The following is a 72,089-nucleotide window of genomic DNA, read 5'->3' as shown; positions in this document are numbered from 1 at the left end:
ATACTAACTGAAAAAATACCCCTACGAAATATTATTTAGAATATCATTTAGATAAAAATGTGTTTTACCATATGTACATTGTTCATCGCTCTAGGTAGGATTTATCTATCATAATGGTATCTGGTAGCTAGTTCGATCACATTTCAAGAGAAGTTTCTTACTGTTGTAAATTGAAAGGTCCCATTTGATACAGAAAAATGGAATGAACCGGAATGAAATGCTTATTTTTTCATTTCACTCCATTTTTTTATTAGGGTATTTTATGTGAGTATAAAAGGGCATTCACTCATTATCATCTTTATCCTTCATTCTGATGGAATGGGCATTCCCTCAAAAAAGAAAGGGAATGGTTATTCTCTCATTCATGCTACATGTTTTAAACTAACATATATGTTCTTTTAATTTATATAACTAAGAATGTATATAACATGATATCTTGGTAAATAAACCCAATATTATAATTATATTCTTTCAATTTGTAATGGTTATTAAAAAAATCATATTTTTTTCACTTAATTCCACTACATTTCCCATTATAAAATCAATTCATTTTCATTCCATTTTATTCGCGTGTACCAAACGGAATGAAATGGAGACGAATTTCTCGAATCTGTAGTACCAAGCTATAGAGATAAACAGATCAGTTCGGTGCAGTGAAAATGTATTCTTATTTTTCTATTTATACAAGTAAATTTGGATTGGCTTCAAGCAAATAAATAAATTTGGAAAGGCAATGTTGTCAATTTTAAGATACTGTCTCACTCTTTCCATGCTTATCAGTAATCCTTAAGGCTTCCAAACTAGGCAAAACGCTACCAATTACATGTCTTTTTAGGTGAAATTATTTTGGCAGATGATATTTCTTTAGATCTGTAATTTGCTCATACATACATACATATATATATATATATGCTTGGAAGCTATTTACATGATCGATGTGTCACCAGCTGGGTGCTTCCAAATTGAGCAATATTTTTCCTTTTTCTTTCTTTCTTTCTAGGGTAAATGAGCAAATGCCTTTTAATATTCACCATTTAAATATTAATGAATTAATGGCTATTATAAAATTTCCATTAGGCCTATAAGCCATTAGGTCTGGAGGGTGCGATGAGGCTCGCTACCAATTTGATGGGTTTGATTTCTTCGAGGAGGGGGTAACTAAATAGTATCTGAATACTCCTTCGATGGGCATAGTCTCGGATCCCTTCAATTTCTCATATTGAAGTGAATTTGACATTGGGTAAATTGCACTTGTGGTCCAAAATATTTTACAAATGTTTCATTATGGTCCAAAAAGTTTTTTTCGTTACATGATGGTAAAAAATGTTTCAAAGTTGTTTCATGATGGCACAAACCGTCAATTGGCCCTGACGCCGTTAACATTTTGCTGATGTGGCGCGTCCTATGTGTCACTTTTGTTACGTGGAACCAATCATAGTGCACCAAGTCATTTAAGAGAAAATAAAATTTTAAAAAGTCCAAAAAAATACAAAAAATAATTAAAAAAATACAAAAAAAGAGTAAAAATTTTCAAAAAAATTTAAAAAATATTTTAAAATATTGAAAATTATTTTTTAAAAATATAAAAAAAAATTAAGTTTTTTTAAAATATAAAAAATAATAAAAATACAAAAAAGAGTAAAAATTTAGAAAAAAATAAAAAAAAAATTATTTTAAAATTTTGAAAATTATTTTTAAAAAATTTAAATTATTTTTAAAATTTTCTTAAAATTTTTTAAAAATTTTTTATTTTTAAAAATAATTTTATAAAAAAATTAATATTTAATATTAAAATTATTTTAAATTTTAATTTTAAATTAAAAGTTTAAAATTATTTTTTAAAATTTTTTAAAATTTAAAATTATTTTTAAAAGTTTTTGAAATTTTTCGGCCACGTCAGTAAGGAGGTGACACGTAGTAGCCACGTCAGCGTCAGCTTGACGGTGTTAAGCTCGAGTTGACGGTTTGTACCATCATGAAACAATTTTGAAACATTTTGTACCATCATGTAACGAAAAAAACTTTTTGGACCATAATGAAACATTTGTAAAACATTTTGGACTACCAGTGCAATTTACCCATTTGACATTATAGGTGAACAAAACTGCTTGATTATTTCATCAACGGTATATAATACGATATAAAGATTATTTCAATAAATACTGAGTTACAAATTTTTACCAAGTGAGATTCATGTTTGAATGTAAAATATGTTTGGGGTTTTTATCCTAAATGGCCCATGATTTACCCATTTTGTCAAATTTATCCTATGCTTTTTTTTTGTTAGATATATCTCATGGTTTATTTTTTGCATCAAATCTATCACGGCGTTATCTTTTCTGTCGACATCTAACGGTTGTGCTGACGTGGCACGTGGAGAGATAGTGGGCCCCCACTTGCCACGTGGGCGCCACGTCAGTATGGCCGTTAGATGTCAACGGAAAAGATAACGGCAGGATAGATTTGAAGCAAAATGTAAACCATGAGATATAGCTGACAAAAAAAACATATGATAGATTTGACAAAACGCGTAAACCATTGGTCATTTTAGGTAAAATCCCAAATATGTTTCAAATAGTTGTATTTGGATAACATGATTTTCAACTTGTCTGACAATCCTGTTTGATACTGCCTGTTCACCTACACATATCGCATTGACAAAACTCCTTTGTATATGATATATAAAATAAAATATAGTAATAATTTTATTTAATTTTAATCAGAATTTGAAAATGCAAGTCCATGAATCTTCCTATTAAAAAATTAAATCTAACTCAAAAGTTCAAGCTAATATATTGTGATATCTAATATATTGTGGCTACCATTTCATAATCCAATTAGTTTTCACGTTATTGGCTTTAGAAGGAATGCTACATAATGTGGTAAATATAGCTTGTTTAGATTGATTCCTTATGATGTACATCGATAGTCTCTTTATCGAATGAATTGTCTGTATTTGTTCAATTCTGACGGAAGAAATAAAATAGATTAGGGTTCACATTTTATATCGTTAAATTTTCACTGAACCTCCAAATTATTGATCCACCCATTTATCCTATAACTTGAGGCTAATGATGTCCAACTGCTAATTTACTCAAGATGGATATCAATTTTCTATTGTTGGATTGACAACTCTCGGCACCCTTGCCCTTGTGTTATAATATGTGATTTTGACACTTGTCTATACGTTTCATGTGCACTTGAGCACATGCCCTCAAAAGCTAACTTCATGCTGAGCTTTCATTTCTTTCTCTTACTTATAACGATGATGGACATTCTCTCCCATACTTGAGCAAAGGATAATTGACAATGAGGCGAACTTTCCTTTCCTCACACTTGGGATAAAGTTGACGAGAGGGTGGGTAGATCGACACGGTGAAAGCTCCAGCGTCGACCCCCACCTCCATAAACGAGGTCGCCGGTGACCTTTGGATTTGGCATCACTGGTGACCCTGTCTGGGATGGTGGGCCCATCATTGGAGCCCAACATTGCTCTGATTTCGTCCCTCTCTCTTTGATTTCAAAGAGAGAAAGAAATGATTGAGGTAGGTGGTCGCCCCGATTTCTGACGTCGCTTGTGACCTCACTTGTCGATGGTGGCTAGTATCGAGCCACCACCGCCCCCTTTCATTCAGTCGGGCATCCTCCCTCTCTCATCTCTCTGTAACCTTATAAGCCAAAAATAGAAATTGGACCAAATTGCAATTACAAGAACCTTCAGGGCATCAATGCAAATATAAGATAATGCTGGGGTAGTTGAGTAATTCAGCCAAAAGCCACTGAATAATTAACTTATTTAGCGCCTAGTTAATGATTATGTGCTCTTTTTTTTTTTTTAAGTCTGTTAAGTTCAGTCATTTTGTGTTTATCAAACAATCTGAACTCAATAAGTGCTGAAAAGTTGATTTAGAAACTTGATTTGAGTAATCAAACTCCACCTTAGGCTCATTAAACAAGAGCTTAAGCCCACCTTATATGTTTAGGTCCATTTGCATATCACAAGCCCAATGGGACCCATAAGCCTTCTTAAGCCCAATAAGGGCCCACATGGACCTTTTAAGCCCAATAGAGGCCCATTGTTTCAGTTTTGCCCAATGTGTGCCCCCTCCTATCTCCTGAGGTCAATTTTTTTGGCCAGTAAACCAAAAGACTATAGTCAATCAGTGCGATAATTGAAGGTAAGAATCTGAAGTCAACCATCCCTCAACCTTTGGAGTCAAGATCCTCCATGGTGACTTTTGGGCGAAAGAGTGTAGGTTGGACCATGTTTATTATCGTCGGGCCGAGGAAAAGCCCATTTGTTTTGCGTGGGGGGGTCATCCTCCGGGGTCACCCAGGAGCTTGGCGGCCTCACGAAAGCTTGATAGGCTTTAGAATGCTCGAACAGGAACATGGCTCACAAGCCCTTGGTTGGCCCAACCCAAGAGCTCGCAGGCTGACGCTTGGCTTGCGGAGAACTAGTGGACATTCGCAACCGAACATCTTTCGAGCCCTATAATAGAGAGTGTGTGTACTTTCTCTAGCTGAGGGCTAGGAAGACTGGTTCCATCCAAGTCAGGGCTCCCACCACACGTTTGGTTTCATCCAGGCTGACAGACCCAACTAGGAAAGACCCGGAGAATTGCTGATAGGTCTAGTTTTTTTTTTTTTTTGCTTACTTTTTTAAGTTTATAATATATGATTTTTTTCTGATTATATATATAAGAGGGATAATTTACTGTCAGTATATAAATGAATTTCATGTTTACTCCGTGTCCAATCAAGCAAAAGTTTCAATCGAAATCACAATTGCATTTTCATTAATATAATTTTAATTAAAGAGAGAGTTTTAATGCAATAACATAAAGCGTGAAGCACTTAGAAAAAAGACAAAAAGCGTGAGGTCCAAATAAAGAGATCCACTGATGTGTGTCTTTTTAATTCCAAAGGGCTTCTTCGATGACCAAAAGGGAAAAAAAAAATTATCTTTCAAATATAGCCTTATTTTTTAGTCATCTATCTTGACCACGATGATAACGATGACGATGACGATAATGATAACTGTAAAATATCCACTTGATACCATATTAAAAGTTCAAACTTATAAGTGGTGGTACCCAAGTCTCATATAAACCCATGAATATTCTTTTTCTTTTCCGATGTGGGATTTATCCCATTTTTACTCCTCAACAATAACCCTCAAGGGTTGGCGCAAGTGGTTAACATATTTATAAGCCTTGTAAGTAGTTCAATTTCCATCAGCCGGCTGGTGAGATGGGTAGTCTGGGAACAGCAACGGGAGAGGGCTCGTAAGCGTCCCGTCGGCCGGGAAGGTCTTTTTTCTATTGATTTTTTAGCAAAGAAAACTCTGTCTGCTGGTCAACATTTGGACCACACCACAGGCTGAAGTCCTTCCACAGCGGGAGAAGGGCCTCTCTGAACTAAGAGAATGAAATTGGGCGCACTACAACATAACGTGAACCAGATAAAGAAGAAGAAGGTCAACAAGCTTCCATCGCCAGAATCAGCGCTGCTCGTAACTGGTCCCTTCCTAGCGAAAGGTGTGCTCCATTTGCGGATTCTCTCCATCTAGGAAAGAAAGCCAACATGCTGGATTGTTGGTCCGCGGCCCCGCCCTAACATCGGTGGAATGCTACCTCCAATTCCCTGTATGTTTGACATCAAGGCAACTCCAACTTCCGGAAAGATCCGTATCAATGCAGAAGTTCTTTTCTTCGCTTAGTTTCACCTGTCGATCGTTTCCACCCAAAAAAGGGGGTCCTTCTTTTGAAGCTGGGGTAGTCTCTAGCAATCTTTCGCAAACAGGGGCGATCACACCATATTTTAGGTCGTCAGCTTGTATCCTCCATGTGCGCATAATCCTTGGTGAGGTCACCCACAGATGTGCTTGCACATAGACTTAATTGGATTCATGAGCTTGTGAGAATAAACTCCTTGTTATAAAAATAAATTAAATAATAATAATAATAATAATAATGACGGTGACAATAATAGTACTAACTAATTTTCTATCGCGTGTGCTGCACGGATCCGTTTTTATATATTCCTATACCATATCTAGTTGTAATCACTTACATTTTTGAAACAGACTTTTGGATTAAAAATAATAGACATTTTCAATTATTAATTAGAATTTCAAATATTTACCTCAAATTTTTTTTGTTAAAAATTAGAGTAAGTTAATTATTGTAATTATATTTTGAAGCTATTTATTTAGATTGACCAGCATCATTATATTTTTGTTAATTATCAATATAGATTGATAAATATTATGCTTAGTAATTAGAATAAAACTTCATTTGCACTAATTTTTTAAACAATATTTATAAAATTCTTATTCCAATTTTTTTATGAGTTTAAGCTTATAATGCTATATTAAATTATTTTTATTTAAAAGATCATAACTTTTTTGAAAATTATATTCTTATTTATGAGTTTCAAACATTTATATATCATTTTTATAACAAATATTCTAAATTTTGGAAAGCATATTAGCTTCTTAACACAATTGATTTTTTAAATAATTAGTTCCTATTTTCATGCAATAATTTTGTTATTATTTTTTTGGAAAATTTGTATGAATAAACGATTTTTTGATACTGTTCTATCATTTTATTATATGTGATTTCATCTTTTGATACATTTATTTCATATATATAATAATTATATGTATATGTTGAAGATAATTTCTCAAGAATCATGAATATATCAAGAAATATTTAAAACTGACAGTAGTGTTTAAATAATAAGCTTCAATGAATGAGTTGGACTAATTAGCTTATTCTGTATTTTTTTTCTCAAATTTCTCTTACATATTTGATTTAAACATTTTTACTCAATTTCATATATTTTTAATTTCTTTCACATGCCAATAGTTTATAATTTAGTCCTATATATTATTAATTCATTATTTTTCAATATAAGTTATGTAATAATAACCAATTAATAACCAATTAAATATTATTTTGTTATATAATTTTAAATTGACCAATTTAACCCTTCTAATTATAACCCTATCTATATCTATTATATATATATATATATATATATATATAAAAGCTGAAAAGTACTGTTGAGACGCTTCCATTCTATATCCCTTTGTACGCGCACATAATCACTCCAAACTTTCGTTGCTGTGGATGTCTTAGCGGAAGATTTCTTGTGCAACAAAGGGACATCTTTTATCAAGAGGTGCTGCCGGGTATCATACCGATCAAAGAAGACTAAGAGGGGTGAGTCGAAGCAGTAAGAAGAGGGACGAACTGACATCTCGGTATGCTTCTATCGAAATCAAAACTTCGACAAGATTTCCACTACTAAAATTGGATAAAATATATCATGAAAAGCCATTTAATATAATAAATTTGCACAAGTTATGTAGATCAGTTTTCAACTTGCCAATTATATGAGTCGAGCATAAAAGGTTTGCCCAGGTAAACAAATTCTCAACATATCTTAAATTTTCATAAACTATGTGATTATACTTCTACTAATATCAATTTATCAATTTAATATAACGATCAAGTGTGACATACATAAATGGATGTCTAAAAGTTCAACTTAATATGTTTCTGATTTTATTTAAAATTAATTTAAAAAACTAATAATCTCATAAATAAAAATTCAATCTTAGTTGTCATAGGAAAAAAAGGTCTTGGCAGACCGTCTCTTATGGGCTCCCATGTACATTGACTTAATAGAAAATCTTCTTTAAAAAAGGTATCAATCAATTACTTTGGTTAAAACTATTTTTATTAATGTGATTTTAGTAATCTTATTTATAAAATAGAATATATAAATTAAAATATCTTCTATAGTTTTTATGTAATTAAAGTATTTAATAGAGCAAAACTAATTTGGTGAATTTAACACTTTTTGTTCATCGTTATATTGACGATTATCAAAGAGTTAATTCTATAACTATAAACTAATCAATATTTTTAATGACTCGTATAATAAATTATAAACATTCCTGTGAAGATTAACACTTCCGCATAAGGTACGGGCTTAACGGCTAGCTTAATGAAAAGTGGAGTGAATTTTACTATATATATACAGATGGATGGATATGGACTAGCTTTTTGCCCGTGCACAGATTTTCTTCTTATCCTGTCATCAATAACCTTCTTATGTAACATACGCATGCTACAAAAAATGAATCTATATATGAAGCGATTTTATTTAAATAAAATTTTAAGCATCTAATATTAAATTAAAAATTCTGAAATTAAGTTTTAAATTTATTTATATGTATAGAATATCTTTTTTTAGATTTTTTGATTTACTTTTATCACATATTTTTTTTAACATTATATTTCTAAATATTAGATTGCAGTACTAAAATTCTTAAAATAATCAGCTTGGATGTTGTAAATTTTTATAAGAAAAAATATTAAAATTCTTCTATGCATTTCAGATAAAAATACCATAATCATTTTCATGAAGAAATTGTAATGTCCTATATACCTATGTACTAATATTACAAATAGAATTAATAACAATATATACGTAAATTTATCGTCAACACTCAAAATGTAAAAAGATATTACATGTCACTGAAAAACAAAAGTACACAGACTATAATTGTCTTAAAGTAGTCAAAATAAGTATTCTTTGTGTACTGCAAGGTTAATTTTCTCGTGGCAATGATCTTCAAAATTTAGACTTGGTGAATTCCTGTAAAATAATAATAATAATAATAATAATAATATAATTTTACGATATATCTTTTAAAAATGTAAAACATTATAAGATTTAGCTTGTCACTTGGACTTCCATAAACTATCTTGCCACTTGGACAGACCAAGATTTAGCTTCTCATGCATCTTTTTTTCTTTTTTCTTTTTTTTGCTTGGAGCTTCTCATGCATCTAATAGAGCATGATGTAAAGTTAGTGATTAACCCTGTGTACCAAATGGAAGAAGAAAATTGAACAATTTATACTATATATCAAATCTATATATCTTAAATAAAAATTCAACGAATAGTCTAACCTCTAACTCACACACTAAAGATCCAAATCCGTGGAGATTTGATCCATTTGTATTGGTTTGGATCCAAGAATTTTTCCCTAATCTGGTGGCTCCAATTAAATGTTGATCACTCCAGCTGTCGCGAACTTCCAACCTGAAAAATAAATAAATTAGAACTTGAAAATTTTACAGACAAAATCACCGAGCACATGCAAGTTTTCAACGAAAGTTTTCCAGCAAAAGGCCTGAACTACCCCCTAACTAAGTGAAGAGCTCTCTTGTCCATCTCAATGCACAACTCGATTTGCTTCCTGCTGAATAACAGACTCTGAGGTAAAGCACATGGATCGATCAATATAAATAGTCTACGCACTAATTGCGCTATAAGTGAGATTTCAATGCCAAATGAAGGGAAATGTTTTTCTTTTTCGGTAACGGCCCTTTTTGGGTAAGAGAGAGGAATAAAATTCGTTATCTTTAAATTCCATTAATCTATATTATCTATATATTATGTAAAACTAACTTGTCTATTTATATCTATATCTATATATTATGAAAAACTAACTTGAAAGTAATAAATACCTCACAATAAATGATAGATTATTAATGGAACAAAAAAGTACTAAAATAATTTATTGAAATAAATATTTTAAATAACATAATAAATATTAGAATGAATATTATAGTTAATGTAATTATAGTTAATGACTAACGAAAAAAAAATGGCCATAATTATAATTAATTCCAAAATTTTGATAATGGAAACAGTAATATTTGCTATGGGAAATTGATGAAAAAAATTTAATGACTTATTGATGTTTTTGAGAAACAATTAAAAGAATTTTCCTCTTATATATAGATACATATAAAAAGATTACCTACACTTTACGGTAAATAGGTTCATATCATATAGGATTAAAATTGTCAATTAATATTTGGATAATAATATTAAATACACTTAATAACAAATATTGTTTATATTGCAATAAAAATTTGTATACTATGTAAAAGTAACTTGAAAATAATAAATGCTTCATAATAAATGATGGATTGTTGATGGAACAAAAAAGTATTAAAATAATTTATTGAAATAAATATTTTAGCTAACATAATAAATATTAGAATGAATATTATAGTTAATCTAATTATAGTTAATGACTAACGAAAAAACAAAAAAGACCCTAATATAATTAATTCAAAAATTTTGATAATGGAAACGATAATATTTGCTATGGGAATTGGTGAAAAAAATCTAAAGACTTATTGATGTTTTCAAGAAACAATTAAAAGAACTTTCCTCTTATATATAGATACATATAGAAAGATTACCTACACTTTACAGTAAATAGAGTCATATCATATAGGATTAAATTAGTCACTTCATATTTAGATAATAATATTAATCTATATATTATTATGTAAAACTAACTTGAAAGTAATAAATATTAGAATGTTTTAAAACAAATGATGGATTATTAATGGCACAAAAAGTAGTAAAATAATTTATTGGAATAAATATTTTAGCTAACATAATAAATATTAGAATGGATATTATAGTTAATCCAATTATAGTTAATGCCTAACGAAAAAAAAAAGACCTAGTTATAATTAATTCCAAAATTTTGATAATGGAAACAATAATATTTGCTATGGGGAATTGGTGAAAAAAATTTAAAGACTTATTGATGTTCTTAAGAAACAATTAAAAGAATTTTGCTCTTATATATAGATACATATAGAAAGATTACATGGTAAATGGGGTCATATCATATAGGATTAAAATAGTCAAATTATATTTAGATAATAATATTAACTACACTAAATAATAAATATCGTTTATATTGCAATAAAAATTATATTTTAAAATTCACAAAAAAGTTATATTATAAATGATAGATTCATATTGATACAATAAATATGTATTCAAATGGTCATTAAAACAATTGCTATAAGAAGCATATTAAATTTCAAATCAAAACATTGAAATTATTCGTAGTTGATATTGCATAAAACATCAAATTAAACTTTGGAAATATTTTTTGCGGTGAGAGACAAATATGTGGCAGAAAAATTAGAACAATTATTATAAGAATTGATATATAAATGATAACATAAAATAATTAGTACAATTAATAAAATAAATAATACAAACAACAAAATATCAATAGAAGTGATAAAAATAATAATACAATGCATAATAATCGAGATCACTGCAATATCTTTATTGAATCAAGCAGAATAAACTAATTTTATTAATTAATATTGTATGACACTTCAAAATAAAAATTGAAAATCTTAATACGTGCTAAAAAATTAGACCAGTTGTTATAAGAAATTATATATAGACATGTTAGATGAACATATACAATGCAAAGGACATATACCATAAAAAATCTAATTGATCATATAGATAACTTACAGAAAATTATGCTTTTACAATGATGCACTATGAACTTTAACTCATAAATAAAATAACAGATGAAACTTAAATATATTATGCACATATTAATTGAAAGAGGCAAAAAAAAAAATTTAGTCCAATTACTAAACTTGGTATATTTCACATATCTATTTAAAAATTATTTCATATAAATGATTCAAGTTAATGGAAACAAATTAGTTTCGAATTTTTATTATAATAATTAACTTACTCGTATATCTAAAGTGATTATTGAAAATATTTATTCGACAAATGAAAATTAAGAAATGGAAATATTATTATTTTTATAAGAAAATTAATGCTGCAAAATGTGAATTTGTAAAATAAATATGATATTTAGATTTATGAAAAACAAATATGTGTAACGTACGGGACAAAAAAGACTATAAATAATTAGTAGACAAATAAAAATAAAAATATTATAATTATTTATACTTGAAAATGATTAAGCACATCTATAAATTATCGCAACACACTAACTATATAAAATTACAAGAATGTTAAAAAAATTTAACGTGTGAAAATAAGGATTTTGAATAGAACTATCTCAAACAATGTCTATAATGTATGTCCAAACGATATATTTTAATATATATTAGAATTATATTGACTAGCCAAATATATAAACAAGGCATACTGAACAAAAAAATTAGTCACTTATATAAAATATTTCCAAAAAAATTAACAGAAGACACTGTATCTATGAAATTGGGGTCACATAAAAAGTTAAAAAAAGATAATTGAAAGTAAGGATAAAACAAAATATTATTTCAGATAAAAGAATTTACAAGATCAAGTTTGTATACCTGCATTTAATGAATTTGCATAATGCTAACAATTAAATAAATATTAAATGCACTTTAAATTAGAGAATTAGCTGCAAAATTGTCACTAAACTATTAATAATTGAACTAATATATTAGAATTATTATTTGATTTTTTTGTTGCCATTGAAAATTCTAGAAAATGATAATTATTACAATTACAATAAACCCGTGCATCACGGGTTAGAATACTAGTTTGTAATAGTAAGTAGGTATGGCAGCATTGACCGAAAATTGCACCTATCCAAAGGAAATAATCGATCCTATTGCAATTAGTTTTGGAACAGAAATCGGCAAATTCATAAGAAAGTAATGAAGAGGAAAGTTTTCAATTACAATTAATTTTGGGAAGGAAAGTAATTAAGAGGAGAGGAAAGAATTCGATAGCAATTAATTTTGGAAAGATTCGATTGTACTTATAGAAATTGGCAAACCAAGGGGAATTAATGTGTTGATTTTTATTCGAAAATTAATGTGTTGATTTCTTTCTTTTATCCCTTTTAGTCACCTATTGAAAGTATTGATTTCTTTCTTTAATCCCTTTTGATCACCTATGGTAAGAATTGCTTAAGGCAATCGGCAGACAATTTAATTCCATATTTTTAGAAAACTACTTTTCTATTCGAAAAGTAATGTGCTGATTTCTTTCTTTAATCCCTTTTAGTCACCTATGTTAAGTATTGATTTCTTAATTTAATCCCCTTTGATCACCTATGGTAAGAATTGCTTAAGGCAATTGGCAGACGATTTAATTCCGTATATTTAGAAAATTACTTTTTTATCCTTATCTGTTAGTCAGGATACAACTTTATATATATATATATATATATATAATATAGATAGATGCTAATTATAGTGCTCTATATATGTGTATTTGAATTATATATATTATATTTATAGTGCTATATATATATATATATATGCAAGTTATATATACAATAGTGACCTAATTGTAATATACAATTAATTCACATTAACAAACTATTAATCAAATAAATAATTAATTGATAAAGTAAATATCTATGAAAATTTATTGTGGTAATTGTTTTAAATAATTATTGGTGGACAAGTGATCGTATATTTGTTTAGATCAACAAATAAGTCTATGTTAGTTTATTTAAATCTTTTATATTTATATTACTGAAATGTAATGCAATTTTTCACTTCATATAATTCTACACATTACTATAGTTACAACAAATAGATCTTAAAAAAAATTCACTTTTAGTTAATTATTTTTTCATTTTAATATATAATTTATATAACCATCATAGGATTAAAAGAATTCATATGATATATCTTTAAGATAAAAAATATTCTCACATGCATACAAAGTATATATAATATATTAATTTTAATATTATGGTTTTGTAAAAATAGTGAATAATCTTAAATAAATTAAGTATTTTCATACTATTAAAATTTATATGATACCAAAAAATTTGTATGTTATGCATATATTTGTAACTATAAAATCCACGTTAACAAATATTATTAAATTTAATTTCTTATATCATATAAATTATGAATAAATGGATTTTATATCTTAAATCTTTGTTTATGGAATCCGGGCAATGCACCTTTTTAAAGTTTAGTAATAATTATATAGAAAGATATACCGACTAAGTGCAGGTTTTTATTTAATAGGAAGTGGGACAACAAAATAAATCAACTATAACTATAGGTTTACTGTAATTCCTAAAACTGGAGCCAACCGAAGTACGAGGAAAAGATGTTAGGACAACATTCTCGTGATTTTTCTGACATATCGTAGAATAAGAGGTAAAAGCTTACAACTGAATTAAGTACACTCACACTCAATAGATCGACTCGACTTGACTCAATGCTTCTCTCCACAGCTATATTCAATAGCTACTTCAAACAAGAGACTACCGGTACTGTGTCGCTGCTTTTTCCATAGGCGTTATTGCAAATAGCAAACACTTCCTCTCTACCATTGGTCGGGGCAGTTATTTTGATGTTGTTCAAGTTGATGTTCGTGCATGGGACGGTATTGCTACAATTCAACGTGATGGCAGAACGATCAACTGTCGTCCCTTGGAAGTTTGAGAACCACACATCGCTTATCCCCACTGCCTTTCCCTTCAATCATACAACAAAAAGAAAAGCAAAATGTATATGTGCTCAGAATCGTTTCTACAAACACACTGTTAATCAATTGAAATTCGAAATAAAAAAAATTTTGGTATGTTATTTCATTTTTAAGTAAATGAAGAAAAATAAAATTAGAGCTTTACAGTATCCTACCTTGTTTGCGCAAGTTTGATGAGGACAGTAGTACTGGTCGATCAAGATTGGATTCCTCACGTTGTCCAATTGGATGTCTTCATATGTTATCTTCCTCGCAAAGCCGGAACCCCCCTGAGATTTGAAGACGACAAGAAGTTTTAAAAGATGTTTAACACACTAAATTTGTGAAGAGATGAATAAATCAATTAATTTTAAAGACTGTTTCGAATTAATTGGATAAACAGATTACCTGCCAGGTCTTTATCCTAGCACCATTGTCAGTATTTGCGAAGGTGCAATTCTTAACATATATGTTCTCAACCACCGCTTCATCGCCTTCTTTTCCCAAGCTCCCAACGCTGCCAAGGAGTAAATAAATTATTGTCACGTTTTGACTTCAAAGAAAAAGTTACCCTTAGGTGAACATGTCCAAGGTCTCAATGCTCCAGGGATAATCATTTTCGGGATATAAAATGCAATAGCCAGACGAACACAAGTAGCTGATCGACGTAACATTATGTATTACTGTCATATTTATGGGGCCTAACCTTATGCCATGTCCAGGACCACACGTGAGGCCAGTTATTTTGACATGGGACGTTCCATCGTTGATGGCAATACAATCATCACCTTCATAGGGGAAAAGAATACATCACAGGTTTAATAATAAATTCACTGCAAGTTTATCATCCACAAGTTGTCACTTGATCAATCAATAATTTAATCTAACATAATTTTAAATTGTACTAAATATTATGGATTCACTTAACCTTAACAGAAAACTAAGTAACTACATCATATTAATTATTATATGTGGGATTTGAATATAGTTATATATTTACTGTGTGCACCGGGGTGTTCAGAAATCCAATGATCCCGACTAATTTCATTCGAGACAGGTGTCCCAATTCGGATTTTCTCCATTCGCAAGACTCAAAACCGAGGCCTTACTCTTTAGATATAGAATTCATTTTCAAAGAGTCTTGACTCGACAAGAAAATAAACATATTTACGAACAATATTTGCTTGATTTCCTGGGTATATCGTAAAACATAACTATGAATCGAGTTGATTGTCATGGGCGACCGAAGCAATATTAAAACAAAAGAGGCCGATCGAAAGGGAAAACTTGTACCAGTGGCCATCAAGGAGTTGGAGATTTGGATGTTGATGGAATTTGCAATGTCAATACCGTCCGTGTTTGGGCTGTCTTCGGGGGCAGTGAGTTTAAGGTTAGAAAAAGTTGCATTTATGCAATTTGTTATGGATATGTGATTTCTTGGGCTGTCAGCTGACTTGAGCCCCAAAACTCTGAGACGATTACAACTGCGGAATCTCAATGCCTGTCCACAGAAAGGTAACAAAAACACAAGTGATAGATCAGCTGCATATGATAGTGAATCAGACAGGATAGGTGTTGGATATCATATTAGGGAGAAGCAGAACATATTGTATTTCCATCGTGGAAGGTCATTGAAAAATGCTTGAGAAGAGAGAAATGATATGCTTACGCTGGGTCTGCTGCAACTATTTGGGTCCGACAGCTGCAGATGAGGAATCAGCAAGAATTCGATTCAGATGCAAATCGAGGGATGTAGAAACCAAGATAAAGAAATATATAGGGAAAGAGGGTAAAGTGAAAACAAAAGAATAATGTTTTTGTACAAACCCCAGAGCAAGTTTTCCACCAGATTGCACCTTGACCGTAAATTTTGCCATTTCCAGAAATGGAGAGCCCATCAACGTTAGCAAACTCGAGCCAACTATCGCCATCTCCACCTTTCCATGTCTTCTGAGGTCCTATAACCGTCCCCGCCCACTAAGACAAAAGTAATGTCAGATGAATTCGCAATCTAATATCTCTTATATTAAAGGAGTACGTGCGTTCCAAATTTCTAGTCTTCTTACAGCTTTCATACAACTACGTTCATTTACTGCAGCTAAATTATCAACCATGTAACGAATCGAACATTACATATGATTAAGGCGGAGCGTGAGCATATATATGCCCTGCCAAAGCCAATTTACCTTGACACTAACAGAAGGTGACTTGCATGGGCCCTCGAATGAGACAGGACTACCGACTAAGAACGTCTTGCCTCGTGGTATTTGGAGTGTAGGCTGGCTTGATGACGATTGACACAGAGCAGCCCATGCATCTTGGAACGCCTTTCTCATTTGCATAAAGAACACACATAATTAAGATCGACTGTAACGAATTTTATTTGATATATATACGTACTGATTAGTGAAAATTGAAAATGAACCAGTAAGCTGTTCTGTTTGAAGAATTACTTTTGAATCATCGGTCTTCCCGTCACCAACGGCTCCATAGCTCGTCACATCAAATGATCCAGACCCCAGCATCGCCAATGACAAGATAACAAATAATATTGCTGCTAGAATACCCTGCAAACAAACACGAAACACTGGACATCATAAAAAAAATTTGTTGGCCTCTCATGTATCTTAGGAGCAAGAGACCGATGTGCATTTCTCACCATATATTGTATCGCTCGCTCTAAAATTGTATGGTATGCTGTAACGAGAGAAATGTACCGGACTTCAACTTTAGCTGGATAGCTTACGAAAAGTCTCGACAACTTCCTATACAAATGTGGATGTATACATATATATAAATGTAGCTTATTGTGTAAATCACGTTCCTGAATCTCCACGACTTCATTATTGATCTTTTCACAATAAGAAATCGAAAACATCTTTGGAAATGTTATGCAATATCGACAAGGATTTTTCCAGAGGAAATAGAATGCAATCCTTGGAGCAATTAAGAATTAATCTTTTTTCGTTTGTTTCCATGTTTTTAATGACTAGATATAGAAGATCGAAGAAATGATGATATATTAATAACAGTAAAAATTGCTTTATACTGATATGGTGATCCATAAATGCAAAGAAAGTAAAGCCAAGATAAAAATAGGGCAATAAAAAATTGGAAAATGGTAACAGAACATGCAATATATAGTAATAGGATATTCCTTTTGGGAGAACTGGAAGAGATTTCTGGACCTGCATTCAGACAAGAATTTGCGTATTTACTAGTGTTTAATTGGCGTATATTCTATGGCTTCATATTCAAGTGTTTATATCATTTCTTAAAATAACTATAAATCATACATTTAGAAAATAATTTTGCTCAATAATACCAGTGATTGCAGGACTTATTAGCTTTTGCAAACTAATATCTAATCAACTTTGACTAATTTTGAATATGTCAATAATAAAGTTATAGTCGACAATCGACGATGAACAATCTATTCTAGTACGCCTTGCACATTTATTTAATTTATCGTACAAACTTTAGCACATTTTTATAAATATAATATTTATAACATCGCAATATTCAAATGTTTAATTTTTGTATGTATTGTTACTGGCTTGTCATATTTTAGGGTGAAAATCTTATGCCTGTAATCAATTATCAATAGACATTATAATACCATATATACAATTTACTATTAGTTTGTTATATCTTAAAATAATATAGCGCGATAAATGTAATTAACATTTTTTCTATTTTAGTTAAATTTACAATAACAGTAGATTATACTACCTTATATACAATTCACTATTAATATAGTTCGATAATTGTAATTAACATTTGTTGTATTTTAGTTAAACTAGTTAATGACTCGCGCGTTGCGTGGGTGCAATTGAATAATTTTTTGTTGTAACTAATCTAAATAATTTTACATGTTATGCATAAATATAATTTAGTAAAAATTTAATGAATTATGTTAAAGATATATCAACTAATTACAAATAATCATTCATATTGACTAAGCAAAAATGATATATTTATTTGAATAGCAATTGGACGATACTTCGATGAGAGTGTAATTATTTTGAAATTATTAATTGTATATAAGCTTGTTCTAAAAGTAGGGCCTGGAATACATCAATCTGAGACTTTCTTATACTTACATGCATCAATGAATCCTAATTTCTAGAAACAATAAACTAGTAAAAAATTAATTTTGATTAATAAAATAATATACCTAGTCAAACACTCAAAGTATAGGTCTTTATCAAGGAAAATAATATCAAATTTGATAATTTCGTTACTTCTTTCGGTCCCAATTTTTCTATTATACAATAAACTATTGTACCACCTCAAAATTCATTAAGGTGTAGATCAAAAAAGAAAAACTTTCATGCAAAGATAGTAGCTCTAAGCAAATAACAAACGCAACCAAACAAACTAACATCCAAATAACATCATAAAAAAATTTACTTTTATAGGAAAAATAATTTCAAGATCATGGATTTTCAGAAAATCAAACGAAACCTAGTCAAATGCTGGTGAAGTCTTGTGAATAGACCAAATTGATGTAAGATATCAATGGTAGTATATCAAATAAATATACAGTATACATAGTGCAAATATCATATAGATTAGTATGAAAATTTCCTATTGAATATAAAAATTCCAATATAATGAAAATTTTATCTCATGAGATAATAGTCTAAGTTCTACTATATGATATATAAGCATATATATAATCAGTAATAGTAGTCTAAATCTCAATATATGATACATACTGCAAATATATACATTTCTAAAATGAACAAAATATAATCTATATATTCTACTATATATATTAGATAAGAAAATATTACGAATATCTTTCACGGTGAATAAATATTTATTGATAAAAGAATATAAAAAATTTCTTACTATATAAATGATGACATGGTATCGCGAGAGAGTTTCGTTTTGTATTTTTTAAGACGTGGTTGCGTAAGAATCCAATTTGGGTTTTTGTTTTCATAAATATAGATTTACTATAACAATCGGAGATTCTACAACCTTATTTGTTAAAAAATTTCAATTTTATGAGAATCCAACATTTCTGGAGGTAGGCTCCTCACAACTTTGCATTGGATAGTGGTTGCAGGTGTGGTGCCCCATTGCCCCTTCTCTCTAGCTCCATTATATTTGTTAAAAAATTTCAATTTTTAATTATAATTTTTTATCTTTGCACAAAGAGAGGGGAACATAATGGAAGGTTGCTAGTGACCTCGTGTGTATGATGCTATTTGTGACTGGGCCAACAGCCCTCGCTACTTCTCCAGCTTTCATCATCTTTTCTTTCCCCCCTTAAATACTAGTTCAATTTTTTTGTAAAAACTCCGGTATTCAATAAAATATCATTTTAGCATTTGTAACTGAAAAATAAACAAGAAAACTAACACAAAAATAACGTGTAATCTGAACAATATAACTGAGCAAAAAAGAGAATTAGGGTGAAATCGAAAATTCAATAATTAAAGCTGAGGACCAGAACTTGACTTTTCTATAATAGGAAATTGAGCAAAAGGATGAAAATAGAAATGCAATTAAAGGTACAAGATGAAAACGGGATGGAAAAGAATGATTACGAGATAGACAGTGAGACAAAGCCAAGAGGGTTCCGGGTAGTTTTCAATACGCAGTCGAAGAATGGGCACATCTTTTTATTTCGAACAAAGAAAAACGAAATGGACTGGAAAAGAAAATAATGCATAGCCACTATATGAAAAAAAGAAAAGAAAGTGGACTAAAATAGAAAAATATCCAAAAATTATTTGCTAAAAATTATTAGTTTTTTCAAAATTGAAAATAAGAATTTTATATAAGGTGCACTTTATTCAGTAAAATATATATATATATATATATATATATTGTTTTAGAAAGGAAGGAATCCAAAAGTTTTCACTCCAGTTGATATTTTCCCCTAAAAAAATGTATTCAACAAATAAGTCAAACGGGCTAAATGCCTATTTTTTAAATATAAGGGTTGAGTGTTATTTCTTCAATCTCAAAGGAGGTGATTGCATTTTACCTAAAACTTTATTATATACATGTAAGCTATTAAAATTCCTACTATTTTCAAGGATTATATTAAAATAAAGGTTGAAAGTTTCACTACATTATTGTCTCAGAATCTTCTCTATTATCTCCTCTACAATTCTATTTTCAAATGTCAGCAAATTTTGTAAAGGTTAAAAATTGACAATTTTTGAAAATAAAATTCTTGAGTATGCGCAAAAACACGACAGAAATCTTGCGTGTGCGAGTTATTATTAATGGAAAACTACAGTTTGCAACCGTCATTATTTGTTTAAAGTTGAACTTTATTATATATAAATTATAATAAAAATATCTCCTATTTCCAAGGAAAAGATTAAAAATGGAAAATAAAACATCTGTTACTCTATTACCTAAAAAGACTTCCTTTATTATCTCCTCCATTATTTATTTTTAAGAAATAACAATTGAAATTTTGAATAATTTTTTAAGGTTGCTTCATCTGTGCATATCTTTTATTTTTTCACATTATACATAAGTAATTTGGGCCCTTAGATCCCCTTCAATCTAGTCTAGACCATCTATTTTTATAACTTTTAAAATTTCAAAAATACCCCTAAAAAATCACAATTTGATCTCTTTCTTACATAAAATGTTATTTTTGTCAATAATTTTTTTCCATCAATCTTCAATCCCATCACAAATGCAGATTGATGACGTAAATTCCTATTATTGCGCAACATGTAATATTAAACCAGACCGGTTAAGCAAATCGATTTGCGAGAAGCATAATCAAACAGTTTAATAAAACGGTTTTCTACACTCTTAACCATACAGTTTAATAGCAACAAGAGAAGAGCGAGCGAGTGACCACTAGGTGATAGTTTTGTTCCGTAAGATCAGCCTCGCACGTAATTGTTCATGAGTCTATTTGCTCTTAGTCCAGCCCATTCCAAATTGTCTTATTGAAGTCATCAGTTCAAATTAAGGGCACCATCACTCACTCACTCACTCACTCAGCTTTTGCCAACATTCAAATAAGTATATGTACAGCTCAAGCTTAGGGAACAGGCAAATTTCAAATCTAGAGATTTAGCCCTAATCTATACAAAGCACGGAAGAATAAAAATGACCTAAGGAAACTTCATGTTCGGCCAGCATATGACGATGACAAGCATGCATGATGAAACACACTATTCGGAGGAAATGAAATTATTAATTGATACTGAAGTCGACCCTAATGATAAGCGATTTATTATGAGCCGCCACCAACAGTGGTGGTGTTTCAGGTGAAACTTGGAATTAGGATGGACAATGACGGGATGGGGAGCATCATTGACAGCCTGTGCGGACATGGCTACCTTGACAGCCTGAGGGAGAGGGAAGGGAAGGAAAGAATCTCGATGGCCATCGACATAGCCAAGTTATGCCAACCCTTCAAGGGGTCTGTCATTGTGGATCCGTCCAGCCCTATATGGGTCACATGCTTCACATCCATCGGAAGCCCTATCTCCATCTCTATCTCCACTTCCTCCATTTCCTCTCTGTACACTACAACCAACAATTTAACAAACACAGATAGCATGGCCAAGAGATGATCAGTACGTGTTTCAAGGACAACATGAAATAATTGACATGGAGTTCTGAATTAGGCGATCCCTTTCGGATAGGGGGAAAAAAAACTTAAATTATGTAAAGAATTGAAAGTTTGTAGGATGAAAATAGGAAAGTAAAAAATGAAAATACTTTAAAAAATTATGTAAAATGGACGGTCTATATTAAATGAGATGGATCTAAAAGCTCATATTAGTTTTGTACGGAATAGAAAAATCAAAACTATGCCATGTAAAATTTGGTATTTTTTAATATAAGATCATTCAGTTTGTGCAAAGCGCAAAAAACAATCGCATATAGGCTTCGAACGTGTAGGAAGGATATCGTAATAGCATAACTCTATGGGGAATACAAGTTGAGAATATATCGACCGCATGTGGGAGGGATAGTTGTATAAAAACATACAAGTTATCATAGTATCATTATAACGTAACTCTATGGGAGTGGGAGGGATAGTTGTATAAAAATATACAAGTTACCACCGTATCATTATAACATAACTCTGTGGGACTACAAGATGAGAATATATTGATATAGATAAAACTGTTTTAAAATTTCTTCCAAAGACAAATAGGCAGAACCCGAGACTATTGAAGCACCAAGTGGCGCTTGCTAGCTCGAAGATTTGTAAATTGAGTAGATCGGGCAGCTAGCGAGACAAACCCTAAAGATGTCTCCTCGTGATCGAGTAATTATACCTTTGTATCCATGCAACCTCCGAGTTGTACTTAAGATGTTAACGAGATAGGCAGTGGCCCAGCGTCCAACAATCCATGGATTAGATTTTCCGCAGTCCAGATACAAGAAGATCAACTGCTTCACATAAACTGTCATTCTGCAGATCTTAACTGCACAAATCAGGTGAACATTACGGTAGAGAATTAAAGATGTGTGACCTACCCATTTCTTCGTCGTTTTAGACTGGGGGATAATAGTCCCCGTGGCATATCCAAAGCCACTGTTACATGCCGAAGTGGTCTTCTGGCCAGTAACAGCTGATTCCAAGTATACGGTGTCCAGGTGGATGTTTGTGCAAGGTACGCTATCACTGCAATGCAGGCGCACGGCAACTTGAGACTTCAATCATCCTATTGCACTTGTGTAGTATATGTTATTTATCTTAACTCCAATACGTGTTTATGAAAGCGATAAAACAGTTAGTATTGGTATCCACACATGAACTTATACTTTTGCAGAAGTATACTCTCAGTTTCTTACAGTTTTGGGACAAGCATTGGGCTTATCACAATAGTGTTGGTCGATGATGATCAGATTTTTTACGTCCGTGAACTTCATGCTTCATGAAGTGGACTAGTTCAACCTGACCTCTCCCAGCCTGCGAAGTGAACTAAACCAACATTCATAGTCTTTTGATTTCTAGCCAACTTAAATACATGGTGAAAACTGGTCAGAAAACCTGAAAAACTTCGTCCAAATGCTCGAAGAAATTACCTGCCAAGTCTTGATTCTGGCCCTGTTGGTTGTATTAGTAACTTGAACGTGATTGATAGTGATATCACGAACATTTGTCACAGCTCCATATCTGCTCAAGCTTCCGATGCTGTACAATTGAAGCAGACATGCCACATAGAAGCAAAAATTAATTAATCAAAGAGGTATAGTTCAGTGGTCTATGAGCGAGGGAGGTTTTAACGTTAGGAGAAGTAAACCGGAATCACTGAAATGAAGGAGCTTGGCGGGAGGTTGAATAAGAAGGAAATTAGAGCTTGAGATGAGCAAGAGAGAGATTGAAAAATAATCAAATTTGGGGATGAGAGAATATATATAGATGAGAATTTGATCAGAATGAAAGAATGTATTTATGTAATTGAGCAGACGGTTTGCATGTTTAAGGAAGATATACTGATCGAAGGACGTTTTGGAAAATACTAGATTGAGAAGATTGTATGCATGCATGTTGAAGGAAAATGCAATAATTGAAACACTATGGAAAATAAAATTCATTAAATCGGAAAAAAGTGCATGAAGTTGAACATATTAATGGGAGAGACTTGAAAAGTCAATCGAAGGAGTTAAGGGTCTAAAATGGATCTTATATTTCACCTCGGGTTTTATATATTATAATTGATAATTGACTAGTTGATCCCGCGCGTTGCACGGTAATTTTTTTTTTATTTTTTTTAGAAAATAGATAATGAGCACATGTGACTTACAAATAAATCTGTCTATTTATAATATATAAAAACAGAAGAGTGGATTCGTGAGAGCTCCATTTGAGAACCTTTAGCTCCCGATAAGATATCATGCATGTGAAAATAAATTATGATTAATAAATAAAAACACTATCGAGTTACAGAAAATTTACATTGAACGTCTCATCCGATTCCAAAAGGGCGAGAAAACAAAGAAAAGCAGATTAAAGATCACAGTGGAGGAACAGTTAACTTTCGTTGATTAATATGTAATAGCAAACAGATTAATTAAAAGAAACCCAATAAAGAAACTGGAAGCCTTACATTAACGGAACAAAGAAATTCAATAATGGCAGAAGCAATTACCGTATCTTAGCGGTATTGCTTTCCCTTTGGAGCTTCGCATCTATTTTTTTTTTAATAAATTAGAAACTCATGAACCTAACACAATGAAATAGAAATTCTAATAACTAATAAAAGGTACGAGTAGTCTACTAGGTATCGAACCTGTAATCTCTTTATTGTCAGGCAGGAGTGTATACCGCTGCACTATATCCTCTTGGAGGCTTTACATCTAACTTTATTTATGGGGGTGAGACCCTCAATTCATCGTAAATCAAAGATGAAGAAATTCCATCAAAGATGTTCTCAATTTTCTTGATGGGGTGAATTTGGTAAGTATATATTGACGTAATTATTGCACAGAATCAATGGTAAGATTTATTTCTTGGTTGGTATGTCTAATTGATAGTGCATTTTTTATTTATTTCCTTAACTGTTTCATTTTTTTATTACCATATAAATCAATAGAAAATATTAAAGAGGAAAATCAGTAATTAAATGCATGATTATGAATTCACCCAAAAAAATGCTTGATAATGAGATTAGATGAATGGTAGTCTCTTATTGGATAATTGTCTCAAATAATCATCAAATTAATCGATAATTAGTCCTAACAAATATTTGTTTGGACTTATATTTTCCTAAACTTACAATGTCGCATAAACTTGACTATTTCCTGTCATCAGCTATCATTAGTTTCAACCGACTAATCGAGAACGAGAACCGGACTAACCAAATAGCCCAGGGCCAGACTCGTCTGCAGAGTGTTCTATATGGGGTGACCCCTGTGTCGTCAATGTGCAGCATACTGATCATCAAACAATGTCAAAACTCAATCCTCGCATACACACTTGAAGCAGAGAGCCCCCGAGCATAAACTTTTTAGAGTATTCCATAATCACATGACAAATGCGTACATATACACATATACCCAAGATATAGTTGATCATCTTCTGCCCCGACTCCATTTCTTCCAAGGTCTGACTGGAAGTGTGCGATGTGGACAACCTGATGCATCCATTGCTACTCCTCTCATTTTCTTGGCTCTCAACCGAGTCATGAGTTCTCTGCTCATTGTTGGCCAAATCTCTTGCATCGTTTTGCGACTGCTCAGAATTTCAGGAGCAAGTGTGAGGAATCCAACCTTCAAACAGATGACCAGAGAAATCTCAGACAAAAAATTAGACAATGCAACTTGTCCTCTCTTGAAGTACTCCTGTGCTTGGTTACTTGTAAAGCAAGTTACATTTTCAATGGAATAAAATAAGTTACTTCCATAGAGAGAAAACTGTAATTTCATTTGTAATATTTCGCCGGACATCTCTAGATGAATTATCAGCCTGATTTCCATCTTGCTTACGACTATGAGAAAACCTTTGGAATGATATGGAGGTGGAAGAATTGCAAGTAGCAAAATGCAGCAACCACAAGGCCTGCGGGGGGAAGACGGAAAATTTTGAACTGTCAATGAGCTGAAATTACTTGGAAGCGGCTATGTTTATACAAGCTGACCAGAATTGAAAACCGCATTAAGCTGACAGACCTAGGAGACTCCTGCAAAAACATCTTGCTAATGATGCCAGTAATTGTCTACTCTAGAAATCCCGACGAGAGATGCAATGAGAAGTGGAAGGCACACGATGCATAATTTGGCAACATGGCATCTGCGATCCAATGCTTATTTTTTACCAGCCCAGGAAAGCAATTGAAAGCCCAAACCCGCAAAGGTTTTGTGCGTTTCAGAACATACTATGAAATTTCGATAAACACATGGGATAGCTTGTCTAGCCAATGTAGAAGATATAGTAGCATAGCCAATTAAGGAACGTAAGCATTTGAACGGAAAATGTAAGTATAGTTGTTAATCTCTTAACTATGCCGTGACTCATTGCTAAGGAACCTCTCGAGTTTTCTGAAATCCTTGGAAGTGGAGGCTTGAGAGACAGAGAGAGAGAGAGAGAGTGAAAGAGAGAGAGAGTCAAAGAAAATCTGTAACTCCGAGATTACAGATCAGACTGATCTTTGGCTAGAGAAGAATACTCCAATATTGAGATCGACACGTCCTGCAAAACTTGAGTTCTATTCAGAACAAATGATTGTAAGTTGAAATTGTCAGCTTTTAATTTCCAGAAAAGAATCCGGCCAAACCACATAATCATCCTTTTCCTTCCTAATTAATCCTTAAGGTATTAATAAAAAATTATAGTGTAAATTATATTTGACGATCAGATCAAGATGGCAAGATCAATAAAAAAAATAATCCATTTTTTATATGGCAAGATCAAGATCAAATTAATCCTCCATATATGTAAACAATAGTGTAAGAGAAGTTAATATTGAGAGACAAATTTGTAAAGGTTAATCATCTAGAAAAAGCACAACATTTACACTTTTTTCCTAAATATAGCACAACTTTTAAAAAATAGCACAAAATAGTACGACATTTTCATTTTTTCTTAAATATAGCACGACCTCTGGAGAGTAGTATAAAAAAGCACGACCCTTACACTTTTTTTTAAAATATAGCACGACCACTAAAAAAAAGTACAGAATGACATAACCTTTAGTTGAGCATCTAGTGTGACGTCAAATATTCCATCAAATTGGAATGATAACGGCTAATTTGGAGTTAATGGTACCACGTGGCATAATATGATTGGACAAGTAGACTCCACATGTTTTTATATTTTATTTAATTAAAAATAATTCTTAAAATTTTAAAGATGAAAACTTAAAAAGGAAAAGACAAAGAATGGGGGATTCAATTTAATAAGAGGAAAGGGGGAGGGGGCAATGGTGGTGGCGACACTAGTGGCTACCACGTCCCAACAAGGGCCTCCGGCCATCTCTGCTATTGCCGATGACCTCGGTTATATGGGTGGCAGCCGTGATCGGGTCTCCACTGTCGAAATCGAAAGAATCCTAAAATTGGGGGCATTTCAATTTCGAGGGTGGAGAACCCGATTGCGCCCCTGCAATCTACAATTCTCTCTTTCCTTTTTTTTAAGAAAAAATATTCCACTTTTTAAAGATTTTTAGAAATAAAATTTTTAATTAAATAAAAACATGTGGGACCCGCTCATTTAATCATGTTATGTCGCGTGGCACCATTAGCTCCATTTTTGTACTATTTTTCAAATGTCATGCTATGATTAGGAAAATGTACATAGATCGTGTCTTTCTATGCTACTCACCACATGTCGTGCTATATTTAGAAAAAAATGCAAAAGTCGTGCTTTTTTGTGCTATTTTTCAAATGTAATGTTATATTTAGGAAAAATGTAAAGGTCGTGTTTGTATTTGTGATTAACGTAATTGTAAAAGACTATGATTAGAGTTCTCACTGTATTAGCACATTGCTTGCCAGGGGCGCAGTAAAATTGGTCTATAATTATCGGATTGTCCACATTTGTGAACTTCAGAAATGAGAAATCGATGTTCTTCACAATTTCTCTTTCAACCTGCGAATTTGATCGACTCCCAGTAAGCATATATGTGGAAAATCATAAATTCATGAATAATAATTGAATTTTTCGGTTACGAAGGAAGTCCATAGGTTTAGAAGAGGATATATAGAGAAGAGGAAATAAATGAACACATGGAATTCCGCTAACGAGAATAAAAACCAGAGTATTTAGATAATCGAAATAAGAACCTCTTAGTTCAAACTCTAGGCAATTCTGCTGCGTGGAATGACCCCCTTTACTCCCTTCGAGGAAATTAATTCGCTGGAGAGATTCAATTTCTTTTACTTTTTTTATTTCTAGATTTAATTGTGAAGTTGGGTTAAGAAGGGCTATTATCTTGCCTGCCAAGTCTTAATTCTGGCACCGTTAGTGGTCCCTATGAAATGAACGCGATGGACTCGAATGTCCTGAACATTAGCAACACCTCCATCCATGCCCAGGCTCCCGATGCTGCATCGATTGAACAATGAGCCAAAAGACGCAGAAGATTTATGACTTTATCAATAAATCACATTGCTGGAAAACGTATCTACAACAATATAGACAAGAAGTTGATTAACTGATTACCTTACACCATGACCGGGTCCACATACCAATCCGGTGACATTTATATTCGAGCACTGATCCCCAATGGAGATGCACTGACATCTCAGTCTCCAAACGATAGGATATCTTGTAAATGCTGTCCAGTAAACATAAAAAGAGCCACACATGTGATGACTGGAACGAAATATTGCCGGTGCCAATGAAGGTATTATGGATTGCAATACCCTGTGAAGCTTGAATGTGTATGCCATCAGTGTTGGGACTTTATCCGGGGGCGTGAATGGAAAGTTCCCAGAACTGAACATTAGTGCTACCTAAGATAAGTGTGTGAGTCTGCGGACTGTCTCTGAACCTAATTTGGCTCATCGTTACTCCATTGCAGCCGATGAAACTTAACGCCTGTGCATAAGCCTGGAATGAGATCACCAATCTTCACTGCTGTCCTATAATGAAGATTCAATGAAAAATAAAAAGAGAACAGGATGACTTACAGTCGGGGCAAGGGTATTGCATCCAGGCTTCGATGATGAACCAAATCATTGCATGTCAAATGAAAGAGATAGAACTGTAAAGCCGAAATGATCACAGGAATATAAGACATATGGGCTAGTGAATAATACGATACACCATTGCAGCCAAATTACGATCTTTCACTGAAATGTTTGAGGTAGGTAGATGTGTAACTTCGAGTATAAGTGCTTACTTTTCCTGGATTATATTGACATGAGATACATTGCTCAGCATCTCAGAACCTCTCGAGTTTTCTGAAATCTTTGGAAGTGGAGGCTTGAGAGAGAGAGAGAGAGAGAGAGAGAGTCAAATAAAATCTGTAACACCGAGTTTACGTATTCTACTAGCAGAGACTTAGCAGACGAATCAAACTAATCTTTGGCTAGAGAAGAATACTCCAATTTTGAGATCGATGCATCCTGCAAAACTTGAGTTCTATTAAAAATAAATTGTCAGCTTTTAATTTCCAGATAAGAATCCAGCCAAACCACATAATCATCCTTTTCCTTCCTAATCAGTTCGAAGAATTCACGGGAAATCAAATGTACGAGGCAAAGGCCGGTTAATGAAATCACCAAAATTGCAGACCCTGTACTATCTAGAACTCTTTCGAAGTTAATAGAGCCAGGGGACACAACTTTTTCAGCATTCTCAAAGAATATACATTTGAAGAACTATTTTTAACTAGAGACTAATAAGTGAAATCTCTGCAGTTTCTCGAACTTCAGATCACTGGGTAATCCCTTGCGGCATCATCGGGTATTGCAGCACTGGCAGCTGTTGCTGCGGAGGCATCATCATCATCACCATCGAAGACGTGTTTCCGAGCATGCCTTGCCCAGAGCCATTGAACATAGCGTTCTCTGGAACTGGGTGGAAGCCATGCATCTGGTCATACTTATCCATGGCACCCGTACCAATGTGGTGGACTGAGAATGATGTAGACAGTGGGAAGCTCCTGTTATGAGCCGGGACGTTGAGTGAGTAGTTGTAGTAGTAGCTGTTCCCATTGTGATGATTTGCAAGGATGGTGCTGCTGTTGCCGGTGTTGGACAAACAGTCCCCGACATTGGACCACATCATCGCACTGTTCATCATCGTGTCCGGGTCCATTAATGGAGGCAAGTAAGGGATCACCGGCTGTTGGAACTCAAGAGGTGGCTTTATCCCGGCATGTAATCATTCATATGCGAATGGACTGGAGTATCGTACTTGAAGTCATCCATCTGCATCGGGACCATCCCCAATGCATTCATCACAGCGCTCTCCTTGGCTGCTAAGTGCCGCTTCTTCATAATCTCCAGTTTCATCCTCAGCACAGACAACACCATTTGAAGCTGATCTTGTGAGAGGCCGTTGAGCAGATCCTCCGAGCCTGGGTACTTGGCAGCCCAGTTGGCAGACCGGACCTTGGCTAGCTCTTTGTCTGCTTTCCGCTTCTGGCTCATGAAATATTCACGGAGGTCCATGGCATGCTTGTTGCACTGATCGACACCCTTGCTGAAGTATCGATCGATAACTTGCTTGACCCTCTCGGGGATCCTGGGCCAGATCGTGGGCCCCCGGCCCGAGGAGTTGTCCCGGTTGTAGATAATCATGCAGGTATCAACTCCACAACGGATTGAAAACTCCTCTAACTTCTTCATCAGCCCCTTCTTTCGCTTCTCGAAGGTTATCCTGCGCGAGCTGTCCTTGCTGATGAATTCGAGCACCAATTTCCCGCGCCCCATATATATATATATATATATAAAGAGAAAAACATTAAAGTGAGATAGCGATATGCACGAACAGTAACGCAACATGAACGTTCTCCTATGCCTTCGAAATCCAACAGCATTATAATAAGGAAACGAAAGACAGTTCAAAGTTCGAACTACGAGCTTCACTACAACTCATGGTTGTTTCTCCCATCCAACACATTAATAATATCCACATCAATGTCCTCAAGTATTTCAAGAAATGAACATGAAAGACAACAATAGCCATTTACCCTAAACAAGGCATTAACGCCTTCGCCGTGTCCAAATGATGAGAAAACGAAGATATAATAGATTAAAGAACGGTGGAGGAAGAGAGTCGAACTAACTAACATTCGTTTGATTAATAATAGCAAACAGAGTAATTAAAAGAAAATCATTAAAGAAAGTGAGATTAACAGAACATAGAAGTTCAATAATTGGCAGGAGCAATTATCGTACCTTAGTGCTGTGTTGTCTTCCCATTTGGAGAAGAGCAGAGTTAATATGATGAATGAACGAAAACCCAACTGAGATTAGCTTTACATTTAAGCTAATCGGGGAGACCCTCAATTTGCCTGCAATGATATTGAGGAAAATTGCATCAACGGTAACATTTCTTGATAGCGGTGAATCTGTTAGGTATATATTTCCTCATTATGACGCAATCAACGGTATCTTATTATATTATGCCAAGTTTAGTTTCTTTTTAATATAACATATATGTTATATTATATTATGCCAAATTTAGTTTATTTTTAATATAATATATCTTACCTTGATGATGGCTTGATTTTCTCGATCTCGATCCTCGAAGATTCGTTCCTCAGCTGCAGCATCGAGTCTGCTTCTCAGCTGCTTTTACCATTCCGCTCTCTCTCTTCAACTGACTGTCTCTCTCTCTCTCTCTCTCTCTCGAAATGGTGATCGGCGGCAGCTCGACAACTCCCTCCCTCTCTTCCCTCTCCGCTCGCTCTTTCTACCCTTCTTCGATTTCTCCTTCCCTCTCCTCTCTTCGCTTGTCTTTCTCTGATGGAAGCCTTCAGTCTCTCCATCTCTCTCCCCCACCGCCCTCTCAAGCACGAAGAAGCCCAAAACTAAGGTGAGCTTCAACTTCGCCCACAGCCCGACGTCTTTCTGTCTCTCTCTTCGTCTCTCTCTCTCTCTGTCTCTGTCTCTCCCCCCCCCCCCCCCCCCCCCCCCAAATCTCCCAGATTCTCTCTCCTTTGGTTTAAAGAGGGGTTGCTGGGTTTCCTTTTGAATAAATCGGTTTCGAACCGAAATCTCCCTCTTGATCCGTGAATTATATTTTTAAAATTTTAATTTTAATTTTAATTTTATTCAATACATAATAAAAATTAATAGTACAATTATTTTTTTTCTTAATTTAATTTTTTAACCATCCAATTCAATTGTTAATACTAAATTTCATTAACTATTCATTATTATTTCCTCAATTCAACAAATTAATCATTATTTTCTTTCAACTATCCATTATTTTTCACATTCAACGACACAATCATTATAAATTAATTAAAATCAAAATTCAACTCTACTTAACTTTAACTTTAAAATGATAAAGTTTTGTCAGTTCGATTCTCAGGTATTTTTCGGTTCTGTTTTCGATTTTCCATTTTTACAAACAAAAAATAATTTCTATTTGGTCGGTTTGGTCCAGTCCGGTTCGGTTTGAACCGAATGGACAGCCCAATTTCGATTGGTCCAGTTCTGTTGATTTCCCCCGCTCTCGTCTTTTGGTATTGTTCTTCCGCAATTTACATCCCTGTCCCTTTACGCCTATAAGATGCTCGACGAAATGCCTTGGAGTTGCTTTGATTCTGTTTTCTTTTGCCTCTCAGGTACGCCCCCACCGATATCACGTCTACTAACCCCCTGCTTTCAACTTAAAATTGGTTCTTTCTTGAACTCGGAGGTAAGTTTTACGGTGTTGAATCTACTCCATGCAACTTCACCGAAAGGGGAAATCTGTTTATTCTGCCCATGATGGGATTAAACTTGCCATTCCCATATTAGGGTGTCAAATTGAGTTGGACTAGCATTTATAACCCTTTGCTCTTTCTCCTGATAATAACAACAAAAATTGATGCATTGTCTACGGGAATGTTTATGTCTTGTGATGCTAATATGCCCATGAGATGTGTGCATTGAGGTCCTTGAAACTCCTAATCCTTTTTCATGGCTTAGACCTGATGCCTTGGTACCTTGAATAATACCATATATTTTCTCGGAGAAGATTTTGATGATTGTTATGCCTTTTCACAGAGGTAAATTCCGGTCGGTAAACTCTATGTGCTTGGAGAGAGCCTCGAGACAGCACCAGGACGGGCTTTTGGGTTCGTGCCTGGTGGAGATTGATATGTGCTTTTGGTTCGAAGAACCTTGGCTCTCTACTTGTAAGTTCTATGCTGAATTCAATATTCCTAATATTGTTCCTCTCTTTTTGAGCCAGAAATTGACATTCGAGAAATTCTATATATTTTCACCTCAGTTCAACCCTCAAGGACAGGCCACTAAAGAAATAGTGATTCAATTACATTTATTTTTATATCAGTACTGCTTGATCTCATCGTTAACATATTATATGTAAGAATCCTTTCATCAGTTTAGTTCAGAACCTTCTAACTATTTCAGTTATTTCCAAATCTCAGGTTCTTCAAGGTGGATCGAATCTCGAGATTGCTCCGTATCAGTAGCTAATCAATAATACATCCGCAATGGAGCTGTTGTCCTGCAGGTATAGCTCCGTGTTAGAATTTATCATGGGAATACGAAAATAATACTTAAAAATTGCATCTTTTCGCCGTTTAGTCGCACTTCTGATTTGTCTGAATATATTTGATGTCCTTTCTGAGATTTTTATCGAGATAGTGTCGCTGCCAAAGCTTGCAGTTGCGAGCATGAAAGTAAGGACTCCCCTCTGTCTTACTGAGACCTTCCCTCTTGATGCACATAATTAGGTTCTTGAGGCATTGTAAAGGATCAAACTAATGGCTTTTCTTGGTTTCATAAAACCAAAAAGTTCTTACGCACGATAAGGACCTTATTATAATTTATAAGTTGTGCTTGGCATCTTCCAATCCTCCATATATGTAAACTGAAGGCTGGACAAGATCAATAAGATCCATTTTTTATCCATTCTCTGTTTCTTATAGTAGTACACAAAAAAGGATTCCCAAAAGGAAGAATTGTGGGAAAGGCTGCGATCTGTTTAATATATGCTTTGAAAATCGCCGTAATTTGCAGCAAATTGCTGGACTGCTTGTGAAACTAAGATGAATGTTTAACACTCTCTCGAAATATTTTTGCTGGCTTAAAAGCTTTCTGTTGTCACCTTCATTCAACGTTGGTTTTGGCTGGATCAAATTAGGTCTATTTGTCTTGTTTTGTTTTCAGGTAAGAAAATCCGAGATAACTTTTTATGTGCATGTATCAGAATTATGGACTGAAACTAGGAGTGTGAGGAAGGAATTCTGAGATTAACTTTAAGCACAAATATATGGTTTTATGCCTCTCTAATTCTCAAACTTAATGTTTCTTTTGACATAGAGTTATTTATTCGCTGCATTCTGTAATTCAAAATTTATATAGAAGCTATTGTGTAGAAGTTTTAAAAAGCCCTTCATTGCATATGGAACATACTGGTTGGTTTGTTATCTGGGCCTAAGTTACTACGTGGTCATGATCAACACAGCCACCCGGGGATGTTACCAATCCAAATAGATAATACCGAACCAAGTTTAATGAGGCACGATTACCGTAATAATTGGTTCATATATCATATACACAGGAAGCATGTACTAATTGGTTAATATATCATATACACTAGAAGCATGCCTCGTGGTATGCAGAGTCTGTCATAATTTCCTTTAGTTGAAAATTGGTTGATATATCATATACACAAGAGGTATGCCTCGTGGTACGCAGAGTCCTTCATAATTTCCTTTCGTTGAAAATTGGTTGATATATAATATACACAAGGAGGATGCCCGTGGTATGCACAGTCTGTCATATATTTTTTTTTCTTTTTGTTAAAAATTCTCGATAGAATAATTATCTTTTCAATTTTTGTAATGATTAATTAATGTTATTAAATAAAATTAATAAAAAAAAAGAATGGAGAGAAGAGGGAATGAGGGAAGGTGAGAAGGAGAGGCGGTAGAGAGACAGCATGAAGAGGGAAGTTGAAAACTGGTGGTTAATTGGGTAGTTAAAGGCACTATGGAAATTACTAACTTATTTTTTTAACTACCTCTTAAGTTAAGTAGTTCGTAACCCAAGGGATTTGGCATAGTGGTTAATGAGCACCCAAGTTTGCTCCAAGACCGGGGTTCGAATCCCCTTGGGGTCACCGGAGCGCCTTTGGCGTGATTACTCGCTCCGTGCGTCGCCGGGGGTTCACGGAGCCCCGGGGATTAGTTGGGCGAAGCCCGGGCCCGGGGGTTCACGGAGCCCCGGGGATTAGTTGGGCGAAGCCCGGACACCCCGGGTTAGCAAAAAAAAAGTTAAGTAGTTCGTATTTATAATTTTTTTTCCTTTAAAATGGGCAATTTAGAAATAAGAAAATTACTCCAACTCTAACCCTTTTCCCTTTTGTAATGTATATATAGATATAGATAGATAAAGGGTCTTTAATCTTGAAGTTCACGGACTCCGAAAGAAAATTCGGGACAACTTCTTGTTGAATACAGTACACTTTAACATAAATAAATGTAGACTAATGAAAAATGGATAATCTCAACACTGAATTGAGATGAGCATGGAGAATATAGACAATTAATATATGGGAAAGCATTGCAATTACTTTTCTTTTTTTTAATTACTTTTGCACTAATGAATAGCCCAATTACATTGCGGACGATATCAAATCCAAATCTTTCTAAGAGAAAACAACCAGCATCGACCTACCAGCCATATATTGGATTTTTCAATCCTAGCGTAAATACACGGGGAATTTCCTTTCTATCACTTAAGGCATGGCGCGGGTTTGACAGAACCGATCGCTCGCCCATATGCATTGTTGCACTTCGAGACTACAGTCTGACCCCGCCGGGCAGCTTTTATATCCACAGTGTTCAGATTAATATTGGTGCACGGCACGATGTTGTTGCAGGCTAAGTTCACGGCCACTCGGTTGCGCGAAGTCCCGAATAAGTTATTGTAGGTTACCTCACTTATCTGAACTCCCCTTGTCTATTACATCAAACAATAGTGTCAGAGAAGTAAACAAACAAATTAATCCTTAAGGTAGTAATAAAAAAATAGTGTAAATTATATTTGACGATGAGATCAAGATGGCAAGATCAATAAAAAAATAATCCATTTTTTATATGGCAAGATCAAGATCAAATTAATCCTCCATATATGTAAACAATAGTGTAAAAGCAGTTAATATTGAGAGACAAATTTGTAAAGGGTTAATTACCTAGAAAAGCACGACCTTTACACTTTTTTCTAAACATAGCATGACTTTTGAAAAATAATATAGAAATGCACGACATTTGCATTTTTTCTTCAATATAGCACAACCTTTGGAGAGTAACATAAAAAAACACAACTATTGTACTTTTTCCTAAATATAGCAAGACCACTAAAAAAATAGCACATAGTGACATGACATTCAGGTTTAATTGCGCATCTAGTAAAACGTCAATTATTTCGTCAAATTATAATAATAACAGCTAATTTGGAGTTAACGGTGCCATGTGCCACAATATGATTGGACAAGTAGACCCCACATGTTTTTATTTAATTAAAAATAATTCTAAAAATTTTAAAGATGAAAACTTAAAAAGGAAAAGGAAAAGAAAAAGAATGGGGGATTCAATTTAAGGAAAGGAGGGGGCAATGGTGGTGGCCACACTAGTGGCGACCACGTCCCAACTAGGGTCTTCGACCACCTCTGTTGTGGCTAATGACCCCAGTTACGTGAGTGGTGACCGCGATTGGGGTCCTCACTGCCGAAATTGAAAGAATCCTGAAACTGGGGCATTTCAATTTCGATGGTGGGGAACCCCGATTGTGCCTATGCAATTTACAATTCGCTTCTTTCTTTTTTTAAGAAAAATATTCTTCTTTTTAAAAATTTTTAGAATTATTTTTAATTAAATAAAAACATGTGGGACCCGCTCGTTCAATCATGTTGTGCCACGTGGCATCGTTACCTCATCGTATGCTGTTACTGTTACATTTGATGGAATAATTAACGTTGTATAAAAATCGCAACTAAACCTGAAAGTCTTGCATTTTTGTTCTATTTTTCAAAGGTCATGCTATATTTATTAAAATGTGCAAAGATCGTGTCTTTCTATACCACTCACCAAAAGTCGTGCTATATTTAGGAAAAAATGCAAAGGTTGTGTCTTTCTGTGCTATTTTTCAAATGTAATATTATATTTAAGAAAAAGTGTAAAGATGGTACTTTTCTATGTGATTAACCTATTTGTAAAAGACTATGGTTAGAGTTCTCACTGTATTAGCACATTGCTTGCCACGGGCGCAGTAAAATTGGTCTATAATTATCGGATTGTCCACATTTGTGAACTTCAGAAATGAGAAATCGACCCTCTTCACGATTCCTCTTCCAACCTGCGAATTTGATTGACTCCCAGTAAGCATATATGTGGAAAATCATAAATTCATGAATAATACTAAATTTTTCGATTACCAAGGAAGTTCATGAGTCTAGAAGAGGATATATAAAGAAGATGAAATAAAGGAACACATGGAGTCCCGCTAACGAGAATTAAAATCAAAGTATTTTAGATAGTCGAACTAAGAACCTCTTGGTTTTAACTCCAGGCAATTCTGCTGCATGGAATGACCTCCTTTACTCCCTTCGAGGAAATTAATTCGCTGGAGAGATTCAATTTCTTTTACTTTATTTTATTTCTAGATTTAATTGTGAAGTTGGGTTAAGAAGGGCTATTCTCTTGCCTGCCAAGTCTTAATTCTGGCACCGTTAGTGGTCCCTATGAAATGAACGCGATGGACTCGAATGTCCTGAACATTAGCAACACCTCCATCCATGCCCAAGCTCCCGATGCTGCATCGATTGAACAATGAGCCAAAAGACCCAGAAGATTTACTACTTGATCAATAAATCACATTGCTGGAAAACGTACATACAACAATATAGACAAGAAGTTGATTAACTGATTACCTTACACCATGACCGGGTCCACACACCAATCCAGTGACATTTATATTCGAGCATTGATCCCCAATGGAGACGCAGTCATCACCTGTATTATATTGACACTGATCTGAGTCAATCGAGTCTCCAATCGATCGAATATCTTGCAAATGCTGTCCGGTAAACATAAAAAGAGCCATACATGTGATGACTGGAATGAAATATTACCGGTGCCAATGATGGTATTATGGATTGCAATACCCTTTGAAGATGAAATGTGTATGCCATCGGTGTTGGGACTTTTTCCGGGGGCGTGAATGGAAAGTTCCCAGAATTGAACATTAGTGCTACCTAAGATAAGTACGTGAGTCTGCGGACTGTCTCTGAACCTAATTTGGCTCATCGTTACTCCATTGCAGCCGATGAAACTTAAGGCCTGTGCATAAGCCCGGAATGAGATAACCAATCTTCAGTACTGTCCTAAAATGTAGATTCAATGAAAAATAAAAAGAAGAACAGGATGACTTACAGTCGGGGCAAGGGTATTGTATCCAGGCTTTGATGATGCACCAAATCATTGCATGTCAAATGAAGAGATAGAATGGTCAAGCCGAAATGATCACAGGAATATAAGACATATCGGATAGTGAATAATACGATAGACCATTGCAGCCAAATTACTATCTTTCACTGAAATGTTTGAGGTAGGTAGATATGTAATTTCGAGTAAAAGTGCTTACTTTTCCTGGATTATGTTGACATGAGATACTCCACCATTGCTGACCGCGACCATCTACCAAGCCGGGACCTGCTATCTTGAGCCCATTCACATTCTTAAATATTATCCATCTCGATTGGTCCAATCCTTTCCACGCGCTTGGACTAGCCGGTGCTTGAAGCGTACCCCACAGCTGTATGTAATAAAGGGATCCAAGTTGCAAGTCAGTTTTGTCGAATTAGTAATGCAAATACCATTTAGATGATCTTCTATTAATTTGAACTTACATCGACGTTAATATTGCCAGACTTGCAGGGGCCTGAGAATGCTACAGGATTAAGAAGGTATGCCCTCTTGGCCGGAATATGTAATGTTGGTTTTCCGGTACTGTTACATACATCTTTCCATGCCTTCGCGAATGCCTAGAGAGTTTGCACAGATCGTTTGAGACACATACCATCAGTCATTTCTCGGATAAAACAGTTAAAATGCAAATGCAGAATATGGATATGAAATTCTAACTGAAGAGTGTAACATTTACCGGGGAGTCATCTTTTTGGCCATCGGCAGCAGCTCCGTAGTTCAAGACATTGAAAGTCTGACAGTCGACCACCCCGATAAGCAATACCGCAGAAATTAGAGCCCCAAACATGTTTATTCTAATTTCTAATTTAGATTCAGTATACGATGTTTCAGTACACTCAGTTTGAGCTGTGGGAAATTATTTTAGTTTAACCTTTATAGTCGTTTCCATTATCATCATAAATATATATATTGCCAAATAAATCACGATGATATATGGCAAATTTGTATCAAATGGCACAAAAATGAAAATTGTCCAGGTTGTGATTGACAAAAAATTAATTTATAAATTGGATAAATTGCACCGGTGGTCCAAAATGTTTTACAAATGTTTCATGATGGTCCAAAAAGTTTTTTTCGTTACATGATGGTACAAAATGTTTCAAAATTATTTCCTAATGGTACAAACCATCAACTCGAGTTGACGCCGTTAACATTTTGCTGACGTGGCGCGTCCTATGTGTCACTTTTATTACGTGGAACCAATCATAGTGCGCCACGTTATTTAAGACAAAATAAAATTTTAAAAAGTCCCAAAAAATACAAAAAATAATTAAAAAGACAAAAAAAAGAGCAAAAAGAGTAAAAATTTTGAAAAAACATAAAAAAAAATTATTTGAAAATTTGAAAATTATTTTTAAATTTTCTAAATTTTTAAATTTTTTTAAAATATAAAAAATACAAAAAAAGAATAAAAATTTAGAAAAAAAATAAAAAATTATTTTAAAATTTTGAAAATTTTAAATTTATTTTTAAATAATTTAATTTTTAAATTTTTTTTAAATTTTTAAAAATAATTTTAAATAATTTTTAAAATTTCCTTTAATATTAAAATTCTTTAAATTTTAAAATTTTAATTTTAAATTAAAAGTTTAAAATTCTTTTTAAAAGTTTTTAAAATTTTCCCTTCTTTTTAAAAGCTTTAAAATTTTTTTTTAGAATTATCAAAAAAATTTAAATTATTTAAAAAAAATTTTAAAATTTTAAAAAAATTAAGGGCATGTTTGGTTTCGCAATTGTATTTTAGAATCACAATTCTAACTTAATTCTACCCACTACAAAACAAAATAACTCATACAAAGTCAAAGAGTGGGTCCCATTTTTATCACTTTTTCCCACAACAAAACAACATAACTCATACAAAGTCAAAGGGTGGGCCCCATTTATACCACTTAAAATCAAAATCAAAATCTGATTTTAAAATCCTACTATGAAACCAAACACCACCTAAATTTTTTAAAAATAATTTTCAAAATTTTAAAATATTTTTACTTTTTATCAAAAATTTTACTCTTTTTTTGTATTTTTTTAATTATTTTTTGTATTTTTTTGGACTTTTTAAAATTTTATTTTATCTTAAATGACGTGGCGCATTATGATTGGTTCCACGTAACAAAAGTGACACATAAGACGCGCCACGTCAGCAAAATGTTAACGGCGTCAGCTCGAGTTAACGGTTTGTACCATCATGAAATAATTTTGAAACATTTTGTACTATCATGTAACGAAAAAAACTTTTTGGACCATCATGAAACATTTGTAAAATATTTTGAACCACCGGTGCAATTTAACCTTATAAATTAGGAAAATCCAGATCAACAAATGACACAACCAAGGCAAATTATATGGTGATAATGATACATTCAAATAATCTTCTCGCCATCTAGTTTTTGGCTTGTGTTTATTACACAGATAAGCTTGAGCAAATAAGACAAATCAATTTTGGAAAGAAAATCTAACTTTGAATTGAAATAAAGTTGAAAAATATCCCTGAAATAATCATCATTGCAAAAAAAAAAAAAACTGATGTGAGGCTGGAAAAGTAAAATAGAAAGATCGACATGACCAGCCTCCGACGAACTCTCGGTGAATCCTATTGCTTACGGCCATTGAAGTTTGCTAACGTGAATGTCAGAAGAATCTGGTGTGAACGGTTTCACATTGACAGCATGACATGTTATGACAATTGGCCATCCCTCCAGTAAACTCTGATACTCAGTGTCATTGACGATTGCTTATCAGATAGTCAAGAAGCTTTCAGCGATGGCGGTTTGACGATGCAAAAAAAAACATTTTGATGGCCATCGTCATCGAAACTAGTTATTTGTCGCAACGGCGACACTTCGATAGGGGGGCAGCTAAATAATGAACCAACATGGTGATGGGATTTGTAAATGATAAAATGAATCATTAAAAAACCGAACAAACCGGTTGATAAAAGAAGACTAAACCTGGTTTGCAAAAAAAATGGAAAGTTGATTTATCAGGTTCGATTGATTAGGTTCAAGTTTCGCCCATTACCTAATTATAGGTTGGATTGCAAGTGGACACGTCTCATAATGTGTTGAATGACTAAGGAACTACATGAAATTATAGTAGGCAAAAAGTGCTAAATAAATAGGTGAATGACTACAATATAAGGGACAAAATCTACAAATTATGGATCACTCACATTAAAAATTATAATATCTAATGCACTACAGTGAAATGGGCTAGCCTGACTTTTCCTTCGCGACGCAAAGCAAAACATTGAGATTTTACCAGTTTTGGGCAATATTTTGAAAAGCGTCAGCTTTAATTAATCCTACGTCAACGCTTTTGGAGCTTTAGCTAACGCAAAAAAAAAATGTCGCCTTTTGTTTTTTTCTATTCCAACGCTTTTGGAATTTTTTTCGACTCTTCAAAAATTGTCGCCGCAGAGGGGTCAAGGTCGACGCACTTTCATCAATATCGACGCTTTTCAAATGTCGGCCTTTGTTTATTCTAAGAAGGAAATTCCTGCTCATTCAAAAATTTCAAAAGTTTTGTCAACACATTGTCATTTCGCCACTAGGTATTGTCATACATGTTGTCAAAGTGTAAAAGTGTGAAGAGCAACAAATTGTCGCCTTATGACAATCTGTTGTCACTGATTTTTGTGGCTTATAATACGTGTTGTGTCCTTATGAAGATCTATTGTCATGGAATACAAGATATTATCGAGGATGATGTTGATGAAGTAAATCAAGATATAATTGTTGGGCAAACTCACGGTAGTTTACCACTGATAACAAGTTGTCAATTTTTTGACAAGTTATCATGCCCTAGAAACCACGAAGATTCCCAAATCCTTCAAAGAATCACACCACAACTTCATATAAACTTATGACCATCAGAGGTAACATGATGAAAATAAGCTAATAATTACTTGAATAAGTACCAGGACTTGAGTACATGATATCGAAAATTAAGAAATGAAAAGGAGCTAATAATCAATCATGAGCTCTATACACATAACAAAAGGTAGTAGAGAATAAAGCATAAGTTGCTTCTCTCCCAACCTCTCAAATCAATCAAAGATGCCCAGCAGGTTGATTGAAGATGGACAAACAAATGGGTACTAAAATTTTTCAATTTTGAAGGAGAATTCGAGCACAAATCAAATGAGTACTGAATCAGTTCTGACCAAACCTTCACACTCTTCTCCCTCCCTCATGGCCATCACTTTCTCGTCGCCTCCTCTTGGCATCAACGGGAGTATAGCGATTGAGCGACTCTCCTCGGCCCACACACGAGCTCTACTCATTGCGACTTGTCCACTTACGTGACCTCTCGACTTGGTTTCCTTCCTCTTCTAGCCATGAAGACACCCAAGAACCTATTCCTCTCATCAATCTCAACAACTCATAAGCAATAGTCATCGACAACCTTAAACACGCAATCACAACTTCGACCGAGGTTATAGGTAATGAGGAGGGAGGGGTTGTTTGAGTTGCTTAAATGTTTTACACAGCTTCGACCTCTCAAATTGTTTGCTCCATTACTGCTTGTTGGTTTTAGGGTAGAGAGACAAAGGGAAAAAGAAAAAGAGGAAAAGAGGAAGATAAAAAGATATTTTGAAGGAAAAGGAGATATATATATATATATATATATTTTGAAGAAAGATGTTTTCAAATTTTGGCTCTTCCTAATTTTAGTTTTGGCAGATGTCTTCGAATTTTGATTAGGCGGGAGAGTTCCTACTCAGCCATTTAATCCTTTTTTTTAAAGGACCGACGCTTTTTGAAGCATCAGCCCAAACAACTTTCGATCAATGCTTAAAGGTTGGCCCATGTCGATTCCAAGTGAGAACGTGTTGTCCTATAAGGAGATAGCATGTTGCCCCTTTTATTGTGATGTAAGAATATCAGTAGTAACAGATTTTCATAAGGTGATAACGTGTTGCTCAAGACCATTATGACACACTAAACTATATAAATTTAACGTCAACTTATTTTTCTTGAGGTACTTGATGAGGTTTAATTCTGATAACATAACATTAACTAATATTGGTAGTTGGATTTATACTAGTCAGTAGTAAATTGGTACATCTAACAAATAGAATGGCTAGTTGGAAGATATTGTAGTTGGTTAATACAACTCTTGAGTATTCTATCCAATCACATGATTTTATAGAAGGTAATTATAGTTCGATGGGTTTAAGTCACTTTCATAAAACCTAGTTATTATGTGTTTGAAGGTGATGTATACAATCTTTTAATTGTTCAAGTGATCTCTTTTAATATGTGGTCATGCTTGTTGGGGATGTTTTTCTCGATTTTGAGGAAATCTAGGCCATAATGAATTTAAAAGTTGTCTTGTATAATCAAAATGCTGGCTATTACCTTAGTTTGTTTTAACTTTGAGAATATTGTGTTGTATGGTTTTTCCTATAAGGGTCGTGTAATAAATGTGCATTGAAAACTATCTATGATGAAAACCCACGAATTGAATCATTAATAGTGCATACATACTAAAAGTACATTTAGGGGCACATACATATCAAGCAACTGATGCATGAGGTAACTACAGGTGTGATAAGTCAAGCCTGGAGAAACAAATCTCTTACCACTTCAATTTCATCCTTGTCGATTGAGTTTCAATTAGCTTCCTACTTTTCAAATTCACGTGAAATAATTTTCTTCTTTCATACAAACATGAAAGAGTATCGATGATTTGAGTCATATCTTGAATTATCTCAGTTAGAGCATACATAAGCCAAATTTCCATATGAAAAATGGAGAAAGTAATTATCAATATTAGAAAATTATTGTGTTTGAATGATTTTCTAAAATATTGCATAACATTTTGTTCTTGACAAGATTAAATAAATAGTTCTTTTGATAAAGAACTACCGTGAGTTTGCCTGACAATTATATCTTGATTTATTTCATCAATATTATCCTCGATAATATCTTGCATTTCATGACAATATATTTTCATAAGGAGACAATACGTTACCCTTTCTATTATAAGCCACAAAAATTAGTGACAACAGATTGTCATAAGATGACAATGTGTTGCTCTTCACACTTTTGCACTTTGACAACACCAGTGGCGAAATGACAATCTGTTGACAAAAATTTTGAAATTTTTGAATAAGAGGGAATTTTCTTGGTTCAAATAAACATAGCCCTCTACGACGATGTTTTTTGAAGAGTCGGAAAAAAAATTCCAAAAGCATCAGAATAGGATAAACAAAAGGCGGCATATATTTTTTTTGCGTCAACTAAAATTCCAAAAGAATCGACATAGGATTAACAAAAGCCGACACCTGTCAAAACGTCAACTAAAACTGTTGAAATCCTAACATTTTGAAAATGTCAAAACTGGAGAAATCAAAACGTCGGGATTGGCCAATTTCGACAATTTCTCTCGACGTTTTGCGGGAAAATTACTTGGGTGATACAAAACATTTTAAATTGTAATGCGGTCAGTACAAAATCTTTTTTTTGTAACAATTTGGTACAAAATGTATCAAATTGTTTCAATCAAGTCCAATCCATCAATTTCTGCCGACGTCGTGAAGACTTTCTGATGTAGTATATGACATGGCAAGGTGTATCGTACGTAAACTTAATTTTTTTAGCATGATGTAACAAACGGGTATAAAACTTTATTAAGATGTAATAAATTGGTACAAAACTTTTATTAAGATGTAATGAAATGGTAGAAAACTTTTAGCATGATGTAACAAATTGATACATATAGCTTAACAAATGGAGACAATATTAAAATAAGTTAATCTGCTTTAAGGCAACTTTAGCAGCACATTATGAATTGCTTTCCCTTTCAAAGCGGTAACAAACCATGTAAACTTAGCAACAACACAATATGAAATACCATATCTGCATCTCACCATATTCAGTAAATAACTCTCATAACTAAATGGCCAAGAGTTACCAAGACAAATTGTTTTTTTCAAATCTCAACAAGAGGAACATTAAAAAAAAATATTGCTCTTTAAACCTATAACAAAATGGGACACTATTCTTTCCACCACTAAAACATCAAAAAAGGTCAACAATATTCTTTCTACTAGTATGAAAAGGGGCAATACAAAGTCAACAGCTATACCCAATCAGTTTTATCATAAGCATCAAAAGTGCAGTGTAACATCCCGAATTTCAAGTGCTATACATGTATTTTTTTTTTATATTCACCGGATTTCATCAATATATTATTACATACTTTCTTAATTTTAAGTAGATATAATTATCAAGTTAACTTTCCATGTGTCTTCTTATATTTCAATATTGTCAACTCATCCAATTTTAAGCTACCACTCATCCATCTTGATTAAAAAGCCACCGCCTTGCCTTGCCTTGCCTTAAATTGTTTTGTATTCATTCTTCTCAGGCATTTTAAGTTGCACGGCCAAGACATACAGAGAGGAAGGGTGAGTTTTATGTGAAACCGAAAGGGGCTGAGAAGAAGAAGAAAATGTGAGAAAAATTCTAGAAAAATATAATACGTTTGCTATTTGATATTTTGGAATTCGAGAGCTTATCACAATGAGTAACCTACTCTTAAACTAGTATTTTTTTTATTATTGTTATGTCAGTATTTTGAGAACTGCATTGTCATGGTCATATCAGTGTCACAAATCATGCATGTATTTTTCTACGATCAATCACGATATTTGGAAATGAGATAGTGAGGTTTGAGTTTTCTAACTGAGATTGATGTGAGTTAGTGAGTCCCATGGCATCCTAAGCTAGTCATAAGTCGAGCAGTAGGAAAGGGCTACCTGAGTAGATAGGCTGCCAATGTGGAGCGGCCACTGCGGTTGGAAGTTGGGACGAGGCACGGGGATAATTTGAGTTTTGTAAGTCTCAATGGTATTTTTATGATATTATTGAACCCGTGCTATGATCCAGTTAGTTTAAGCTGTGGTTATTTGCTGGACATCAAGCTCATCCTCCAAATATATTGTTAGTGTTTTACAAGTCGAAAATGGCGGTGGACAGTGCCATTTTATGGTATTCATATATATGTTACATGAATACAAATGTTATCAGAGCCTAGGTTTTTCGATCTCCTGAGCCTGTGGGATATAAATTTATTTTCGACAACTTGAATTTCAAGGATGAAATTCTTTAAAGGTGGGAAGTTTGTAACATCTTGAATTTCAAGTGCTATACATATTCACCGGATTTCATTAACAAATTATTACATATTTTCCTAATTTTAAGTAGATATAATTATCAAGTTAACTTTCCATATGTCATTATATATTTCAATGTTGGCATTTTATGGTATTTTAGTCGTTCAATTAAGATTGTAATTTTTGAAATACTCTTTATATTTAAGGAAATTCATTTGTATTCATCTTATAAAAATTTGGAATCTTACATGCACAATTTGTAATCTCACATAAAGATGAACATCAAAACAGTTTTTTATATCCTAATTGTCAACATGTGGTGGCTAGCTCAAACAATCTAATGTCTTTGCCTTCCTCCGTGTTGTTGGTGGCTCTTGGCTGAGAGAATTTGGAGCATATCCATCACATGTGCTTTTGTTTCCCTTACCTCTCGTTTTAAGAGACCTAGAATGCTATATTCCTCCCTTATTTGTCCTTTGGCTCGAAGATCTTGAAGCAGATACAATAGGTGGATTTGGTTGTGGCTGGGATGTCCTAATAAACTGAGACTCAAATTGGCCATGAGCAGGTGGGGCAGATTGTTGGGAGAAGCCTGGGGATCCAAACAATCAATAACCATAAAAGTTTCACATTTTTATGAAAATGTGTATGTATTTGATATATATATCTGGGTAACATTGCTTTGATGAACTCTGATCTATGAAGACATGGACTAGCAGATGGAGGCTCGGGAAACATTGTCATATGTTCTCCTCCTTTTTTCCCGAAAGTAGCTTGCAAATCAAGGAATTAGATCATTGAAATGAATATATATAAAGAATATATATTTGTCTAGAAGTAACTCACAATGTTTTGTTGGCTGGAACTTCCACTTGGAAAATCTTGCTTTTGTTTGAAAGAGCTGCTAAAGCACTCCTTCCTCTCTTTTTACAAGTCTTTTTTTTATGACTAGCTTCTTTGCATATGGAGCATCTCATTTTCATGCAGGCTTTGTTTCCTATAATCTCAGTGTCATCTTTAGCAACTCGTACCGTTTGCTCATCAGGACCCTTTCTCCTAACAGTTTGGGGTCTACCCTTTTTTGGCTTCAAGGGAGAAGGTTTTACTAGTTCCAAACCAGTCGAGTCATAATCATTTAGATTTCTTAATGGATAGATAATTGATTCATAGCAAGTTTTGAAGCTTGCAATTCTACAAATAGGATGGATAAAATCTTATGGCTTCCTCCTTTCTAGTTGTATACATGCAATTGCATAGTGACAAGGGATATCTGAGAGTTACCATCGCCTGCAACTACATGTCAAAGCAAGCAAATCCATCACATAAAGCTTCTCAACAACAGTCACACCTAACTTACTTGCCCCAAACTCAATTCGCCAACACCATGAGACTCCTTGTACTTCTCAAGCTTCTTTAGAATCTTAGGACAAAACCTCCCATTATACTTCTCTGCAAATTGGCTTGTCCCTTTCTTCCAAAATCTACCTGCACAATAGGAAAGATTACGTATTATTATTTACTTTCAAGTCAAAGTACTGTACTTACTAAGTATGTAGAGTATTTGTTGAAGCATTCACAATGGTTGTTTAACAGAATATCAGACTTGGGGTATTCCCTAAAATGGGACTTTGACTATTGTGATGGAGATTTATTCTGAAGTCATTCCTAAGCTTTCTCATCTTGTATTCCTAACACCTCCATGTGCTTCTAGAGTTATGTTGGGTAAGGGGCTTTGGCAGCAGTCTATAACAGGTCTTTTAATTCTTTCCCTTTCTTGATAGTGTCTACTCTGCAAAGATTTTTTCATAGATGTCAAGTGCAAAACCTTTTCTCTACTAGAGGAAACAATTCATCAAGGGATTGAACTAATCCCTTGATAACATAACACAATAAAAAATAAAAAATAAAAAAAACACTGTCAACGAGTCCCACAAGTAATAGGCATTTAAGTAGGTTCAAATAAATTAACACAAATATGTAAGTAAACCTAATCGATTTTCCATAAAACCATACATTCTCCTTATCTCCCATAAAAGTCCAGGGGGAGGAATCATCAATATTCAAGTCTCTTACAAGATTTTCTAAGAACCATGATCATGATTCTTTATTCTGAATCTCCACCACCCAAATGCTATAGGATAGATGTAATCTTTTACATCTATTTCCACTGCGACTATGAGCTGTCCACTGTATCTTCCCTTACTCATCCAATCCAATTAATGGCCTGCCACCAGCTAAGAAACCCCTCTTGCAGGCATCAAAACATACATACATATTCTTGAAAATGTGATGGTCAGTCCCTATTAAAATAGAGAAACCAGGATTGGTCTTTCTTAATTCTTCATAATAGTCCCATAATTTTGCATATAATTTATCGTATGAACTCCTTAATAAGGTCAAAGCATAATACATTGCCCTCCATAACTTCATCCTATTGCATTTGGCCTTAAAGTCATGGTCAAGCTGATGCGCAAAAGACTTGGAGAACCAGTTTGGGTCAACTCGGAACTGAGCCTTATAAGTCTCACCTGGCCACTTATAAGTGATATATATGTCAGGAGCCTCCTTCCCACATATGTGCTTGTCCTTATACTTCTTAATTTGCAATGCATTTGTGCATTTTATTCCATGCTGACCTTAGCATCCATCCATTGCAATTCTTATACTTTGCATTAACCCTATCTTTTTCATTCCTCATGATGGCCACGTTGACTTTGTTCACGATACCATATTACTTCACAGTATCCTTTTAACTCTTTCGTTATTCCAAACAGCATATCAATTATAAACTTTGGACCTTGCAAATCTCTTTCTCGCCTGAATTCTGGCAACCTACTTGCACTCCCACCTTCATCATCGGGATCTACACTCTGGAAGCCATCATACTCATCACCTCCATCCTCTACCTCCCAATCACCTTCTTCACTGATAACATTGACATATGGTTATTCTTTGGCTGTAGAAAGGAGGCTACTACTTTTCCTATGTCGAATACCTTCTTGCAATGCAACATTCACATCCACAAGATCCACATCATTTGTCATGTCATTATAAGTATCATTCAATTCAGAACCTTCATCCTCATTTTCTTCAACTAGCATATCTTCCACATATGTTGATTGAGCTCCCATAGCAGGAGCAGGAGCATTCTCCTCTATCTCTAAAACTTCCATAAACCCCATGTCATCCAAATGCAAACTTACATACTCAAAGTCCTCTTTGACATCAACTGAAGAAGCACATCTCTGTTTGCATCTCCCACAGCCTCCCATGCATCTCCAACACCCTCATTTGCATCTCCTGCATCTCTCACACCCTCCTATTTGGACAAAAACCAAAACCCAATCATCATAAATGTTTAACAAGGGCTAAAAAAGTAAAAAGCCTTCGACTTTTTAATCATAACAATTGTAATCTTAGTTGACCACTCAATCCCACTCAATATCGACCAAAGAAGTTTACTCTACTCCATCAATGGCACCAACAGTAACTTAAAAAGCCTCAGTGGCCCCTCCCATCCCGTATAATTACAATGCCTCCCCACAGATTCCCATGATATTTGCTTTTCCATCAAACTTGGATCGATTTCCTTACTATCTCAGGCAAACTAGAATGGACTTCCTCACTACCTTTAGTCCTATTATAAAAGAGCTGTGAATATAAACTATTTGGGTTACAAGCCCAGTTGTCTGAAAGTATATTGAATTTAGACATAATATTCAATGGGTCAGGGGAGATTGGTGCTCGAGCTAATCGGGGAGGAGAAGTCGAGGAGGGTAACATTCAAGAAGAGGAAGAGTGGCATGTTGAAGAAGGCTAAGGAATTCTTGATTTTGTGCGGAGTGGACACGTGCGTGATAATCTACGACCATTCTGGCCATCAGCGACCACCCTAATGTGCCGAAAATCTAGCCCCCCAAATCTTGACGAGGTTGCCCAGATCAGACATCATCAGCACAGTAAGCTAATAGATTACTTACAATACATGGGAGCAGTGCGTAAGGAGCTTAGATCGTGAGTTATTGTAGACAAACCAAAACCTTGCATGTGCTCTGACTCCTCTCACTACCTGCAGCAAAACCCTAGCCTAATCACAATTAATTTTTTAATACTAAATTTTCTCAAGTATTCCACACTTTTTTTTCAATTTCAACACGTTTTCCTCAATTCAATAATATAATCATTACTTTTTTATTTTTTTGTTCAAATTCTCTCACATACTTTTCTCAATCACTTTTGTCTTCTTCTCCTCAAATTAAACTAAATCAAATTAAATCAAACTTAACTTCGTTATCAAACGCAATGAAAGTAATTGAGCTATTTCTGCCGAAAAAGAAGTAACAGGGCTAAAGTGAATAAAAATGTTATATGTTGAGGATAAAGTTGAAAAAAAAATATTTAGAATGAAAGTGAAAAGCATGGAGATACGTAGGTCAAGATTGAGAACCTAAAATGGATTTTGCCATTTATTTTTCTCCCATTACTGGTTTTGTCCCCTACTTTATTACATCTCCTTGTCCATTGCCGCTGCCATAGACTCATCCCATTTTTCATATACATACATACATATATATATATATATATATTAATCCACCGTTCATCAATAGTTAATTTTATGGATCATGGTCAATTTTTGAAAGTGAAAAATGAGACCATAATGAGAGCTCCTCACATATAATTGTGTACATTCTACATCACCTTCACCAAAGGGACATGATTTAAAGGCCGCTCATACGGGAAAGGACAGCCCTCATGATTTCAATATACATATTCCCAAGCTTTTGTAGCTTGTTTGAATTGAGGGTTCTAAATAGTTATGGAGGGATGAGTTGTGAAAGGTAATGATACAAATAAAGAAGAAAAAAACTTTCTATCTTTGGGATGTGATGCTACAACGCTGCTCAATTCCTTAGAAGATCAACTTATATAAGTTGATTCCTAACTTTTATCTTTATATCATAATCTTATAAGCTCGAGCAGTTTCTTGAAAACTCACTTCATATATGAAATTTTGAGTATTCAAAAATGTTCTTGTTATTTCCAATAAGATGGCTATATAACGTATTGATTCTTCCAAAGCGTGCCCTGTTTATACTGCCAATTACAACAATCCAGTTAGTCCTCCAGGTAAAAAAAAATATTAGGATCTGTTTACTTTTGGAGAATTTTCAATTTTCTAGGAAAATTTTCTAAAAAGTAGACAACTATAAAAAAATATGTTTAGTAACATAAAATTAAAATGACTTTTCTAAGGAAGTTTTCTTTTTCACTATTCAAATTAATTTATCTAGTGATTAGAAAAGCTCTTTTTTAATCCTCTAATTTTCCATTTATAATTCTAATATATGACTTTTCCTTTTCTATTGATTAAACATCATTTTATTCCACGAGATTTGAGGCTCAATACTAGGTTAGTGATTGATCTACTATGAATCATGATTTTTTAACTTTAACATTAGTAAACGTTTTATATTTTTCAGTAGAGAAATAAATTTAGAAAATGAGAAGAAAAGTGAGAATTAGTTGTCTAAAAGTAAAAATACATATAGACATTCCATTCTCATAGACTAAGACTTTTGAGGCTGAAATATGCCCGCGCTTAGATTTTTTATTTTCTTAAACAAATTCCCATTATCTCACATAAATTTCCAGCCAAGACGATTGGAACACTTCAATAAATCACCACACCATTTAGTCCTCTAATTTTCGATTTTCTTAAGAAAATTTCCATTATCTAGGGCAGTCACGACTTTTGTTGCCGGTTGTTTACTTTCACATTGATTCGATGAGAGGTGCTTTGGTTGCTATTTCATCAGCCAATTTACACATATTTCGAGTAATTTAATTTAATTTATTTTATTTTATTTTTGATAACGAGGTTGTTTGGGCTACGCCTGACTAATCTCACGGTCCACATGAACGTCTTGCAAGACCATGGGATAGGTAAATCCAGCCATGGGCTGTGCAGGTGGCCCAATAGGGAGTATTCTCTTGTATAGCGTCTGTGACATTATTTGAACCCAGGATTTCCCCTTGGTCGTCACACCTTTTAACTACCATGCCAACCTTATTGGTTTATTTTTATTAATTTTATTTCAAGTAATTAATTTTATTTGGAGTAATTAATTTTATTATCTTAAGATAACTTCTATTTTGTGTTTTACTGGCATAAATTTACTATAAACAAATTGTCATTTATATTAAAAGAGGGTGTAGCGAAGTAGCATACTACCAAGAGGTTCAAGTTCAATATTCAAATGGGACTACCTGTGCCCATTTACTAAATATTTAGGATTTTTATTTCATTGTACTAGGCCCATAAACTTCTTTTGTAACAAAAAAAAAACTACCATGTACTAATGGCTAATTTTTATCAGTAAAAACCCAAAAAATAAAGTAGATCCATAGAGGTCTTTTCACAATTGTATTGAAAAAAGAATCTCAGGAGGGAAAAAAAAAGTAAAACCAAAATCCACAAAATTGCGATATACTGATTCCATCGGTAAATGTCAAATAAAATGCACGGTCACCTGTACCATAGCAATGCACATTCGATACTTACAGCAATTTTGTTTGTCAAAAGAAAAGTGTATACTGACATCTCATGTTGTCGCAATAGACGGTTTATAATGATGAAAATTTTAGACGTCAATAAAATATCCACCTATAGTGACGAAATTTGCAATGCCGTCAGTTAACTCGTCTCTAGTGACAAAATTTTCCATCAGCACAAAAGCGGTCACTATTGTAGTGATTGTTTAGATGTATTTGCCTTGATATTTTAGAACTGATTTGTCTTTGCACGTATCATTACTTTTAGTATCGGTTAAATCATTCTCTTTAATGGTCTAATATTCACACAGGTCCCACCATTCGAAAAATTTCGTCTGTGGAGTTTCAACCATCATTTCATAAGTTGACATAGCACTTGAGGTTAAGATAAACGAGATAAAAAGCTGAACCAATTTTGAATTTTATTCCCTTCCTATCTATTCATTTTGCAATTTCATGATGACTCTTCTACTTGGCTTTTTTAATTCTTTAAAGAATGTAAAGTCAGTGAAATAAATTATAGTGTATGCCAATAGTCATAAAATATGATATAAGCATAAATTATCCAGTATTTGATATTCACCTCTATTTGCATCTACTTTCAGTTTTAAATTTGACTATTTATACAAAACAGTGATCTCTCTTGAAAATTGTGAGCCTAATCTATATATAATGTAATTCAAATTACTTCCACGCGATCCTTCCATGTACGCAGTTTTTGTAAATCCTCAGTTCATATTAAGGCGTTCCTTCATAATCCTACATTAAAACAGATACATGAATATCATATCAAATTATATTCTTTCATTTTTATCTCATCTCTTTATTCTCGTATGTTTTAATGAATTTAAATTTATCATTTTTATTTCGTTTTTTTCCTACAAGGCATGCGCAACGAGGGAGCCAAAAAGACTAGTTTTAAGTAATTATCCAATTCATACACCCTACATGTAATCACCGCATTGTCACTGAACAAGTGATCACACCTTTCCATCGGCGGTATTTTCAACATGATTAAAACTATATATCAAAATTGAATTTGTTGAAACAATACTTGCATTTGTGTATAAATGGCAGAAGTAATCGGGCATGTACAAAGCGAGAACTAACAAGATCCATGGAAAAAAAATTCGTGCAAAGCTTAAAGGTTACTTTATTTCAAGGGTTGATTTAATACATAAAATGAAGAAGTACGTAAGGTACAAACAAATAATTACTTGTATTTTTAAGTTATTTATTTATTTTTTATATAATTTATTTGAATTATTGATAAATTGATAAATTATTTAAAATGTTTCAATTATTTTTTATATAATTTATGTATCTTACATGCATCTCAAGTGTATGTGTGGTAGAATTTTCCTTTATTTCAAGGGATAAAATAAACGGTACGGAATCAAAGGAAGTATAGTGTAGTAATAGACACTCTTACTTGATAATTAAAAAGGTTTAATATTCGATATTTGGTAGGACTATCATACTCATTTACTAATTATTAAGATATTTATTTATTTGTACTAGATCTATAGACCTCCGTAAAAATAAAATCTGTTGGAGATATCTCGTATTAATCCCGCAAGACCCAAAGAATCGAATACCCAATAGGCGGCGACGAGATTGTTTGAACTGAAGAAGGGCCGATATATTTTCTATTCTCTAGGGATTTCAATGTATCTTTTGAATATTTGAAAAGCAAAATATTCCTAAGAGATATTATGGATAATTTTAGCATATCTTAAGATTATTTAAAGGGTATATTGCACCATTTAACCTAACGTTGACAGATATTTTTAGATCTATCCCAACGTCGATTTTTTGCATAAGGTGTCCCAACGTTGCTAATTTGATGTCACCATCTAGCTTCAAGGGATAGTTGGTGAAACAAAAATAGCAACATTGGGATACCTCAGATAAAAAATGACATTGTGATAGATCTAAGAATATCTGTTAACGTTAGGCTATATGTTGTAATATACCCTTTAAATAATCTTAAGATATCCTAAAATTATCGATAACATCTCTTAGGAGTATTTTGCTTTTCAAATATTCAAAAGATACATCGAAATCCCTAGAGAATATGAAATATATTGGCCCTTCCTCAGTTCGAACAATCTCGTCACCACCAACGTGGATGTCAAGGTAGAAGACGATGATCAGGCCTTGTTGTTGTTATGTCCTCTATCGGAGTTCTATGAGAGCTTCATCGACACCATACTCTATGGGAGGACAAGCATCACCTTGGAAGACATCAAGGCGTCATTGAACTCGAAAGAATTGCAGAAGAAGGCAACCAATTACCATGGGAGCAACGGTGAGCAACTTATCACAAAGGGTAGATCGACTAAGAAGAGATCTCGTAGTAGGTGCAAGTCAAGGTACTGGAAAAGGACTTACTAGATTTGCGACGAAGAGGACCATCTTAAGCGGGACTGTCAAAGGTGAAAAGTCAAGGCATTGGCGAATATAGGAGTGACTGAGCAAAGCAATGGAGAATGAGATATTCTCTTGATTGCAGCGGATAGGGGTACAAGGACTCTCACTACATCGAGTCGGTCAGGTACATCATGGGTTCTTGATTCGGGTAGCTCTTACCATATTTTTCATGATAGAGAACTGTTTACCTCTTATCGATAGAAAAAGGGTGGTAAAATTCTTATGGTGAATGGTCAAACATGTAATATTGTCGGGACGGGTAGAGATAGAATTGAGATGTATGATGGTAGTGAGATAACATTTTCAGATGTTAGGCATGTCCCGGGTATAAGAAAAAATTTGATCTCATTAGGAAGTCTTGATGCTCTTGGCTACAAGTACAGAGGCCAAGGTAGAGTTTTGAAGGTCTCGAAGGGAGATCTCATGGTGATGAGTAGGGTGTTGCGGGACTGGTTATATGTTCTGCAAGGTAAAGCCAGCTACTACAACATTTAAGAGGTTGACTTCGGAAGAAAAGTACTTAGGTGATCTCGGCCTTGACAAGGTAGATGGGTCAGGTCAATGCACTCGATCAGTAAGTCCTCGAAATTCCTTGTTAATCGAGTTATTGCTTTTCATAAAGCTACTTTGGTGGAGCAATGTAAGAGCGGGAGCCGAGGACAGGTGGAGAAACCTATGAAGAAGGTAGAGTTCCTGTTGGAAGACTCGAAAACTCCTGAGACTCAGCCTGTGATGGTAAAGGTCTGAGGGGATACAACATTATCTATGGAAAGGTCTGACGGTAGGCAGCATTCCTTATGGAATAGTTCACAAACAAAAGATAGGCAAAGGGACCATGTGACACCGTTGGAATGTTTCGAGCTTGCGGAGTTTGTGGTTTTAGGTAATGTTGAACTCGGGGATATGACTTGTAGACGAGTCAGTTTTGGAGTGTGCACAAAAGAAAAGGTGAAGAAAGCCGACACCTCAAAGGAATCCTCAAAAGGAATCCAAGGGTGGCTTGGACTGGAGCGGCAACCTACAAGGTGAGGTGGAGCCCGGTAAAGGCTGTGACAAAGCAGTCAAATAAGAGGTTGATCATGCTTGGCTGAATGCGAGCCAATGTGGAGATTTGTTGAACCTGTTTCGCATTAAGCCCGAAAGACCCAAAGAATTGAAAACCCGATAGCCGGCGATGAGATCATTCGAAAAGACGAAGGACGATGTATTTTCTATTTTCTAGAGATTTCGTTGTATCTTTTGAATATTTAAACAGTGAAATATTCATAGAAGATATTATGGATATTTTTAGGATATTTTTGGATTATTTAAAATGGGAAATATCTATGTTTCAAAGGAAAAAAATTGATATTTACGATATTTTTGATATGTGAGGGGTCTTGTATCTATATATAAGGAGTGAGTCTTGTACTCAAGGGTACAACGTTACGAGGGACGGTGAGTGTTGAGTGAGATTCTTCGGGAATTCTCTTAGGAATATTTTCTCTATAACTCTAGTATTTTACAGTGAGAAAGGTGAGAAAATTGAGAGTTCGGAAAGTCTCTTCTCAGTGAGATTCAGGTTGGTAAGGGGCTTGGGAAACACGAGTGATATCTCGTTGCAATCTGCGATTTTTTATTTAGTAGATACCCATACTTTGTCCATGAATGTTTTCCCCCGTTTGAGAGTTTTACTATGTATATTTAGTATTGTTATTTTTCGATTTGTCGTGGTTTTAATCTTGTCTGGACGTTTTTGAAATAACAAACCAATCAGTGTGGATCTTTTGCTGAATCTTTATATGCATACATGTACCTAGCACGGGCCCTGATCCTGTTGGAGGTCCATGTCAGAAGTGTCTGATTTGATGCAACCATGAAAAGAAAGAAAACTTAATGGTGTATTTGGTTTTAGAGTTAAGTAGAGTTGAGTTTTAATTTTAATTGAGTTGTAATGATTGTATTGAATTATGAGAAAAAATATGAAAAAAATAATGAATAGTTGAGAGAAAGTAATGATTGTATTATTGAATTTTAAAAAAAGTAATAGATATTTGAGAGAATTTAATATTAAAAATTGAATTGAATGGTTAAAAAATTGAAAAAAAATAGTAAAGTAATAATTGTATCGTTGATTTTTATTGTATAGTGAATAGAGTTAAAGTTAGAGTTAAAATTTGATCGTAAAATCAAACGGGCGTAATCAATCAATTTCCAGGGTCCACCACACCATGCGGCAGATATCGCTCTTTGGGTACACGTGTCTCATCTAGATCCCTGCCGACAAACCACGAACTGTGGCTGATATAATATTGTTGTAAGAATAATAAACATCTCAAAAATTTGACAATAAATAAATAAATAATTTCAATTTGACCAAACTATATAATGAAATAAATAGATGGATTTCGTAAGCCTCCCTATGACCCAAAAAATAATAAATAAATAGTTGGATTACTATCTCATTCTGAACGCTGTAACCATGATCTATTCTCTGACAGTCAAGGTATGTCCCATGTTACATTCCTCCTTACAATTTTACATTCTAATAATAATACTTATATAATAATCAACAAATTATTGTTAAAAGATGTAGATAAGTGATATTTATAATAAATAAATTTGTTAAAGTTCCTTTTATGCAAGTACGAGTGAGTAAAGTTAAAGTGGTTTCAACTACAAAAGTAAATAAACCAATTATAAAAGCAAGGATTAAGACTAGCATTATTTTGTTAACGTTATCATTTAATTTTTATCCCTAAAAATTATGTGTTATTAACCTATCAGTTGGGAGTAACTTCAGTTCACATTTGATTTCTCTTACCATATTCACATTGAAAGTGTAGGATTTCCATTATTTAATGTACCAGTGACATTTTTGTTATCGAACTATTGAGTACTAAACTAGAATCGTTTGGATTCAGAGTTAAAGTTATTTTGATTTTGATTTTGATTGTGGAAAAGAACAAATGAAATGTAGTTATAAATTTGACTTGGGAAACGTGTGTTTTTGTTATATAGTGTGTTGAGTTAAAGTTAAAGTTAAAGTTAAAATCAAATTCTTTGAAAACAAACGGGGTCTTATTAGTACCTTGAAATCTTGAAGAGTAAAAGATTTAAATTAATATATACCTCATGATGACCTTGTATGGAATATTCAACAATAGATTCTCATAATTAATAAATATAATTATGCCTTATCTGCCCATTCAATACCGGTTCGTTCTTCAACTTTATATGTATATATATTCTTGATGGATTTCTCTAGTCATATGACGGGGTGGCCTCTCTAGAAAAAATCTTTCCTTGTATAGCCGTTCATATTTGACAGTTACAAGTTAAATTTGAACGTCCGTTTAGTGGGTCCCCCATGCATATGTTGGCACCAGAAATGGATATCAGTATGGCCTCTTCGTGCCGTTGGATTTGCTTTGAAGGTTGATGGATAGGGCACCGGTGGGCGACAAAGTGCCAGGTAATAAAGGGCGCCAAGCACTGGGAAATCTGCTGAAAGTCGTCCCTGCCCAACGAAACAATTCCTCTGCTTTTGCCTTTAGGTTAATCTCAATACACATCCCATGTTTTGGGGACGGTATCAAAATGCACCTTATAATTGAATTTGTTTCAAAATACTCCTTACAGATAGTCAAACCGTTCTAATACGCTCTAAACTCTAAAACCAAATGTTTGTGATGGAGCCGAAGCTCTATAGGCAGCAGAGAGATGGTGGTAGTGGTTGTGATCGTGGAGAGAGTTTTTTCAGTGGAGGAGAGGAGAAAGAGGGAACCAAAGTGGTAGAGATAGCAAAGAGAGAATGAGCCTCCGACGTTATAGCCTGAGAGGGAATGGCTGTGGACGGGAGTACCTCTCCCCGATCTGCTTCCTTCTCTCTCTATAGTCTTCGTGACCTTGTCAGTGTAAGGAAGGAGGTCGGAGGGTATCCCTTTCCTTGATCTACTCCCCCCTAGAGAAGAGAGAGGGGCAGATCGAGGAGCGAGGAAACTCTCCTTATCTTCCCTCTCGGACAACGTCTTCAAAGGTGGGAGGCCTAAGAGATCTTTGGCAACCTTGTCTGTATTTATTTTTTAAATTTTTATTGTTATCCATATGTACAGGACGACGCATTGTGAAAGTTATCTTAACTTTTCATCAACATTTTTAACAGGACACTAATGGCGTGCTTTGTTTGACAAAAAAAAAAATCGATTCTGTGGTAAGATCTACCAAGTTTAAAACACGTGATTGGGTAGAGAAGAGGTGATATACCTTTGCTATACATTGCAATTTTTCCTTATTTTATTCCTACTCAGTATGATTACCTTTTCTGTTAGAGCTTGTAATAAACGTATCTTCTTTGGCACCCTGAACTTGCTTGATATGCTTGTATGGTCCATTGGTCCCCAAGCCTTTTTACAAAGGAAGTCCTTAAAAGCACAATACATGAGTCTATTTTCTACATGTAATGCTAGCTCCTTCTAATGCGATAACTGAGTTTGTTTGACTAGACCTATCTCATCCAATCAATATTATTAAGATGTATATTGCAAGTGCTAAATGTACTAATAAACGCGACATCATTTCCCTTGTAATATCTTTTTATATAAGGAAAATAACACCATATGGCAATGATTTTACTTTATTTTCACATTCTAATGCGTTTTTAAAAGTTGTCACGCCCTGATACAAATGATAATTTTCCTTTCAAATATAGCACATCGTTTAATTTCCCTCAAAAAAACTAACAATAAACTAACAGTAGGCTCCTCCCTCCCCTTTTGACAACCTCGCCTGTGGGGGGAGATCGGCAAGGGAGCCCCCTGAGGTCGAAAACAAAAATGGGGGAGCCAAGATCGAAGGAGGAGGTTCCCCTCGCCATTCTCCCCCGATCCTGCACACACCCCCCCCCCCCTCGATCTATGCTCCCTTTTCTGTTTCTGTTCGAAAAACAGAGACTGAGGGGAAGTCGAGATTGAGGGAGAGGGCTCCCCTAGTAAGTTGCCTCCCATGGGCGAGGTCGCCGAAGGCTTGACTAGCATCTAGCAACCTCACCCAAGGAGAGGCGACCAGTGGGGGTAGCCCTTCTACCAATCTCAGCTACTTCTTTGTCACTATTGAAAAACAAAGACAGAAGGGGAGTTGAGATTTGGGGAGAGGGCTCCCCCTGCCGGTCGCCCCCTCGAAAGAGGTCACTGGACGCTCAATCAGTGTTCGCGCGACCTTGCCCAAAGGGGGGCAGTTGGGGGAAACCCCTCCCTGATCTCGATTCCATATTTGTTTTTTATTTATTTTATTTTTTAATGTTATCTAGTCAACATGTCACGTCCATGTATGCAAGGAGGGTATGCCGTCAAACCAGTTCAGCTTACCGTTAGTGTTTTTGACGAAAATTAAACGGTGTGGTAGATTTGAAAGGAAGATGGTCATTTATTTTAGGGTGTGGTAACCGTTGAAAATGTTATAGGAGGTGAAAATTGGATAAAATTTGTGCTATATGGTACTATTTTTCCTTGTATATATAAAGAATGTAGATTGAATAAGATTGGTAGTAAGCAACTACACTAATGAGTGAGCGAAACAAGTTGGGACAAAAAAGCTCCATCATCTTTCTTTCTTTCTTTTTTAACAATTATCTAAAATTACTTGAAAGTAAAAATGATCGAATGATTCAATATGAATTAAATAGTTTGGCACTTGTTTCCAATAAGTAAGGTATCAAATTCAGATAGCTTCATCTCTTAGTCGATCGAGTTTACTCGAATTGGATTAGTTGGGGTTCATTGGGCTTCATAATACGTTAGTTTGAACCAACAAGTTTAAAATTAGATGACAAAGTTTAGGGGAGAAGCTAGAATTAATTATTAACCACCGAGGTGCTCTATTGCAAAGTACAGTAGATAGCAAAGTCTCTTTCTTTTATGACGGAGATAAGGTCTAAGCCGCGTAAGGCATTAATGCATATTCAATCATACTGCCTTTCCGGATGGGAGAGAAAATGAGACGTCGGCACGTTATGTCACAAACGATCCAACGGCTAAGAGCAGACTCTCTCTCTCGATTTGCTCCATTCTCGTCTGCCTAATCCGGAATCTCTTCCGCCCCTCTCTCTTTCTTCACACGGTATGCGTGTCTGTATGCATTGGATCAATTATATCTTCTGAAAAAATGGTAAAAAGTATCGACAAATTTGTTGATTGAACGGTAGCATCAACTTCCAAAAGGGCAAAAAAAAGACAGGTTATCGAAAAAAGAAAAAGAAAGAAGTAGTGAAGCGCGACACGTTTTTACCGGATAATTAAGAGATATTGGGTTTGATATTTAATGGGATTATTCGTATCTCTTGTTAGCTACAAAGATTTTTATTTCATTATACTAAACTCATAGACCTCCTTTGCAATGTTTGAGTTTTAAAAAGTGCATTTATTTGAAAGGATAATAAACTTAAATGCTTCATCACCATAATTTAAAGAGTAATATCCCGTTTATTTTTCAATTATAAGATATGTTTATAGATCTAATATTATAAAATATAAATTATAATAGTAAATAAACGGACGCGATAATCCACGACAATTAGGGATCTAGAAGTTCTGGGTTGGAGCATGGGCAAAAGCACAACGAATAAGTATGAATATATATATATATATATATTGTGTACTGCACTATACCATTTATAATATCTCCTATTTTTTAGAGAAAAAAAAAAGAAAAGAAATTGGACAGCGGGAGAGAAGGAGAGAGTGTTCCCACACAGCACAGTGAATATCGGATCAGGCCCTTTATATAAAAAGCCTTTTTCTGACCACTTCCCCGGCATTCGCTATCCTCCCTCCCTCCCTCGCTCTTGAGATCCGATCTCAGTGTCCGAGTGAGTCTCCTCTCTCTCTCTCTCCGCTCCTCTCCATCCCATTCCTCACCGCTGCCATTCTACAATCCTCTCCTCGACATCTTACTTTCGTGCACTGATATCGCTTTCTTCGGATCAAACCGGAGCTGTTTTGGATACGGTGACTGAGTTTGCTGGCTCCGCTGAGCTTAGTTTCTCATGATTTTGCTTCGATTTACATCCCGACTGATCATGGATTGCTACTGCTGGCGTTGATGCTGGTACATCGTTTTTAACTGTATTTGTTCCTTTTGATGGCTTCGTGCAGGTAAGAAATGGCGCAGATATTGCTGCACGGGACCCTCCACGCCACGATCTACGAAGTGGATAAGCTTCACCATGGCGGTGGTCCTAAGTTCTTCCGCAAGGTAATTACCCGGCTCAAACTTCCGTGGATCGTAATCGATCTGTGGTTCGAGTAGCATCTCCAGTATGTTTATCTCTACTCTCTTGCTGTTTTGTTTGCCTTCTCATCGATCATTTGTTTGGAAATGTTTTCCCGCTTTCGGATCATCTGTTTGGACGACTTTACAGCACGATCAATTGGTTGGTCATATCACTTGCGTATATGATCATAGTTAAAGTTTCGAATATCGCTTTTGGGACAACTAATGAATACCAGCAAACTTTTAGGTTCAGTATCTGCAGGCAGAAATTTTACCCATGGTCATGATTGCTGATCTTGGGATAATCTTTTCATTTACTTTAGTCACGTTGGTCGCTTCTCTTCGTCAGTTGCTTCTCGAGAGTACTTTTGAGACCCTCTCCGTTTCATCATCTCACTGCATGATTACTTCTTGCTTGACATCAATATGGCATAAAGTACCAAACTTTATCCTTCCTTATTAATAAGTTCTTGAACAGAATCAAATCCCGCATTCTTTTATGTAGATCGGCATTTTTCCTTTCAGTACTTACTTACTGTCTGATTACTAACTTTTACAAAATTCGTTCAATATTCATGACAAGGAATAATTTGTGCCTGTAAATATGGCTTTGTGATCTCATTATTAAAAGGCAAAGAGTCATTGTGGAGAATCAAGACTACTGGCAAAACTATATCAATTCCATTGTATTTGTTCTCTGCACTATTTTTGTGACTCTGTATTTTTAATATTTCTAACTGCTTAATATATTCTTGCAGCTTATGGAAAATGTTGAAGAAACCATTGGCTTTGGCAAAGGTGTTACCAAACTCTATGCAACTATTGATCTGGGAAAGGCTAGAGTTGGACGAACAAGAATAATTGAAAAGGAATATTCCAACCCCCAGTGGTACGAGTCTTTTCACATTTACTGTGCCCATATGGCTTCTGATGTGATCTTCACTGTGAAGGATGATAATCCTATTGGTGCATCTCTTATTGGAAGAGCATATGTACCAGTTGAAGAGCTGTTAGGTGGAGAAGAGGTGGACCGATGGGTTGAAATCTTGAATGAAGATAAACAACCCATCGATGGAGGTTCGAAGATCCATGTGAAGTTGCAATACTTTGATGTTACTAAGGACCGCAACTGGGCAAGGGGTATTAGGAGTGCCAAGTTTCCAGGAGTTCCATACACATTCTTCTCGCAGAGGCAGGGATGTAAGGTTTCATTATACCAAGATGCCCATATCCCTGACAATTTCGTCCCAAAGATCCCTCTTGCGGGAGGCAAGTACTATGAGCCCCACAGATGCTGGGAAGATATTTTTGATGCGATTACCAATGCAAAAAACTTAATCTACATTACTGGCTGGTCTGTCTATACTGAGATCTCCCTTGTTAGGGACTCAAGAAGGCCAAAGCCGGGGGGAGACATCACCCTTGGTGAGCTGCTGAAAAAGAAGGCAAGTGAAGGTGTTAGGGTTCTGATGCTTGTTTGGGATGACAGAACCTCTGTTGGGCTTCTGAAAAAGGATGGGTTGATGGCCACCCATGATGAGGAAACTGAGCAGTATTTCCAGGGTAGTGATGTGCACTGTGTCCTCTGCCCCCGTAATCCTGATGATGGTGGAAGCATTGTTCAAGATTTGCAGATTTCCACCATGTTCACTCACCACCAGAAGATTGTAGTGGTGGACATGGATATGCCTAATGGATCATCGGCTAAGAGGAGGATAGTCAGCTTTGTCGGGGGTCTTGATCTTTGTGATGGGAGATATGATTCCCCCTTCCATTCACTTTTTAGGACATTGGACACAGCTCACCATGACGACTTTCACCAACCAAACTTTACTGGTGCTTCTATAACCAAAGGTGGTCCCCGTGAGCCCTGGCATGATATCCACTCAAGGCTCGAAGGCCCCATCGCATGGGATGTATTGTATAATTTTGAGCAGAGATGGAGGAAGCAAGGTGGGAAGGATTTGCTTCTTCAGCTGAGGGAGCTTGATAATGTAATCATCCCACCATCTCCTGTTATGTACCCAGATGACCCTGAAAGGTGGCATGTCCAGTTATTCAGATCGATTGATGGTGGAGCTGCTTTTGGCTTCCCTGAGACTCCCGAAGATGCTGCTCGAGTTGGTCTTATTAGTGGGAAAGATAATATCATTGACAGAAGCATTCAAGACGCATACATCAATGCTATTCGACGGGCAAAGAATTTTATCTATATTGAGAACCAATACTTCCTTGGGAGCTCTTTTGCCTGGGCTCCTGATGGCATTAAACCTGAGGACATTAATGCTCTGCATCTCATTCCTAAGGAACTTTCCCTTAAGATTTGCAGTAAGATTGAAGCTGGGGAGAGGTTCACTGTCTATGTTGTGGTTCCAATGTGGCCAGAGGGCATACCAGAGAGTGGATCAGTGCAGGCAATTTTAGATTGGCAGCGGAGGACAATGGACATGATGTATACAGATATTGTTCAGGCTCTCAGGGCCAAGGGCATTGAGGATGACCCGAGGAACTACTTGACATTCTTCTGTCTCGGAAATCGGGAGGTGAAGAGGAGTGGAGAGTATGAACCCTCTGAAAAGCCGGAACCAGACTCGGACTACATCAGAGCCCAGGAGGCCCGCCGCTTCATGATATATGTCCACACCAAGATGATGATTGGTAAGTTATACTATCTAATGTTGTCTTATGAGGTTCTATTCATTTTTAAATCACCACTAAACTATTTTCCGACTTTATTTGCTATTGCCATTAGGAAGGTTGCTCTCAGGTTTTTTGCATCATCCTATATAGAGGGGTTATCGTACTTACTTGAGATTAAGGCACTTTCTAATGTTCTCCGCTTCATGTAGGGTCTATATACCCCAACCAGTTACGTATAGCTTAGATAATTCCTAGTTGTGTATCCAAGACATTTAGGGCTTAGTGGAAAGAGTGTTTTCATTGTTTTGGTAAAGCAGCTTTGGAAAACTTCCTGGACAAAGTGCCAAATTTTATTTTAAGAGACCTCCTCATTCTTCCATTTACCCAAAGTTATATTATCAGTACATCCACCAAACTTACCCTCGCCCTTTGCAGTTGATGATGAGTACATAATAATTGGGTCCGCCAACATCAACCAGAGGTCAATGGACGGAGCAAGGGACTCCGAAATCGCCATGGGAGCCTACCAACCTCACCACCTGGCCACAAGGGAGCCAGCTCGTGGCCAGATCCATGGGTTCCGCATGTCCCTTTGGTATGAGCACCTCGGGATGCTCGATGACTCTTTCCTCCAGCCAGAGAGTGAGATATGCATCAGGCGGGTCAATCAGATTGCAGACAAGTACTGGGACCTCTACTCTAGTGAGAACCTAGAGCACGACCTCCCTGGTCACCTCCTCCGGTACCCAATAGGAGTGTCGGGCGAAGGAGTGGTCTGCGAACTGCCAGGATTCGAACACTTCCCGGACACCAAGGCCCGGATTCTCGGCAACAAATCTGACTACATGCCACCCATCCTCACCACTTAAGTTGGCCGATCCACTTTTTTATTAAACCTTCTAATATTATCTGGCGTTTTTTTTTTCCTCCCTTCTTTTACAAGCTTGTGCCAGTAGAACAATAAACGGTATCGTGTGATGAGATCAGTGGCAGGTGAGGTATTATTTTCCTGCAGGCTGTTTATCTTTTTCAATTACCCGACGTTATGAGACAAAACATTGTGATATTTTGGGTGCCTAGTTGTTGAATGTTGTGTTTGCTTGTCTCGGCCTGCGTAGGAACATGGCTTTCACTTTTGTAGATACAAATCGCTCTGCCTCCAGTGTACTTCGACTTCCTCAATAAAGTCGACGCAAGTATCCCGAGATTCCTCGTCCCACAGCATAATTGGAGGATCTGTCTATTACAGCTGATATTCTTTGCAGTGATCATATTAAGAGTTTAGGCAACTAATTAAGTATACTATTAGTCTGTGGAATCTTCGGTCGTTGTCAAGAACCTTTTTTGTCAACGAAGATCATAATTTGGCCATCCACTTCTCCTAACGTAAATCATTACATTTGTATGGAGTTCATAATGGAATCCACACCCCCTCTCTTTGAGATATTATTAGGCACGACGATAGGTTTGAAATCATCGAAAGCAATGTTTCATCATTGGGATCAATGGCAAGCCTCTCTTTGGGTTGGTGGCAATCCTGAGGTGGAGCCATGTCATAAATATGTGGGGTCTCCTGATGGGATTGGATTTTGGATTGGACCAAGGAGACATTAATTTAGATTTTAGAGGTAAGATTGGGAGATTTGGCGTTCCCGTGGGCTATTGTCCGGTCGGAGTTTGATTTATTCCATAATAATCGAACAGGACAAGATGACAATTACTGCTGTTTTGGATTTTATGGAATATTTTGCTTTGTTTGGATGTGAAATCTTAAAAGAGTGAGAGGATCGAAGGTTTCACACCTTTTTCTTCATTGGGCCATGAGAAAATGCAAGACTAATAATTATCCATCTAATTTACTAGTAAGACCCTATAAAATAAATTTTAATATCGTCAATTTTTTTTTCTTTGGCCGCAAATTTTAATCAATTAACTGAAAAACCTTTCGGTTCTCCTTCCTTTTACTTAAAAATAAAATAATATGAGATATCCAAACAACTGTAGAGTAGGTCATTTCTTTGATATTGGAAAGTTTAAAAAAGGTGAAGAAAAATGAATAAATTCACTTTCCTTGACCTTCTCAACTTAAAATTTCTCAAATTGGGGATTTTGAGAGAGAAGGAACATTTACAATATTAAAAATTTGAATAGCCTGCATTCCCTCATTTAACGTACAATACTAATTTATAGCTGAGGAACATAATTAATATAAATATATTTATATATTATATAATTATTGGGTCAATCACTAGATCCAGCCACACATGCTTGTTCAGTGAAATGAAAAGCGAAACGAAAACTCCTCATGCATTTGTCACCATGAATGTCAATTTTATATACAATTATTAACAATTTACATTAGAAATATCTAGAAGTTCAAAAAATCTTATTTTAATATTAATTTCATGCGTAATTACGTTACTCATATGTTTATATTTATATATATCGGTATTGTTCAAAAATTTTCATTTTAAAATAAATTTTATGTGCAATTATGTCACTCATATATTTATATTCATATTTATATTTATATATGTCGGTCTCCAAATTTGCTGCATATACTAAAATAATAAATCTTTAGTTAAAGTTCAAAATAAGTATCTCCAGATGAATTTACCTATGTATATATAAAAAAATATTTTGGTGGCTGAAACACCAACAAATATTCCGGCAGAATTGCTCAAATCCAAATCCTTAACTCCATATCTCTAATATTATAATTAAATAATTGGGTATAATACATTCACCTCCCTTGAACTTTTACCAAATGACACTCAATTCCATTATTGACACAAAATGACAGTCCACCCATTGATTATGTTGACATAATAAGAAAAATCTCTTATGATCCCCAACTTTTTAATCGCTTTTCACTTCTTCCTTTTTTTTTTGTTTATTCTTATAGTCAATATTACACAATTTGTCCACCATGCTCTCGCTAGTAGAAATCTCGATGGACCTATTTATGAAATAATATTTTTATTCCCAAAAACTTTACACATTAATAATTTTGGTGGAAATTCAGATAGCAAGACTAACGTAGAACAACCATGACACCTTGAACAATATTAAACATATAAATGAATTAGGATGAAATTGATAAAGCAATTAAAGATTAAGAAAAAAAATTATATTAGGTCAACTTAGTCAATGGGATGGAATGTCAATTTTTATTTTTATTTTTATTGAGAATGGAGTAGAGTGTCATTTTCTCCTAAGAATGGAGTGGAGTGTCATTAAATAATATCTCAAGGGAGGGAAGTGTAATTTATCCATAAATAATTCATTCTTCAAGATATAAAAGTATTTTTTAAAAATTAGGGTATAGTATTTTTAAAATACTTTTATATTTGAAGAATGAACTATTTAAGGGTAAATTACACTTCCCTCCCTTGAGATTTTGTCTAATGACACTTCAACCCAATCTTGATCAAAATAGACACTCAACTCCCATTCTTAATAGTAAAATTGATATTGTACCCCGTTCAACAGATTGATCTAATTGAAAAAAATTCTTTGGTCCTTAATGTTTAGCTTATTTTTCAATTTTGTCCCAATTCATATTCTTTTTTAATATTGTTTCAAGGTGACACAATTTGTCCACATTTGGTCATATTATTTAAATCATCATTAAATATGTTGACATGCAAAATATTTGTGGATAAAAAAGTTTGAAAATAAGAAAATACATAGAAAAAGAAAAGTAATGCTTGTAACTACACTGTTGGAGATCATTGGTGATCATTAAGGTTCTCCGTTACCGATATCTCTTGTAATCTACAATACTCGAACCAATAACCAATGAAATTTAAACAAAGGGTTGATGATTTGTATGTATCCGAAACATATTGCTAATAAATTCTTCTAATTATTCTCCTAACTACTTACAATAGTATTAGTTTGTAAATTTATAAACATCTAAGGATATTTTATCAAAATGTGGGTATTAAGAGGATAATTATGCGCGCTTTAAGGAGGATTTAGTATTATTTAGTGTATTTATGCCGGATTTTATAAAAAGAAAATTACAAATACACCATTTGATGCGATGTATTGGAATGTGAAAACGCGTGTCCGCAAGTTGACCAACAGCGGCGTGTAGTAAACACAAGATCTCCCAGACTCTCAATGCGAATTAGCACTGATTCGGTTGGACATGGCCCTTGTGAATGGTTGCATAGAGGTCCTTTTACGTCTGTTAGTTCATGGGTATTGGCTCATCATAGCCCATTGTGTTCTTAAGTTAGCTATGAATTAGAAAATCAGGACCCGATAGCACATATATATTGGTGTTCTCATCTATGTTTCTGAAGACGGTAACGGGATTTTGGGACATCGATATGGGGACCCTATTACCCTTCGTTGAATGAGAAAATGAATTAGATTCGACATGATCAAACCTATGATATTTGGGCACCACTCTAGAGAGGTAGCTGGGAACAAAGAGGAGATAATAAAGAAATAAGTAAAAATTATGAAATAATAGACGGAAATTTAGAATGATGTAGTATATGGTGACATGTTTAGCTCAAGTATTTAATATTACAATTCAAGTATTTAGTAGATTTACATGAGTACAAAGTATTAAATATTGGGGTTATTACGCCATATATCACATGATATCATCTGTTTCTCAAATTTATCTCATGATTTAAGAATTACTTAGAAAAAACACATCGTTTATATCTGGTTCCAAATCTATCATGGCGTTAATTTCTTCGTTAACATTTAACGGTGTTGCTGACGTGGAACGTAAGTAAACCCATTGTTGTCACGATGGCCCTTTGCTGGGGATAGATATGAGGAAAAAAAATTAAAACTATAGGATAAATATGAGAAAAAATTAAAATCATAGAATAGATTTGGAGCCTACTTACGTTTCATTGACGGACAAATTGACGGCATGATAGATTTAAAATAAGGTGTAAACCATAGGCTGTTTTGGATAATTTTAAAAGCATGTGATAAATTTGAGAAAACGGTAAAACCATGAGATATATGATGTAAAAACCCCTTGAATATTTAAACTGAAATACTAAACATTCGAATTGAAATTATAAGTTAAAAAAGTACTTGTACTAAAAATACTAAATAATTGAATTGAGAATATCATATGTGTTATCATGACTCGTCGTCACGTCAGATGGACCCCAAAATAGAAGAATATGTTCAACCATCATTGATGGTCTAGAAGCGCTAAACCTACGCACACTCATGTAGTAGGACCTATAGTTATATTGCTACTAGAACGATAAACAAAAGATCACTGGACAAGACCGGTTGTCCACAAAACTGGGCAGAATGCATTTCACAAATGCTAAACATTTTCTTTTTTCTTTTTGATAGGTAAGATGTAGATAATATTGATACCAAGTCGAGGAACATCAAACGTAGATAGCCCTCGAGCACACAAAATGAGTGAAAATTTGACTTTAATCCAAGTCATGAGCAAGAGGGTTATTGTGACCGGGGATCCAAGTACATTTCCAACTCAATAGAGGAGGAAGAAAATTAGTAATATCTCAAATAATGCTCCTAATTTCCCAAGAGGGGTGAGGAGTTCTAAGGATAGTATCAACTAGTAACAATGCATCAATTTGAGTCCACAATTTCCTCCATCCACGATCAAGAGCAAGAAAGATGGCCAGCAGCACAGCCTTGGCCTCTGCCTGGAGTGGAGAGGCAGCCATAATTGCAGGTGCGTACCAGGAACAGGAGACAGCATGAGGCGAGCCTTTGCTTCCGTCCGAGCAGCATCTGTGCTGATGCATATCCAGTCCTGATCCCGATGCCAGATGCTGCTGTCCTGTCCATTTAGGGCAGGTTCAGGCGCGAGGTCGAAGATCTCACACAAATTGGTTGTTTGCTACTGCATTCGTTAAAAGCTTTCTTAATATGCAGAATGGTGGCGGAAAGATCAGCCTCCTTATGTAGCCAAAAATTCTACATATAACATGATGAAAATAGTGTCTGGCCAAGCTTAATCAGGTGGCAACCAAATTTATTTTCTAGAGAGCAGGAATGGGGAATATTTTAATAGCGCTTGAGTTGGTCCATAACTATCAATCATGGGAGTAGAAGTAAGCAGCTCATTCCTATAAGGAGGAGAACATAAGTTCGAACATCAGGAAGCGCACTTGTTGAAAGGGATAATAACATTTAAATAAAATTAAAAATAGAAAGAAAAATCCTTTACTTGAATGAGAAACTCAAGAGATTACAAACATATAAATATATGTTTTGCCAAAACATATACATCTATATATAGAACACAAAAAAATGCAAAATTAAAATATGGAATTCTTGGGGCGGTATTGGTCTGTTGAAGTTCGGCACTATGTCTATCGGAAGGAGAATTCTTGTGCATATTGATTAGCGAGGACAGCTATCAGTTTGCCAATTGGACTTCACCCGTTTCACTCTCCTCTGTCTTTCTTAGCACCGTTGTTATTTGACGATATTGTTGAGGTATACCCGCCTTATTTCTTCTTATTTTGCTTTTCTTTTGTAATGGGCTCTAGCCCATTAGCTCACCGAGAAAGAAAATATGAAAAACAAAAAATATATGTTTTGCCAAAACATATACATCTATATATAGAACACAAAAAATGCAAAATGAAAATATGGAATTCTTGGGGCGGTATTGGTCTGTTGAAGTTTGGCGCCATGTCTAGCGGAAGAAAAATTATTGT

At 34.6% G+C, this 72,089-nt stretch overlaps 4 protein-coding genes across 8 annotated transcripts; 3 read left to right on the top strand and 1 right to left on the bottom strand.

Moving 5' to 3' along the window:
* Positions 1 to 29,475: 29,475 nt before the first annotated feature.
* Positions 29,476 to 31,585, bottom strand: LOC116201070 (agamous-like MADS-box protein AGL82). The gene is made up of 3 exons (XM_031532154.1): positions 31,444 to 31,585; positions 31,129 to 31,244; positions 29,476 to 30,625 (listed from the first exon to the last, which is right to left on the bottom strand). Exon 3 carries the CDS (start codon positions 30,574 to 30,576, stop codon positions 30,094 to 30,096), a length of 483 nt encoding a protein of 160 aa, XP_031388014.1. The 5' UTR covers positions 30,577 to 30,625; positions 31,129 to 31,244; positions 31,444 to 31,585; the 3' UTR covers positions 29,476 to 30,093.
* Positions 31,563 to 33,822, top strand: LOC116201071. 4 transcript variants are annotated; one of them, XR_004155794.1, is made up of 4 exons: positions 31,632 to 31,768; positions 32,526 to 32,599; positions 32,950 to 33,080; positions 33,336 to 33,822. XR_004155794.1 is itself a non-coding variant. In XM_031532155.1 (3 exons), exons 1-3 carry the CDS (start codon positions 31,587 to 31,589, stop codon positions 33,389 to 33,391), a joined length of 369 nt encoding a protein of 122 aa, XP_031388015.1. In that variant the 5' UTR covers positions 31,563 to 31,586; the 3' UTR covers positions 33,392 to 33,822. The 4 variants fall into 4 exon arrangements, 1 of the variants encoding a protein (XP_031388015.1); XR_004155793.1 differs by lacking the exon at positions 31,632 to 31,768 and adding an exon at positions 32,256 to 32,423; XM_031532155.1 differs by lacking the exon at positions 32,526 to 32,599 and having other exon boundaries at positions 31,563 to 31,768.
* Positions 33,823 to 50,246: 16,424 nt separating this feature from the next.
* LOC116200411 (MADS-box transcription factor 14-like) lies at positions 50,247 to 56,256 on the top strand. Its single transcript, XM_031531256.1, has 4 exons — positions 50,247 to 50,374; positions 55,179 to 55,387; positions 55,817 to 55,978; positions 56,132 to 56,256. Exons 1-4 carry the CDS (start codon positions 50,247 to 50,249, stop codon positions 56,254 to 56,256), a joined length of 624 nt encoding a protein of 207 aa, XP_031387116.1.
* Positions 56,257 to 62,195: 5,939 nt separating this feature from the next.
* On the top strand, positions 62,196 to 66,510 carry LOC116198885 (phospholipase D alpha 1). Of its 2 annotated transcripts, none has more exons than XM_031529146.1 (4): positions 62,196 to 62,353; positions 62,640 to 62,739; positions 63,516 to 65,415; positions 65,833 to 66,510. In XM_031529146.1, the coding sequence occupies exons 2-4, from the start codon at positions 62,647 to 62,649 to the stop codon at positions 66,264 to 66,266; spliced, it is 2,427 nt and encodes an 808-aa protein (XP_031385006.1). In that variant the 5' UTR covers positions 62,196 to 62,353; positions 62,640 to 62,646; the 3' UTR covers positions 66,267 to 66,510. The 2 variants fall into 2 exon arrangements, with proteins under 2 accessions (XP_031385006.1, XP_031385005.1); XM_031529145.1 differs by having other exon boundaries at positions 62,292 to 62,492.
* The last annotated feature ends 5,579 nt before the right edge of the window (positions 66,511 to 72,089 follow it).

The sequence above is a fragment of the Punica granatum genome, chromosome 3, assembly GCF_007655135.1.
Source record: "Punica granatum isolate Tunisia-2019 chromosome 3, ASM765513v2, whole genome shotgun sequence".
Lineage (NCBI taxonomy): Eukaryota > Viridiplantae > Streptophyta > Magnoliopsida > Myrtales > Lythraceae > Punica > Punica granatum.
The sequence above is the reverse complement of the archived record's forward strand: the minus strand, read 5'-3'. Positions and strand labels throughout refer to the sequence as shown.

Bases quoted from the DNA above. Each gene is read 5' to 3' on its own strand.
- LOC116201070 (XM_031532154.1), bottom strand. From the start codon at position 30,576: ATGAAGAAGTTAGAGGAGTTTTCAATCCGTTGTGGAGTTGATACCTGC.
- LOC116201071 (XM_031532155.1), top strand. From the start codon at position 31,587: ATGGTGATCGGCGGCAGCTCGACAACTCCCTCCCTCTCTTCCCTCTCC. The intron at 31,769-32,949 runs GTGAGCTTCAAC...GCCTTTTCACAG, and splicing joins CGAAGAAGCCCAAAACTAAG to AGGTAAATTCCGGTCGGTAA. The intron at 33,081-33,335 runs GTAAGTTCTATG...TCCAAATCTCAG, and splicing joins AGAACCTTGGCTCTCTACTT to GTTCTTCAAGGTGGATCGAA.
- LOC116200411 (XM_031531256.1), top strand. From the start codon at position 50,247: ATGGGTCAGGGGAGATTGGTGCTCGAGCTAATCGGGGAGGAGAAGTCG. The intron at 50,375-55,178 runs GTGCGTGATAAT...GCCCTTCCTCAG, and splicing joins ATTTTGTGCGGAGTGGACAC to TTCGAACAATCTCGTCACCA. The intron at 55,388-55,816 runs GTGAGCAACTTA...TAACATTTTCAG, and splicing joins CAATTACCATGGGAGCAACG to ATGTTAGGCATGTCCCGGGT.
- LOC116198885 (XM_031529146.1), top strand. From the start codon at position 62,647: ATGGCGCAGATATTGCTGCACGGGACCCTCCACGCCACGATCTACGAA. The intron at 62,740-63,515 runs GTAATTACCCGG...ATATTCTTGCAG, and splicing joins GTCCTAAGTTCTTCCGCAAG to CTTATGGAAAATGTTGAAGA. The intron at 65,416-65,832 runs GTAAGTTATACT...CGCCCTTTGCAG, and splicing joins CCACACCAAGATGATGATTG to TTGATGATGAGTACATAATA.